Source organism: Anopheles aquasalis, chromosome 3, assembly GCF_943734665.1.
Source record: "Anopheles aquasalis chromosome 3, idAnoAquaMG_Q_19, whole genome shotgun sequence".
Classification (NCBI taxonomy): domain Eukaryota; kingdom Metazoa; phylum Arthropoda; class Insecta; order Diptera; family Culicidae; genus Anopheles; species Anopheles aquasalis.
In genome coordinates, this window is record NC_064878.1 from 27,026,596 (window position 1) to 27,079,095 (window position 52,500).

Below are 52,500 nucleotides of genomic sequence, written 5' to 3' on the forward strand. Positions count from 1 at the left end.
GTGACAACAGCGCAGATATTAGCGCCCCCACATCCCTGCTTGCGCGATCTCCTCGCAGTTTCAACAACCAACTGTATTGCATCTACTGTGGACTTCCCCCTCCTGAAGCCGAACTGCCTGTCGCACAGGCCATGCGGTCCCTCCGTGAACGGGATCAGCCTGTTCAGGATCAAGCGCTCCAAGAGTTTCCCCATGGAGTCAAGCAGACAGATCGGTCTAAAGGATGAAGCGTCCTTTGGGTTTTTACCAGGTTTTGGCAGCAGCAGAAGTTTCTGCCGTTTCCACCGGTCTGGGAAAACGCAATCGTCTAAGCACTTTTGGAGTGCTTTCCGGAACATTCCAGGATTGGATTGCAGGGCGGCCCTCAACGCGACGTTCGGGATGCCGTCTGGCCCCGGAGCTTTATTCCGAGACAGACGCTGTGCTGCGAGCTGCAGCTCCTCATCCGTTACCGTCTCAACCACCTCGCCCTCGAGCGCACCGTATGGTGTTGCTGGCCACTTAGAGTGTTCGTGAGACGGAAACAGTTCGGACACGATCGACTGCATTCGATACGGGCACGTTTCGTGTGGTGTGTTCCCTCTAAGCCCCCCCATTGCTAGCCTGTACGCACCGCCCCAGGGGTTCGATTCCGCATCCCTGACAAGCTGGTGGAAGTATTCCTTCTGGCTGGCGGTGATTTGGCTCGCTAGTAATGTTTTAGCCTTTTTATATTCCGCCTCCTTTATCTTTCTTGCTTCTCCCCTACTACGCGCGAATCGTCGCCGCCTCTGGCGGCAAGTCCATTTAAGCGCGTCCAACTGTGGAGACCACCAGGGTTCCTGTCGCCTACCTGTCGACTCACCTTTGCGCCTTGGCATGGTTGCGTCGCACGCTTTGATCATGGCGGTCGTCAGCCCATCCACGCTGAGGCACTCTCCATTGTCTTCTCTGCGCAGGGCATCCTCGAACAGGTCCTTGCTAAACCAATCGGGTTTCCACCCCGCCGGCTGCGTTTTGTTGGAGGCTGGAGCTCTTTGGGGCCCTGTTTTCTGCATCCTGTAAGTAAGCGCAAAATGGTCGCTGAAGGTGAATTCATCACTTACCTCCCAGTTCATAGCACTGGCCAGGTCCGAGCTACTGAAGGTGACGTCGATGATGGATTCCCTGCCGTTTTTGCTGAAGGTTCTGGTTTTGCCATTGTTGACTACCACCAGATTTAGCCTCGCGACGGATTCCAACAACGATTGCCCCCGTTTGTTGGTGCTCTTGCTGCCCCATGCAGTAGACCAGGCGTTAAAGTCCCCGGCAATAACCAGTGGACGTTTGGAGCCGACCACTTCCTCCATCTGGTCGAGCATGGTGTCGAACCGGCCTTTGTCCCACCGTGGAGGCGCATAGCAGGAACACACAAACACTCCACCAATTTTGGCTACGACAAACCCCTCATGCTCAGTGTCCGTCACCTCCTGGATGGGGTACTTCCCTCTCACTAGGATCGCAGACAGGTTTCCTGCGTCCCTGATCCAGCACGAGTCGTTCTCCGGAACGCGATGTGGCTCCGACAGTATGGCTACATCATACGGCGATTGTAGCATTGACTGCTGAAGCAAATCCTGCGCCGCTTTGCAGTGATTTAGGTTCAGCTGAATCACTTTCGGGCCATCCTTCTCGCGATACACCGAGAATTTCCGGTAGCATGTCCGTCCTTCCCTGTTGGGCACAGTAAGCAGTGCGGCTGGTTCGTGCACTCCTGCACTCTGTGCCCTTCCTCCCCGCATCTCCTGCAGTTTTTTGAGCGGTCCACTCCTCCGCACCGACTGGAGACATGCCCAAATCCCCAGCAGCGGTAGCACTGGGTTATATTGTCTCGGACTCTCACTGGACAAGTGCTCCAGCCAACACGGATCGATCCCGCCTCCATGATCTTAGCTGCGTCGGTCTCTGCCAGCTGGATCTCCGCCATCACAGACCGGAAGAACCGACGAATCGTAATCGCCGGTTTCTCCGACAGCTGGAAATGTGCACTTGATGCCTCATGTATATCCTCCTCATTGGTTGAGTCGATCAGCCCTCTGCACTCCAGAGTGCAGCGCTGCGTCAGAGCTCTCACTTTGGCACTAGATTGTAGTACCTCTTCTACCGCTTCCTGGAACGAGGAACTCTTGCTCCCTTCCTTGAGCCGGAGAATCATTGCTCCGTTGCTGGTTCGTCCTACGCTCTCTACCTCAGAATCTCAGAATACTAGACTCCACATTCGGGAGCATTTTTTATGACAAAGAAATCTGTCTTCTTTTAGGTTAAAGTCGATCCTTGCCATGCCAATTGATGGAGTACAATCAAAACAAAACAAATGGCTGCTCCTAGTCCTTCCAACGCGGCCACCACTGTACCTCCGGTGTCCTGGACCGCTCGACGCCGTTTCTGATGCTCATAAAAGGGGCGGAAAAACAACGATTTTGGCCACCAGGGGAAAAACATACACAACTCTGCCCCATCCGGGCAGGCGGCAGTCCTTCTTATCGGCACCAGTGCAGCCGGACGGCGGAAATGGCATGCCGATTCCCGTGCCCCTTACCACGGCAAAATGGTAAATCTGTTTTCCACCCTTCACGTTGTACGGTGACCAACCCTCTGGGTGGACCGCTTCCAGACGCATAATGTTGGGCGAAGGGTGACACAGTTTATGGTTCGGATCGCCTTTGGTGCGGAAACGCTTCATCTTTATTCCCCCTGTTTTCTGGATGCTGCCCGTTGCCTGCACGCCACACAGCAGGGGTTGCTCGGAACGCAGGGGATGCAACAGGAACCGTGGTCCTGTTGGTGAGCATTAGGCCGGGGCACAAGTGTCCCGGCAGGCCCTCTTCCTGATTCGATTATTCTACCAGAAATTGCGGAAAAATTAGCGGCTGATTTAGTTTTAGTTTGGTGTTTTCCCCCGCGCCCTTGCGACCCTTGACGGTGACACCCCCCCCCCCCCCCCCCGTACAAAAATGTTCCCCGTTGGTGCAATGAGTTTCCAATTTTTATTATTAACATTATTAACTTATTGTCCACATCCCTCTGCTTCTTCTTCTTCTTCTTCGGCACCTTTTCATCTTTGCTGCGCTGACCGGTCGGTGGTCCCTTCGCTTTGATGTGAGCGAAACCAAGCTTGTCGCGTCGATGCTCGTCAAAACTGTGAAAACATCTCATAATTGATAATTTCGATGGTCAGTGGGTAGTCGCACGCACTCGGCTCACGCCAATTCGTGAGGGAGGGGGGGGGGTCTAATTTGAATAAATAACCCAACTATATCACTCTCGCTTTCTCACTCGCACCACGACCACGAAAGAGGATAAACGGCGAAAAAGTGGAGGACAAAAAAAAAAGGGGCGACAGAACAGGACAAGCTAATTATCGTTTGACATGCAAAAGGGATTTTTTTTGGATGCATTGGTGTACCGGCTGGTGGGTAACTATGAAGACATAACATATCATCACATTCCGGACCCTTTCCCTGCAATGGCGCCCCCAGGGAGGGCATAACTTCACGCTCGTCCCTTTCCCTTGTTCACAGGTAATTCCAGGTGCGTGCGTGATCGTGTGTGTCGTGGCGCCTGGACATCCTCAAACACTGTGCCAATCGTTTCCGCCATTCACCGGCACGCTTACATGTGTTTTTCGTGGTTTTTGATGGTGTCCGGAGAGCCTTTTTCGGAGGTAGAGTGGTGGTATCAACCGCGCTAATGGATGTCATCAAATGTTACATTAGCGAGAGCGAAGGAGAGTGAAGAGAGAGAGAGTGAACGAAGGACGAATTCAGATCAACATCCAAAAACCGATACTAATTGATGCTAAGGGCGGGAGTCATGCTAACATTATGCTCCCTTCTTGGGTTATTTGTGAACATTTCGCCAACTCCTATTCGAAGCTCTCAATGCCCCCGAGATAAATGTCCCGGATCCAAGACGCTTATGAACTCCATTTGCGCGCGATTTACTACGAACTTAGCAAAACAATTAACTGACCCGATCCCAGAATGGTCAGAATTCAAAAGTAGGAAAACAACAGGGAATTTAAAAAAATGGAAACAAAGAAAGAAAGCGGGATCATTTGCGCAACAGAAACCGGAACTTTTGCGGAGAGCAATGAAAAGTAAACATCGCCACCGAACGGGGCGAACATGGCCTCCTCTTTGGCGCCATCGTTCCTTACCTTCCTTTACCAACTTTCGGATTTCCCATTTTCCCACCCATTTTCACCCGCGCAACAACCAATTAAACATATTGTTTTGTTTTTTTTTTATAATCGTTTTCCTCATTTTCTTTATTATCTTCCACCCTCGGCCCCACGTTCTTAATTGTGTACAGTTGTGTTGGGTCTCTGTTTCTGTGTAGCTGTGTGGGTTCTTTCCTATTTTTCTTTATCCTCTCCAGCCATTCCACCGCTCCTCACTTGCTTGCATGAACCCCGCGTGTGTTTTGCCTCCTTTTTCACTTTCACACCATTTTGCATCGCTTTGTTGTTTGATTTCTTCCTAACATTACGATATCCTTTAACAAATAATAACACAATCGAGTTCGCCGTTTGCCCCAACTTTATGTTTTCCTGTCCTGCTCCTTGGTTTGCCCCACTGCACGCCGTTTCCTCACACTCCTTCCGTTGTGCGCTATTGTTTTGTTTTCCTGGAGATATCATCCGCTTGATAGCTGCTCCGCTTCACCAGAGCGGTCCAGGGCGGACTTTTGCTTTAGTTTGTGATTTTCTTTGTTCCATTTCCTTGGATTAATAGCCAGGTGGCGTGGCGAGTTTTTCACCCAGGTCTTTTATTTTTTTCACTTCAATGTTTCATGTTTTCGAAATCTGATCCCCTCAAACCTTCCTCGCCGCACCACCGTGGCACGGCCTCGGCTTCACTAAAATCGTTAATTTTACAACTGGCTAAGCACAAACTGGCTGGCCGGCGAACGGCGGCTGAGGGTGGTCTTCACTGCTTCGCTCTCTTTGCGGAACTCTTTCGCTCTTGTTTTGTTTTCTGATTAAGCGTCCATTGATGGAGTTGGGCTGGGACCAACTGCTCTGTTCACCTTCTTCTGCGATCCCGGGGGCTTCAAACACGCTAATCTGGATTATATTTACAAGCGCACGGCAGCGCCGACTCCATGGGGATCCATCTTCCTATTTACTATTTACACTCATTCATACTACTTGCAATGCACAGTGCATGTACTTCTCTTTGTTTTTACTAAATCAGAACGAAGATATGAAAATCTTCCACCATTCTCGAGCTACGAATGGAAGCTACGAACATGATAGGTGTTGGTTGCTGCGTGAAATATACCTTTTTTGGTGGGTTTTTTGTTGCGTTTCCACGCGCAAGAAAAAAAAAACTTAAAAAAAGCTTAAAACGAAACTTAAAGCCAACTCGAGACTCGAGTCGAGTAGCAACCGCTCCACCACAATCCACCTGGATCATCATGTTAAAACATATACGCCGCCTGCTATTGCGCCCGCAGGGGTCCTCTGACATTGATTTCAGTTTGCTTAAGGATCCACCAAACTCATGTTACTCTCTCCTTTACATGTTTTTTTTCTGCCAATTGTTACACGCGAGCGTGTACGGTGTGTGGCCGCAAAACACAAAAGCAAGCATCGCGCAATACATATATTACTCCCCAGTACAGTACAAGGTTTACTAACAGTCGCTCGGCGGTGTTTTGGGGCAGGCGCTACTACCGCTACCACTACTGCCACTACTTTACCCAACAGCAGCTCTCTCTCTCTCTCTCGCACACACATACTGCGAACAATAATTTATCGACCTACACAAACACACCTTCGGATGCACCTTTAACTCGCCGAATCGCAGTCGAAAACGGTGGCAACACAGAAGGGGGGCAAGTGAGGTGTAAACCCTAACCTATAAATAAGTACACAAGAAAAGAAAAGAAAAACGGCGAAAACTAAACAACAATTTCCATCGCGTCGTCCGTCGCGTCGCGCCAGCACATCAAAAAACTGCAGCATTAACAAGCCTTCTTAGTTAGGCGAATTAGTCCCTACGCGTGGTCACTTAAAATAAATTATCTCCATCGACGACTTACATCTTAACTTTCCGTCGGTGATTGGTGACTGATGCCCATCTCGGGGGTCGGTGCATCTGCTCTGCTGTGTGTATTAGTGGATGTACCTGCAGTGTACGAGGACAGCATCCCCGACGAACGAGGGATGTGTTTGATTGCCGCACGTTAATACTGATAAGTTAGTCTTAGTTCCTGTGTCGGTTTGTTTGTTTTGTTGGTTCGCTTGAAAGGATCACGGAGATTAACGTAAAAAAAAAACTGTCGAATCCCACATTCTCGGTCGACTGGCCTACTCTTTACTGTGTTCGCGGCACACTACGATGATTCAAGTGGTTTTTTAGTATAGGGTGTGCCTGCCCTGTGCGACAGAAGTGATCTCATTTCACTCTCGCCCCGCAAGCAGCACACTCGATCGTTCAACGTTCTACTCAGCTGACGTCATCGGGCTTGCTCTTCACTCGCACCCGATCGCAGAATGATCGCATTCCTGTGCGTGTCGATTCACGGAAAGGGGTGGACGAAATGTCACCCAACCATACGGAAAGGGAGCGGTTTTTTGGCGCCACCAAACACATTTAAAACACAAGCCAACCATAAACACACAGCAGTTCTGTTCTTAATGTGCGTACCATGGTGGATGGCGCCAGGCTCGGTCGTTTTTTGGTGGCCAAGCTAATGTGCTTCGTTTTCCGTGGACGCGACCCTGTCATGGCGGCCGTATGCGTACGTGCCTTTTCCGGAGTAAACAGAAGCGAGCGAGCGAACGAACGAACGAGCGATCGAGGTTTCGAACAAAATCGTGCGAGTGCGTGACAATTTCGATGATCTTCTGTGTATGGTTTTTTTGTGTTTAGTTGTGTTTTTGTGTGTGAAAATAGTATTTACGCGTCCCCGGAATAACTTAATGCAACTCGCTCTCCTCTACAGTAGCAACAGCATCACGATATTACCACACCAGACCCTCGTTCTGCATGTTTTGCGATTCGGCAAAGTTGCCGGACGACAGGAACTCGACGGGACTGCCACTGCCGGTACCAGGCCCTCCACCACCGCCACCGCCGCCGGGTCGATTCACTCCCGACCCTAGCATACCACCGTCCACGGGGCCACCATGTGGTCCCTGGGGTCCCTGTTGCTGCTGCTGTTGTTGTTGCTGCTGTTGCTGGCTACCGGGGCCGCCAGGGCCACTGCCTGGGCCCGGTGGTCCATTCGGTTGGCCCACCATAAATCCGGGTGGGCCACCACCGGGACCCATCATACCGCCCGGGCCACCGTCCGGTCCGCCCATACCGCCGCCTACGAAGTCGCCTACCATTGGGATCGGTCCCGGGTGGTCCATGGGTCCTCCTGCATCGGTGAAAAGCCTGACATTAACACCGCACTGTTAAATTGGCAAATGGAAAGGGGGGGGGGGGCGGGGGGGAGTGGGGGTTCTGATGGAGGAAACGAGGCTCGCGGTTACTTACCGGGTCCACCGAATGGCATCGGACCTCCGCCCGGGTGCCCCCCGAAGAATGGTGCATCGTGCGGATGGAACGGTGGTCCACCGTAGCCAAAGTCGAACTTGCCGTCGGTCGCAAAGTACGGGAAACCGGGCTCATCGAGACCGCCGGGCGATAGGTTCATGGGGAAGCCGCGCATCTTCCGGGCACCGCCGAAGAACGGTCCCCGGCCCATGCTCGTCAGCTGCTTCAGCCGTCGCTCCTTCGAGCGTTTGTTCTGAAACCAGACCTGGGAGAGGAGAAAATAGGGACTCATTAGTATAAAATATCGAGCAGGAGATTCAAGGCTGGATGGAATTGAATTTCATGTACATTTCGTGAATAACAGTTAGATCCTCGGTATGCGATAAAAATACTTTTCAACCTCAAATAAACTTGTAGAATAACGAAACCTGAACTCTTTTTTTTTTCAGCCACTGGACTGAATTCTCTTGCAAATTTGTAAGCAAAGTACCTTGATAACGGTAGGATTTCTTTTTATGGATACGTCAAAAATATCTACAACATCATCCTTCTTTAGCTCATATCCAAAACTATTATCCGGTCTTTTATCTTTAAAGATTGAGGGCATCTCCTTTTCCTAAGCAAAGGCTTTAGGGTCATCAACTAAATGCATACAATCTTCCAAGATGTATGAGATAATCCGGGAACAGCCAGCGCAAAAAGTATACCCAGAAGAATGTTGCTCAAAATAAGGCACTGCTCGTTCCATCCATCTAATGGATATCCGCTGGATATTAATCATTAGACTATTAAACATGATGTGCCTGATCATCAGATTAGCGACAATAAATAAGGGATAGCAAATAAATCGATCATGTCCTACAACGTTAAGGATTTCACACATTTCCACAGGCAGTCACTGCTGGCTGCTGCTGTATTTGATGAATAAGGTCATAACTCCGCAATACCTCCCGATTACATTTGTCTATTTAAAGATCTCAGTCATTTACAGCATCATTCCGTAACAGAAGCAGCTAGATTTTTATTAGCCGCCACCCTTTTTTGGCAAGTTCAAAAGTGACAAACCTACAATCAACACAATCGTCACAAGCACAACAAACCTTTCACCATTTGCCCTCAACCTGATGATCCAGGAAAGGCCCTTCATTACCCACAGACGATTTTGTGCTGTTAAAATTGAACAAAACCTCCCGAAAAGGAATTAGAAAGCAAAAACCTGCGCCCCCTTTCACTTCAAAAGCACCACCGGTGCATCTTCCCGCCGCATAAACTCAAACATCACTTCACATGACACTTTCTCCCCGGGACTTGCACACAATTGCACTGTCCGCGCCCGTCCACCTTGTGCGAAATGCACTTCGCACATTTCCATCGCCATTTCGGACACCCGGCCCCGGCCGCCAACGTGATTCAACCCCGAAACCGTGGGTCCCCCGAAACACCGCACAAACGGAAACGTTAGCACAACGTTAGCGTCGCCGATAATCCACCGTATAACAGTCGAACGAGGAACCGCGCGGACCGCCAGGATTAGCGACCGATGGTGAGCGCTCCGTTTGTGCCGCTGTGGCCGCTGTCAAGCAGAGAATAAAATTTACATAACAACACTGTAACGACAGAGCACACCGCGGGACAACACATCTTCTCCCCAATGCCATCGCTTCCTTTGGTCTCCGAATTCAGTTCCAGCTCCAGCGAGTGGAACTAATTTTTTACGATCACCGCACCGGGGGTGACATAAACATTCTTGGCGGCGGCGGCAGCAGCAGCATCGGGGGCCACTTTGTACCGTGACCGGGCTCGCGCGCTACACAACACAACGGAACCACAGAGAGAGAGAGAGAGAGAGCGAAGAGAGAGAGAGCGAAGAGAACGAGTACTAAATGTCCATAACTGACCGATCAATAAAAATCTTCAAAGAGTCAATAAAAATATGGAAAATGTTTCGCGGCCGCGATCGACCGGCGATCAACCGACGGTCAGGTGGAACCGGCCGGCCTTTCCGCTCGATATGGACCGGTGTTAAGAAGATGCCGCCCGCAGACGAACAGACGAACGAACGGACATCCGAAACGAAATCGGTCGTCGTCGCCACTGTCACCGCCTTCCTCCCTAACGATCATCATCATCATCATCATCATCTTCTACCGCGTGTCATAATGAGCCGCCGCAGCATCTCTCTCTCTCGCTGACTCTCTCTTCCTCTGCTTGCGTGAATAAAATCAATGAAATGATGAAGGAATCGAAGAGTTCTGTCGATGGAGCGCGGTCTTTTAACGACAGATTTTTATGTCGCGCGGCCAAGAACCGACCGAGGGCGGCATTTGAAGCAGAACCGCACAGTTCCCAGACCCCAGTTGGTGGTGCTGCTGCTGCCGTGGAGTTGGCGCGCGCGCGCTCGCGCTCGCGATTGTCGGCGGCCAAACGAACCACCCGGGGTGAAATTGAACATTCTAGCGCTCCGTCGGTGGTGGCTGCTCCTGCTGCTGCTGCTGCTGCTGCTGCTGGGCTCAACCGCAACCGTCTAGGCGCTTCTCGTCTCATCACCTCCGGTTGTGGATGATCGCGCCATCGTCCTCGTCGTCGTCATCGTCGTTCGCCGAAGAACTTGCTTGATGAGCGTGTTTGCGGCGTGCAAAAGCATCCCGGTTCCCTCCCGGTTTCTTATTATTTACGATCGTTCGACCTCGAACAGCGAGAGAGAGAGAGAGAGGCCTCTACAGTGGTGCAACCGCTTTTTTATTTTCTTTTTATTTTTTGAGAGAAAAGTCTTTCGCCAAAAAACAAGGTATTCGCTCGTTTCGAGTGGCTCCTCTGGATGAATAAAACATATTGATCATCAACAAACCCCCGGCTCAGCAGCGTCCCAGCTAGAGCGGCGCCCCAAAACCGGTGAACCGGAATTCCCGAATCCCTCCCGAACGACAAATTATGACTAATTGGCAAGCTAACCCGAGGAGGGAACAGCGTATGGCTCAGCGTATGGATTTATGGATTTATGGCCCAACATCACCGAAGACGACGCCAGTTTCGTCGATCGTTTAGCAAAATTCTCGTCTCAAAATGCAGTCTGTACAAACACACTGAAACGGAGCACTAGGAGGCACCCGTAAGGCAGGCCCATCCGTTTTGCGCGCGCGTCAGCTCACCAGAAGCCCCCGGCCACGAAACAGACGTTGTAGATGTCGATCGCGATCGTTGATCGTCGCCGTGCGCCCTTGATGGCCGATCGGCGGCAAGAGGTTCCCCGTTCCCGAGGTGCGAAACAACCGCAGGGAGCATCCGTAACACACAACTGGTGGCCAAAACATGGTACATGCTGCGCATGACTACCCTCTGACACCACTGGCCACCAAGCGATCCGATCGTTCCGATCGTAAAGAAAAGAAACAATTCATCCCGCGGGATGCGAGCCACGGACGGGCGAGTTCGTGGTCGTGGAACAGTCGAGAATCCAGCCCGTCATCATGTTGTCTAGTGGAGCGGTTTTTATAGTCCGTCACCGTTCACCTCGGGCGGCCAGCCAGCCAGCCAGCCGGTGAGCCAGCCGGTGAGCCAGCATCGCATTGCATCGCGCATCCTCCAGAGCCGTCGCACCGGAGGTGGTCCGTCCGGTGATGGTCGTCGTCGCCGTCCTCTTGTCCGTGAATGGAAAAAGGGGCCATTTGGTTCCGCCGCTCGCGCATGCTGGCTGGCGAGCTGGCTTTCAATGGTTTTTTCGAGGCGTTGCGAGGCCCGCGTAACCTCCGGGCCAAAGGTTGAGCAATGATGCTGTGGAGCCCCCCCGCGCGCACGCGGCAGAGACGGTCTGTCCGTGTTTTCGGCGTCCGCCGGCCACCGTTTGAGGAGGGAAGCGAGCGTGAGTTTGCGAAAAGCCCAACTCAACCGACCGGGCTCCGACCGAGAATCCGTTCCGCACTGCGGAGATCGATGTGTTCGATCGTTCCGTTCCGTTCCGCCAGCCGACCGACCGACCTCACGTTGGACTGTTGGCCTTCAGCGCCCGCCTGACACACACATACACGCCGGACAGCGCTCTCCAGCGATCTGTTTGGTGACCGACATCGAAGAAGGAGCAAGAGAACTCCTGCTGGGCACACTGGAGTCGAAGTTGCGGACCCGGGACCCAAAGTTCCCAGCGAGTTCTGGGGTGCGATGCGAATGATAAGATCGTCGTGGGAGCGTCGTCATCGTCACAATGCCTTCACAGTCACAACAAAAACACACCTTTTTCTTGGAGGGAGTGGTTTTTTTTTTTTTGAGGAAGGAAGTGAGGTACGAGGCAATACTTCCCCCCTTTTAATGCTCAATTAGTCTGCCATTTCCGTGCGGTGCAGTCTCCGGTGCAGCCTAATTACTGCGCGTGGCACTAGCTAGCTGGCAAGCGAGTGTTTTATGATCGAGCACCGGCACCGGTTTCGTATGGTAATGCGTAGCGATATTATCCCCCCCCCCAATTGGCTTGGGCGTTAGTGCGCCGGTTTACGATTTGCCTTTAACTTTTTACAATCCTCGACACCGGGTGCTGGGCTGGTTTGATTAGGGGTATTAATGGCGCTTATTGCCACCATCAGCATGCGTTGAGATACACCTTTTGCCTAGCAGCGGCAGTGATGATGATTGCGGTTAATTTCGATCGTTCGAATTGATTTGTTTGAGCAAAACGTTTGCGCATCACTTTGCGGGCTAATTGGTGGCACGGCAGCCATGGTTTGCAATTTTGATTTAGGTGAAGACGATGATTTACACTCGTCCGAATGTATGCATTATCATTAGTGATGAATAATTTGTTTATTTTTCTCAACGGAATTACAATCACGCAATGCGACTTCCAAGATTAAATGCTGGAAGAATACAAAACATCCAGGACGAACAGACTGACACGAAATTAATCCAAAAACAAACAGTTCTTTGTCGAATTTCTGTCAAGACGATTGCGAAGCACTAACTAAAGCACAGTAAACCGCAATTAGCAGTCCGTTTAGGTCTGCAATTTAAAAAATATGTAAGGGTTTAGTGTCGATCTTTTTCAATTTGCTTTTTCAATGCAACTAACGCTAGAAGTGGTCTTGAAGTCAAAAACCTAAAACCGATTGAAGTTCGATCGTTAACTGTAGTAGCACAAAATACATCTCCAAATGCTAATACATTGGAAACTCTTGCACAACGAATTCCAAAGCGCAAACGGGGAATCAGTTACGTGCCCATTTCCACAAACTCTCCAACGCTTCTTCACTTTCCTTCCAAAGCAGATCGATTCGATTCAATCGTCAAGCTTCGCTACAGCAGCACCAGCTCCGTTCGACTCCATCCCTTTGACCTCTTCCAGGTCAGAGCATGGCTAGGGTCTTGCAAAACCCTAGATCGTTCACCTTACCAACCCCTATCGCAACAGTTCGTAACGCCTGCTGTCTTAAACGGTCCAATGCGCGCCCTCATTAGTCGAGGGAGCTTTTAACGAGACCAAAATGAGCAAACCAAAGAGGTTTCACTAGTGAAACCAAGCTCGTGGGCCTGCAAATCTCAGCCCCGGGCATCCCTTAGGTCCTTAGGCGGTTAAGAGTTGCTGCAGAAAAACCTTGACATATTTTTTATACAGCACTCCCGACCTCCCGAAGAGGTCCCAACCTTCATCACCGTCATTGATTGAGAAGGATTGAGCGCTAGGACGCTAGGCGATGGCTTTTTGCATGTCTAATGATGATTTAAAGCCCTTTCCCCACCCTTCGCGTATCCCTGAACTCGCTCTCGCCCATGCTGCTGCTCTTCCTGGAAGAGCTGCAGCAGCAGCACTGGGAACATGGACCGAATGGCGTTCGCAAAACTCCGGCACCGACCTCCTGCTTTCGGTCAATTTCTGGATGCAGCATCGCCTCTCGTATCGTTCCGTTGGATGCAAGCGAATGAAAGGGTGCACGAGAGAGCGCGAGAGAAGGGGACAAGTGTAAAACTCACATTATTTTGACAGCCTATAATAACGATCAATAAATTATGAGTCGCTCCCTCGTCGACTTCCTCGTTCGCCGTCTCCCGGAGTCGCGGTAGCCGCTGGTCACCACCACCCCACCGACTCCATCTCCAGCAGTCCATCAGCACGGCACGGGCGATGCCGTTGGCGATTTTCGATCCCTGAAGCCCCCGGGCACTGTCACTGGCCACACCACGGGACATCACGAGATGTGCGGAGCGGAGAATGGAAAGCAAGTACACTCTGTGTGTGCATGCATCCTCTCTCTCTCCCCCCCTCAATTCCTACTTTCAATTTCACAGTTCACTTCCTTCCCCACAAACGCTACTAAGGCCCTCAGTCTCTGGCCTGTTCGCGGTCAACAAAAAAAAAGTCACTTGTAGAGAGAAAGATAGAGAGCAAAAGAGAGCGTGAGGCGTGAAGATGAAACCGTGACATGTGCACGTCGGGCACGCCTAACAGCCGCTACATAACTCGCTATCACTGCTGTCGAAAGGGAATGTCCATTTCCCCGAGCGTCCTCGTGTGGTCTCTGGGACCTGGAAAGTCATGTAAGGGGTGCGAGCACTAGCCGGTCATCTATCAGCCGGACAAACCACCATCTCCCCGTTCCTGGCTAGCGAACGCACACCTGTCAGCCATGTTAACTATGAACCGCGGCGACCGCGACCGAGGTCGACGGTAAGGCCCCTCTATCCGCGCAGCATCATAGATCGACGATGTGCTGGGCCGAACCACGAGAGGGCTGTGCACGAGTTTCGTTTCGAGTTTGGCGTTTAATCTTTTTTGTTCCATCTCTCCAGTCAGCCACCCAGCGACCATCAGGATACAGAATTCAACCGTATCAGCGCCCGCGGGGTCAAACCCGGGGATCGGACTGCGCCTGCTGCTGCTGCTGGACGGTTTGGGATGTCAAAATTTATGACAACAAATCTTGCCACGAAACAAGCCGCCGTCACCGCCCGGTGGTGCGGCGATGGACCGTGCGGGTCGGTGCGGAACTTTATGGGGATTTCCTCCAGGGTTTTTTTTTCTGTTTGCGGGCATGTGTTGGTCAGTTGGGCGGGATTGATGTTGATGGTGGAATGCTGGTGGCCGGTTGCTAAATAGTTACAAACTGGCCAAATGATACATTGTGCTGGGTGAATGTTTAACGTGCGAAAGGTACCTCGCCGGGGCCGGTGACTAACAAGGTTGGGCATGAGGCCATAACACACGCCATAGATAACGCACTGGCGCAGTAATGGAATGGAAATGGAGGAGCGAATCGCGTCATACGTTATTTAGAAATAATTGAATTCAATGGTGGATAAGGGATTAAACATTCCGTTAGCCAGTGTCCATTTCAGCCATCATTCACATCGCGATTCCAATCCTGAATTGCTGGTCTAGGAGCATTAATTTAGAAACTATTTGTATTGGATTGTTTCCGTACCTGGTTTATTTATTGCATTATTCAGTATATGGCATTTTGGCGAGGTCTAGACGGAAACATTTGCCCTTCAATAGAAAATGTGGAATTTATTACAAGATAATGTTTACTTTCAGAGAGCTATTCGTCTTTACTCAACAAAATAGAGCTAGGAAAGTATTTCCATAGTTTATAATATTTTGCCAAAGCGCAAGGAATACACAAATCATACAAACACTATAGCAGTTGAAATATTCATGCACTTAAAGGCGGACTAAGGGTAATTGAAGCAAAAAACAGGCAAATTTTTGACGATTTTTTGTGAAGAAACCGTACAATTTAATCTTTTCAAGTGGATGTTATATTAAACTACACCTTTTCAATAATATATGGTTCTATTTTGAGGAAGATTTGTTTAAAACTTCAAGCATGGCACAATATTTAGGATGGCGTGTCCTCGGAAAAGAAGATGATGACGGATCACAGATCAAACCGGGTTCGTCGCTTTAAAAGGGCAAGTCTTTTGATTCGTAACAGAAACAGCTCATTTCTACGACTCATAGCTGCGTGATGGGTGATCAGAAAAATACAAATCAATATTCTTTTTAAAGATTATAAGTTTATCCAGGTAGCTCCGTGGAGTTTCTGTTGAATTTCTAATTTTCCGATTTTCGGCAGATTTTTAAAGTTGAAAAAGTGAAGGTTTTGAACTTTGAAAACATTGCTTTCGGGAAACGCGCTTCAAAGTAGCGAGATGCCCATCCATCTAATGCATCCGAAATTTTAACATAATATTCCTAAAAGCATCAGCATTCATTGAAAAAAGTAAAAAATAAATAAGATTGTAAAAAATAAAAATAAAATTAGAAAATGTTTTTCAGCAAATCCTCACGAAGCAAAAAGCTGCTCAATAAATCCAACCGTACACATTCTGTGCCATTAGCTATTCCATTCCTAATCGAACCCACGACCTGATGACACGCTCTCGAGGTTAACTTCCACTAAATTCGACTTCTATTTCGTTGAACGAATCGATACTATCGGCCGGATCGAACATCAGAGCTACCTGGCGAATGAAAACAACAGCAGCACCACCACCAGCACCATCTAGCCCACGTTTCGCCATTCGCATCACATCAGCATCAACAACCTCAACATCAGGTTCAGCCTGACTCGATCGAAGCGCTGGATGACGCTGAATGAAAAATGGCTCTTCGTCTTCGTCTTCCAATTCGCCATTGCGGGCCAGCATCGCGATTATGATGTAAACACAGACCACATCCCACGAGCTGCTGGCTAGCGTGCTGGCACAGCAGATGACCCCACACCACACCACCTGAGGGGCCACCGCAGCGGGGATCTGTGCGATCCGATTGCGAAAAACAGGGCCACACGGCCAGGTCGCCATTGCGCTGCCGTCGCGCTGGTGACTGCCGGTACCAACTGCAACTTCTATATAATTATATCCTTCCGTGCAAATCCTGTCCGCCGGCCAACTGCTGCCTGCTTGCCAGCGTCTGTAAGAAGAAGCAGCAGCAGCAGCAGCAGCAGCAATCTGCATGAAAGAAGATAGAAAGACGAAATGGAGGGCGTGTGCTTCGTTGCTGACGATACCCGGGGCCCCCTTTCTTTTGGGCTTGGTTGGCTGTAATCGATCCAAGAAGTACCGAGGGACCTCTTCTTGGTTCGCTTCTGGTCCGTTTTGTCTTTTCATGTTCCCCTTGCACGGCACGGCATGGCGCATGCTGTGCTGTAGTTGCCACGGCACCTCTTAAGGCACTTCAATCCTCAAGTGCGCTTGGGTTGGTCTTCCTCCTCACGACCAAGCGCCAATCGCAAACCCTTTTCTGGTGTCGTCGCGCCACAGGCAGAGAGAAGTGTCTGTATGGGTGAATGCTGGTCCAAAAAGGGGAAGGTAGATAGAACCCCGGGAGTTTGGTCACAACCACAGGGTAAACGCAATGCGATAGATGTGCATTCAAGCGTGAAATTATACGATAAAACCCCCAGATCCGGAAACCCCGGTGGCCGGGAGTCCGAAAACTGGCCTCTCCGACCGACAGCTAATCGCGAACGAACGATCTTCAAAGGGCAAAGTGACAGAACAGACCTCGAACGGAATTGAACAGATAAAGAGAGAGAGAGAGCGCGCGCGAGTGATGGTTGAATGGCCATCATCATCAAACGAGGAAGCTTCTTAGCATTGTAGATTGTCTTAGCATTCAAACAAAGAATGGCAATTTGCTGCCGTTTAGCCCTTCTTCGCACAAAATGGAGTCGAAGACAGCTGGGAGCATCGGAAAGGATGAGGCCAACCAACAAGCGATAGAAGTCGCACAATTCGTCCACAACATGAGCTGCTGCTGGTCAGAGACAATGGAACCGAACCTAGACCACAAAACGGTTGTGGATCATAAATTACCAATTACAAAACAGATGTAAGCCCAAACGCCCCGGGGAACAAGTGTTCTGCTCTGGGCAGTCAACCCTCCCTCCACTCCCTTGTCGGCTACCAATCTGTCGTGACATCTGTCACCGGGACGAGCGAGTATCGCCGCTAAAAAGGAATCCGCGACCGCTACCGGGGGGGGGGGGGGGGGGGGGGGGGGGGGTTCGGTGCGTGTCGCGGAAGAATTTCGGGAATTTCACGGCACTTCAAACGAACAATCGGAAGCGCAGAAGCGAGAGAAGGAAAACGAGAACCCAAAAACCAAACACGGCGAAGGGGAGGTGTAAATGACACTCGAAATATGATGACGAGCAGGACCGATGTCGCACCTTCTGGTGACTGGTGTGACTTCGGTCCCATCGTGGACGACGAGGATACCGTTCCCTGTCCGCTTTCGGGCCGGTCGGTGTATCGGCATCCCACGGAACCCAAGAAACCGGGAGCCGCTCGAGGATCGTATTTCAATGCGGTGCCCGGTCGTGTGTCACAGGCCGGGTACCGCGCGCGAGATCACTTCACACCCACTACCACACGGGACGCGTGATCAAGTGATTTGTCATCTTCCGAGTGCCTTTTTCGGGCACCCTTTTTCCCAAATGTGTCATCCCAGCTTCCCTCTGCGTGGTATTCGGGCGCATTATAAAGCCATTAGACTTGTTGGCTTTTTGGCGGAGGCGACCGAACGAACGCACGGATAGGGTCCAAAACGTGGACCTCGATAACTGGGCAACCGGCAACAAGGATAGGATCGGTTTCGGAATGTCGGAACGGGAGCATTGTTTTGATTTCGGGAATTCATGTTCGGATCACGATCAACAAGTTGATCTGTTGGGATGGGAATGGGATGCAGGGAATTATTCGAATTGTTGTCCCAGTTTGTGGCCCCGAATTCGCGATGAAAGCTCGGGTAAAGACATCACAATGAAGTTGACAAACGACTTTAGAACATTTATACTGGCCTGATATCTGTCAAACAACGTGTAGGAATTAATTGTTCTAACGTGCAAATGGTTTGAAGTTGAAGTTGATAAACGGGTTCTACTACATCTTGACACCGGTGACTTCAAGCCTGTAACTGCCTGGTACAAGAACATTCAGACATTATTAACTGCCGCACGATATGCAATCCAATTGATAATGGCAGCAGCAGTGGAGCGACACAAATCAAGATCATTGTGCCAGACTGCTGCACTCTAGCGAAACCGGGGCCACGGCATTCTGCGGAGACACACCCCAGATCGCTGACAGCCGATAATGGTGCCGAAGGTTAGCCACTACTGCACGAAAGCCCCATTGTGCCCTGTGCGAGCACCAAACCCTAAAAACCACTACCGACTGGTGCTACCGTTGAGCGTGGCCCAGTTCCATGCCCGATTCCGTCTCCAATCCGACCACAGACAGACATTCGTCACGGAGCCCGGAGATCCGAGAGTTTCCGAGACGGCGGAGGTGATCGCTACTACTTATGGTGCACATAGAGCCCCGGCATTGTGACGTCCTGGCGTTTGGTGCGCGCCCAGTCACCCGAAACAACAAGCGGGTAACAAGAAAAACAACAACGGAAACGGAGACATTCGGTTCTCCAGGGAAGCACCACGAGATAATCGACCACGTGATGGACGATTTATTCTTAAACCCCCCCCCCCCCCCCCTGTCCCAGCTCTCGTCAGACACCCTGTCCCAGCTCTCGTCAGAGATCGAGAAGGAGAATTCCCATAAAACTCGCGCGTTGGCGTCGGCAGAAGGCACCGCGCGGACGGACGGATGGACGGACTCATGAATGAGTTTTTCGTCAAATTCGTCGAAGGCGCGCGCGCGCGCTCGCGTCAGCGTTTGGATGCAATTTATCAAATAAATGATGATGAAAGAAGCATCCACCACGGAGTCGGAGAAGAGAGGTCAGGCCAGGCCAGTCTGGTCTCGGGGACTGGGCCGAGCTGACTGTAGTTGAAGCCTCTCGACAAATGAACCATACAAACTCTCTCTCTCTGTTTCTCTGGTGGACTTTTCTACCAATGTGTATGATGATGATGATGATGATGATGCTGGGGCATAGTACTACTTCTACTACTGCTGCTGCCAACGAGAAATCAGGCGCTCCATTCGTATTTTGCCCAGCGTCACCACACACAACACCGCGAGTAATAATGGGGGTTCCTCTCTGTTTCGGTTCGTTATGAGTTATGATTTGCCAGCCGGCCAAGGCGCTCTGGTACGTGGTACACCATTAGTGTTTTGGAGAAGTAATATGATGAAGGGGGCATCCAGGGCGCGGGACGCAACGGAGGACATCCCGATGATGAGGTTTTGCGCTGTGTGGTTTTCCAAACACACCAAAACCAAGGGTGGTGCTGCTGCTGCTACGCATTTTTTTGGTTTTGCTCGTTTCCTTTTCTCTGGTCAGTTTGTGAGACAGCAGCAGCAGCAGCAGCAGCAACGGTGGCCCTCTTTTTCATCCCTCCTCCTGCGCTCTTCTGTTGTCTTGGGTGGCGTCGTCGTCATTTCACCGCGCTTGTTTTGTGGTTTTCAGTACTTGAAATTAGTTTTCCTTCTGCCTCTCTCCGTTCTCGGTGTGTCATTTGCTGTGGCGTCCCCATCGTAACCACCCCAAAAACCCTTTTTTCTGTCTTTCGCTGTCAGTATTTGGAGTTTGTACCGTGTGTGCACGATCGATTGGTCTCTCTACATCCCTCCACTCAATGATCTCGCACGATTGAGGCTAACAATAAACAGTTGCTAACACATTTGTAGCTAGAGAAAGCAGGCATTGGCTGCAATGTTTATACCTCGCGCGAATGACATCGATTTGACTATTTGCAAGAAAAACAAAGGCTTATTTTATGAAATCTCTTTCCACAACACAAATAAACTCTTCTGACAAGTGAAGGATCCTTGGCCTCCTTTGCACCAAATCTCAAGGTAACCAAATGTTCTATCAAACGATACTCAATGCAAGGAGAATACTGTAGACTGTACTCTTACCAACTTACTTTACTTTCATCTCGACATGTTTGCCAAGCTATCTGCTATCATTGTGTGATTGTGAATAACGTCACAAACTGAGCACTACCATCGAATGAATATCACCAGGAGATCACCCTTTAAAAAGGATTTGCCATGCGTTGTTGCTCATAACAAAGCAATTCCAAGGAACGGCAGACAATTGCCGAAACAAGCTGCCTGCCGATGACAATTGGCCAGTGCATTGTTTCGCTCATTTCTCAAGATCACTTTCTGTTGGTCACTGTAGGTCAGCATGAGCTCGGCCAAGAAATGAAAGGAAAAAAACAACATCAGAAAACCCGTCCCAAAACGCCCGTACCAACTCCGGTAATCCACTGCGTCATCTTCATCATAATTATCATTATTCAAAGACCGGACCGGAGGTCGCGCACCCAGAAAGGGGAAAGGGGGAGAGAGGGGGGGGTTCCGAAGACATCGATGTGGTTTGATGGGTTTCGAAAGCAAAACCACGCCAAACGCCACGACCGCGATGATTTATTGCTATTTTTCCCCGCACACTTGCTCTTTCGCTCTCTCTCTCTCTCTCTCTCTCTCTCTCTCTCTCTACCTGGCCTGGTCACTGCCACATTGCGTCCGTGCGTATCTGTGTTTTTAAGGGGAGCGAGGAGTCTGTTTGACCGGGTCCTGCTCTAGGACCGGACCGGAGCGCCGCTTCGACAGCCGCTGATCGTTAGAATCTGGATCGAGATCTGATTTCCAGTCCGGCGGCTGTCCACGAAACCCCGGGTAGGACCGGGCACGTCGTCGACGCGATCCAATGATAAATAGACACCTCATCATCCTGGTGCGTTTGTGGTTCAGAGAGAGAGAGAGAGACGTCGAGGTCGAGGGTGATGAAAGGCAAACACACAGAGGGATCCATAAAAAGGATTCTGGAAGGAAGGTATAGGTCAATCCGGTGCTTACCTGTATCACCCGCATCGGCAGGCCCGTCTCCTTGGCCAGCTGTTCTCTTATGTGTCTAGTGGGTTTTGGTGTTTGACTAAATGCGTTCTTCAGCACCTCGAGCTGCTTGGCCTTGATCGTCGTCCGGGGGCCCCTCCGCTTCGAACCGGCCCCATCGTCCGGGCTTTTGTTCTCCGCCTGCGAATCACCCCGGCAGTCCGGATCACCGTCGAGCGAACCCTGATCCGAGTCGTCGTGCCCCGTCTTGCTGTCCGTGCTCATGCTCTGCACCGACAGGTCCGAGGCACCGAGTGGTCCATCGCCGTGGTGTAGCATACCGGCACCACCACCGGCCCCCACCAGCCCGGCCAGCACGCCCGGCCTCATCTGGTCCTCCTCGTCTTCGTCCTCCGAAGCCGAACCCATCAGGGAATCTGTAAAAAGAGACAGAGCGAGAGAGAGAGAGAAAGAGAAAAAGATGTGAGAATGAAAAGCGGAATGTTACTTCAATCTTCAATCTGCCTCCCCCGGATGTCCTCGTACATGCGTACGTAGCGCCACTTGCAGTACTCGAGCCGGTATCGGTCTAGGGAACAAGTGTATTGCCGAACCATCGTCGTCCCCGGGGGCCATCCCGCAGCCCCTCCAGCCGTACGCAACTCATATCAAACAGAGTAAACAACCCCCCGGGCACCAGTGCCAGACTGGCAGGTCTGCCATTGTCAGCGATATCCTTGTACACTGTGTGCAATTTCGTATTTATTTGTGTGCTCGCTCTCCTTCCCTCGCACAAACCATCCCTCTCGAGAAGTCGTCGACCAGAGACGAGTGTTTGTTCTACCCCCCCGCCCCACCCCACCCCTTGTGGAACTACATTTTGATCGATCAACCGCCCCGGTCTACCCTCTCAATCGAAGGGTGCAGCATGCAGAAAAACGGTGGAAAGAATACGGACCAGAGGTTGAGGGACGGAATCCGTTTAAAATCTCTTTATCAACAGCGTCGGTACACCAACGAGTAGCGCATGTACTTGATCTGCGCTGCGAGTACGATAACAACACAACAACAACAACAACAACAGCACCACTACAGGACTACAGCACCCTTCGCGCGAGGCGGTGTTTGGAGGTTTTCCTTTTGCATAGCGGCAATGGCAGGGTGGAAAACGGAAATCCCACGTAGGCGAAAAAGTGTATTGTTACAATAAATTGAGTGGCGTTTGCTAAAGAACCCTCTTAAAGGGCCCGGACGGACGGACGAACGAACGAACGAACGAACGAACGGTATTCCCGTTCGTCGGTTTGCTGCTGTTCGGTCCTAGATGTTGTTTTGTTGATTTTAGGTTTTGTTTTGTTCTTGTTCCAACACCCGCCCCGGGGGGGAGCACGGGCAAAAACTGAACGGAACGTCGCCATACGGCACGCCTGAACACCTCTGGGGCGTTCGCTCTTCAGCCGAAAGTGAGTTTAGGGAAACAGCGGTTTTAAAATTGCCAACGATGTAAAAGACCGGGCCCTGGTGGTGTGTCTCTAGGTCCTGGAGTAACCTGCCACCGTCGGTTTTGAAGAAGCAAAAAGGGAGTCCAGCCAGTCAGCGCTTCGACATCAAACTCAGGCTGGCTGGCAGACAGGTAGTGGGGATTGACAATTTGCGCCCGAGCGACCTCCGAGGGGCACAGCGTGCATGCGCTGCGTGAGACCGCTGGCCCGTAGTCATTGGCATTGCGTGCGGCCCTTGCTGAGGTACCGCTACTGTCATCCGTATCAGAATTCACGCGCGCGCGCGCTCGCTCGCTCGCTCGCTCGCTCGCTGATGAGGAGGAAGGGAGTAGAAAAGGGAGATCAGAGTTGGCGTGTTGTTGTTCTGAAATTGACAGCCACCGCGTCGCGTCGACGGGCTGGAGGGACTGGTGGGAGGATCAGAGTCGGCTGCGAACGGAGCCCGCGCTTGACAGCTGCCAGACTGTCTCGCATCCTAGACCGACCGACCGACCGACCGAGAGCGTGCCGACCCAAGGGGCCCCCATATCAAAGCCCATTCGTCCTGCTCAGTGTGCTGTGTCTCCCACAGTTCGCATCCCAGTTCCCAGCAGCTCGTCCACCTTAACTGACAGCTCTTTCGGGGCTCGTGGCCCCTCTAGCGCTGGGGTGCGCTCTCTGACAGCAGCACCGCGTGCGAGCGAGGAAGACCAGGGGGGGCAGGGTATTTCCTGTTTCTGCGATCCGCTCCACCGCCGGGGGCCTGCACGTGAGTGGCAAGGTGAGGGTATCATGGTGGCCTCGGTACCGCCTGACGGACGACTTCACGTTCATGCGTTGGACATAGAGTAGGGTTAGAGGACTAGAGGACTAGAGGAACTAGAGGAGACGGAAAGGGACAAGGACTCGTTGTACTTGTACTGTTGCGTGACCTTGCCAAAGGATCCAGAGCTGCAGCAAAACTTGTCAAAAGCGGACGAAAGGATAAAAAACTGATTGTCAAACTAGATCCTGGACAGTGATTCTTCCTCAAAAACTGTCGGGTGCTTCGGATTCGATCGGAATAGCTGCTTGAATCGACATCTTGCTTCTTGTGCTACTGATAAAGTTGTTGTTGTTGTGCTATCAATAGCTGCTCGGTTTGCCGTGCAGACCTTAAACAAACTGGAGGAAATCATTCGCCATTAATTAGTCCTTCGTTCCACAATCCAACAACCGTAACACAAAACATTCACGCACAGGCTGACCAAGGTCAACAGGTATGGCCGCGAGCTCATCCTCGGCCACTACCGCGCCCCACCAGTCGCCGGGAATGCTGCGGACGTTCGGTGATGATTGATGATGGCGAGAAGAGTGCGCCTGTGGTGGCCAGTGGCGATCGTTGAAATCTTCATTCCAACCGCCACCCCTCGCCGAGACGATCGATCGTGGCCACGGATGAAATTTGAGTTTAGGGCCACAGTTCGAGCAACACTCTCTCTCTCTCTCTCTCTCTCTCTCTCTGGGGGTCCTCACTCCTTACGCTTTGGTCGATCGAATCGATTGCCAGTGTTGTGCTGCAGCATATGCTGCATTGTGATCGTGGTTTGTGTCTGTTGATGATGATGATGATCGTGATGCGATCTGGCAATGCTGCTGGTGTTGCTGTTCGAGGTGAAATCGAGATGCTGCCAACAACAGGTGGCGAAAGGCGAAGACAAGTCGAAGATTGATTGCGCTTGGTTCATCTTCACCGCGCGTGACTCCATCACATCCAAACGCAAACCCAGGATGCGATCGCAGACACCGAGAGAGAGAGAGAGCACATCCAAAGTAGCGGCGCTGCGAGTGAATTAGTTGATTGTTTTGTGCGGACTGTCACTTGGGTCAGCAGTCAACAATTCTCAGTATGCTGTTTACTATTTTTTCTGCAAAATATTTTCTCCTGGATAATCTTAACAGCATCTCCTGACATCGTCGCAAACGGGGGTCGCAAAACCATCGATTGCCACCGTCGATATCTTTGACCTTTTCTCCTGACCCAGTGCAGACCAACTGCAAAATCCATCGTGTCACCAACGTCGAGGGCAAATCCCGTTGTCAATCAAAAACCCATATAATCCCAACATTCCATGCCTGACCGAGCACCGACACCGACAGTTGCACCAAACCATGAAATGACGTTCGGCCGTAATGCGCTTACGAGTGTGCACGGGGAAGGCGACAAATGGAGAAACCATTCCCGCCGGTCGTTGGCCATCCACCACCAGTCGACTTCAAGCGAACGAGCGCGCGCGCGTAAAGTCATAAACAGCGATGCCAGCGAGCGATGAGGAGACGATCGGTACGTGCGCTGCCGGGTGCTAAAATAGAATAGATCCGATTGATGCACCCTCGCACCCTCGTTCTGCATGGTGAAACCGCAGCGAGGCCGCAGACCGTGGCGTAGCGATAAGCGCATAAGCGTCCCTAGGATTTGCGCAACCATCCCCATCTCCTAGTGGTGCGATTGCTTATCTCGCGTACCGGGCCCTGGTGATGCCACCACGAGTGCCCGAACAAGAAGCTCACTTTAAGGCAGAATATCTTGGAACAACCTTCATCAACCCAGACCTGGAGACAAACGTGTACGGTGGCGGTGTAGAGTGACGAGAACTGCCTCGACTTGCTGGCCATGCAGCCGGAGCCCTTCTGGGTGGTCCTTTTTCATCTTTCCGACCACACTTTTTGTGCGAAAATGCGAACTTCATCCGGTAGAGCGCGTGAAGGAGCATCTCTTCTCGAGTTAGGACATTTGGAAGAGGCAGTGTTGCAGTGAGCGTAGAGGTGAGGTGAGGTCGTTCCCCCATTGGAGGTCATGGCTCCCGAATTTACAGGTTTGCTTCCGTGTTAAGCTGAGGCAGGAGAAGACGCCAAACTTCAAACAGTTTCCTGTTGCCACCGAGTGTTTTTTCTACATCCAACGAGTCCTGTCATGTGGTTTGTGCTTTTTTTTGTCGATAACCCTTGCTAGCTGCTAATCTGAGGCGACTGCTACTAACAGTAAACATCATTATGAACAAAACTATAACATGCAAACAATTGCGGCGACATTTGTTTTACTTCGTCCGTTAATGGCTTTTTGATAAGACCGTCAACCCGGGTCTCGAACAGGTTAATCAAAGTGCAGGTGCCAGCCACGGTGCACTGGCCGCACGTTAAACACTAATTGCAAACAAGGTTTATGCTTTGCTTTTGCTCGATTAAACCCGGCTCATTGGCCCGTTAATCACACGCTTTTAATTAGCCAAAATGGCAAAATTGTTCCATCAACACCGAATTCAATTAACTGCAAACGACACAATCAACCAAGCAACAACCGCAACAACCACACCAACCATAACTAATGCCACAGAATGAAAGTCCATGGGCCACAAGGAACATAAGATCCCATACATTTCGTGGCGGCGCAGCGCCTCCCAGCGTCCAGGGAGGTCACAAATTTATGCTAAATGCTCGGCTTAAAATTTCACGCCAATCAACCGGCCCCTCGGTAACCAGCAGCAGCAGGTGATCAAGCGGCAGCCTGCTTCCTTCGGAGCATTTTCATTGACTTAAACTGAACTGGACGGGACGGTACGGGACGGGACGGGACGGAACGGAACGGGACGGAAGAGTTGACAATAAAGCCAGCGAGGATCACCACAAATGAAGCCCCGGTTCGACTTTCGGCTTATCGACTTTTCGGCGAATCGTCGTGGAAGCTGGATGTGTGCCAAGTGAGTTGGTGGCGTGCGTATTGTGACGCAGTACCTGTGCCGCGGGGACAGTGGCCATCGGCCGGTTGGCGTGTGACCGCTGTGAAACCGAAACCAACATGTCGGCATCTACACCGAGGTAACACGGGGCGAAATGAGATCAGCAAGGGATGATCCTTTCAAGGCGGGTAAAGCAAATCGTCCCAAAAAGAGAGAGAGAGAGAGAAGAAGAGAGAGAAAGAGAGTGCGATCCTGTGTGGTCACTGGATGAATGAAGCCGGCCAGCCAGCCAGCCAGCCAGCCAGCCAGCCAGGCGACACCGATCGCTGGGTAGACGGAAAGCGGAATACTAATGCTGTTAAGGATACCTTGAGTCGATCAATAGGAATATAGGGTATAGGATCTGCAAAGGTAGACCTCGCTAGGAGCTAGGTAAACCAAGATCATTCGCGCTAAACAAACGAACCAACCAGCCATGAAGAAGCCGAGAGTGAAAGAAGGAAAAGAGCAGCAACGGCCGCAGCAGCGGCAACAGATCGCATTACCGGAAAAGGAAAGGCAAAGAGCGAAGGAACGGCCTAAGGCCTCTAAGGACCTAAACGGATCAAGGCACGCACACACCGGCACAGCTAGCGGAGGATCAGTGAACCTGTGCCTCGAGGATTAAAGACAGAACATGAAGATCATGTGCGAAGCGTGTGAAGAAGGTCCCGAGCAGCAGCAGCAGCACCATTCGGTTGTCACCTACGCACCTCCCATGGGTATCCCGTGTTTCGAGGTCCCTTTTTTTGCGGTGTGCGCTCAGCATTAGCGCGCTATGTAAAGCTGGTTACAGTCACAAACCTCGGGTACCTCGGCACAGTAAATGGCGAAATGTGATTAGCTGATTGAAAGGCCGTCGCTCGCTTGACCGCTTCATGGTGGACGGAGGCGGAGGCGCAAAGGTCTCCGTATGTTTGCTTTTCATTTGCAGGTCACAAAAGAGCGTCCCGGACCCGTCGTGGTCCTCTTCATTTGCGTGAAAGACCGCCGGAGTAAAACTAAAATCCAACAACTGCCGAAAGCGCATTAAAAGTGCAGTGAAGCGAAAACGCGATGTTCTTGCCGATGTTCTCTCTCGCCTTTTGCCGCAGTGAGAAATGGGATTTGAGCGAAATTCCATTTTTGGCACTGAATCGCGTCGGACACCAAAAGCGTCCCATTCCTAAAACAACAGAGCGGGCCCGTTTAAACCGAGGAACGGAAGTCGACAAAGGGACGGTACGGACGGATGATCGCATTCCGCAAAACCCCTGTCCGGACCGATTAGCCCGGTCTTATCCAATATGCAAATTGGTCGCCTTGTCCTAAGCTAATAAATCCGATGGATACGCGATTCTTTACCGTCGGTAACCGGGTGCGCCCGAGAGTTGGCCGGACGTGAAAGGTGGAGAAGATGCGCGGAGTATTGTCGTACACCTGGTCTTGGTGTAGAGTATTGGATTTGATTGACAAGCAGTTGGATAATTACATGGCCAGACCGGTTGTGGTTTTGAAGGCCAAGAGATGTGTTTGATCGATATTCAAACAATTGAGACGTTTGATTAAATAAACCAAGAACAACATAAAGAAAAGCAGATCAAACGGCAAAATAAAATTAATAGAAAAAACTGTTAAAATTCAACTAGTGTCTCTCAGCCAATGTGCAAACTTACAGCCAGAAACCAAACGATTAAAAAGATAAAGTAAGCACAAGAACACTATTCGAACAATAAATTAGAAGTAGTTCTGTTTAAAAACATCACAACCTAACAAAAAACGAAATCAATACACGGTAAAGCTAAACGAAAGGCTTCGAAATCGTAAACATAAAAGAAGAAATCTGAAAGCATAACCATAAAATAAGCAACATCAAACGAGCAGACACTAGGATAAAACACTGAAAACAATGATTTTTCCTTGTCCGCTTTAATGACCCCTAGACCGTAACCGTAAATGGCAATTTATAATGCCGACAGCGCCCAAAAATTATTGCAAAAAACAAAACACCCAGAAAAAGGTGTTCCCGAGGCCAGGCTCGTGGTACTGTGAAACCGCGTTTATGTTGGCATATATTTTTTTTTTGTTTATGCTACCCAAAGGCATTCATCATTGCCCATCCGTACGCCACCACCTAATGATCGCTCATAATCACGACGCAAAGCATATGCATAAACGTCACGCTCAGGGGTTTAGGGTTTTCTTCGGTTCATTTTCTTTTTCTTTCGGCCATTTAATTGCCAGTAAAGTTCGCCCTAACGCCCCGATATTCCAATGTATCGATCTTGCGCTCGCTCGCTCGCTCGTACGTTGGATTCCATTTTGTCTGCCAATCCTTTCGAGGCCAAAAATATCGCAAAAATTCCTCGAACACACTTTGGCTCGGCTTGAGACGAGGTGCACATTCCACGCTCGGTCTGACCGCAACATAACGAGCTTTTGAGTATCCCCGGCATCCATTTTCGATGCTTTTTGGCACTTCACTGGTGCGCCACCAGGCCGCCGACGGCACGGTACAGCCCTTCAATCTGTAGAACCTTCAGCATGATGCTGCAGCAGTTACAACCATTAACAATGTATAAACAAAACTAATCACCAATCAGCAGGGCTCGAACCGGAGTCCGATGTGCACCCCCGCTGGGAGCACCAGAGGGATCTCCCTTTGCTCTTTCGGAGGGATCCCTCGAACCAGCTCCACCTTCAACCGACCAACCTCTCGAATGAGCGACAGCAGGGAATGGCGCGAAATGTGCCGCAAAAAAAAAAGAAGGCTCCTTTCCTTCGGCCAATAAAATCGGCCATCCCCTGTCATCCTGTTTGGCCCGTTTCTGGACCAAACCATTACTGTAGCCCAAGCATCTTCCCAGAACACACAAAATATGAATACCGACACACAAATACACACACCGATCGATCGATGTCGAGCCGCGGAGGATGTAAAAGTTGTGCAAAAATCCATAAAAAACAACAGGCATCAGCACGCAGCCGAACCAAAACTGCATCGGACGATGAGGCGTTGAGGCTGGAACAGCTTGAGTCTCGCACTTTATAAAAAAAAATACCGCTGAAAGACGCCAGGAACACGCCCAAGGCCACGAGCGAGTCACAACGAGAGCAAGGCCTTCTCTCAAGGAGGAGGAAGATGGAAGGAACGCAGTTCCATAAACTTCAGGAGCCTCATAACAACAGCATCATAAAAGCATAATCCGGTGGCCCCCAAAATACTTGGGATTTTACGATCCCCCCGACCACGGCCGATGAGTTTGCGATCAAACGGACTCGTCGCCATCATCATCATCATCATCCTGGCATCATGCTCCGTAGCGAGCTATCGATGCACCAGCCCCCAAAGTAAGAAGGCCGCTGCCGACGCCGCCGCCCCATTAACTCATTTGTCGCAGCACTAAATGGCCGAGAATTGAAAAGCGTTACCGAGTGGAATGACACCCGGAACACAATGTGGTGGTGGTGGTGGGTCCGACCGAACCGGACCGGAACGTCCTCGATCCTCGGTGTCACACACTGGACAAGCGCGACAACAAAGCACCCCTCTCTCTCTCTTCCTGTGCTCTCTTGGCCCTCAGCCCCTGGTCGATGGTCAACCGACGAGTTGCTGACACACCGACACGCACACGGACACAGCACACCCTCTTTGGCTTGCGCGTTGAAATCGAAGCATAAATTATGCTTTAAATATGCTAATCCCCCTCCTCGTGTGGCAGTGTCATCGCACGGGTTTGACTGGGTGCGGGGGGGGGGGGGGGATTTTATGCTCTCTGTTCGATGTTTTCACACATTCGCCCCCTGGCAGCAGCGGCGGATCTTGGCCGTTACTACACTCCACGGCACTCCACCAACTGAGGTTGCAAAACCGAGGGAGTGAACAAGCGAAAATGGCGTACATACGCCACCAGCAACAGGACCAAAATGTGAAAACCAAAAAAAAAAGTTCATCCTCACTCCCAGTATACGACTGATGCTCTGGCATTATGCTGGTCAGCATAAAAAAGCGGTGACCGGTGTTTCGGTGGTGGGCAAAGAATTATGGCGGCTGCTGTCTGCCGCCTCAGCTCAGAAGGCACACTGCAGCACTAAAGGTGTTGGTGGAAATGCAATAAAAAGGCAGCTCAAGAGAGACAGAGAGAAAAAAAAGAGAGATAGAAAAGCGCTTGGCAAGCAAAACAAGGAATCCCCCAAGGGGGGACCCTCGCGCGCCTGGACATAAAACCTTGCAGTTGAAATATGACCAATTGCATGAGCATAACCGCGTCCCCTGGTTGGCCACGTCGCTCTGTGTCTCTGTGTGTCTGCTCCAGGCCAGAACAGACCAGAACCAACCAACCAGCACAGACTCCAGGCACCAGAGCCAGAGCATTGCCAGAGCATAGCGGTCTCCCAAAAGGGGCGTCCGGTTGGTAGCGCCAAACGTGTTTTTTTTTATGCTCGACCGGCCCCCACCGGGGCCCAATGATGTTGTACTTCGATCGATTTATGGCAAACGAATGAAGGAAGGAAACGAGGGGGGTGGAGGGAGCGCGATTTGCGTACCGGAGCGTCGTGGATATTGGACCGTCCATAGCGCATGAGCGCATTTCATAATTTATCGCACCGTTTCGGCCGCGGTCCCGGGGTCCCGGGGTCCCGGGGTCCGGTCTTCGCATCAGGCACCGTACCGGCTTTTGGTTTTATGCTGCTGCTGCTGCTGCTGCCGCTGCTCCAAGGATACGCTGGGTATGCTGGACAGTTGTGGTTATCGTGGGGCCTAGGGTAGTACTTGGGACCGGGTCTGGTCCCTGCTGTTGTTACCAGCAAACCAGAGGCCGCGTTCTCCCGCGGTAACGATGCGCGAACCGTTGTTTATTGGTTGAATTTCCATTATGGCAACCCGTTGGGATTGCTGCTAGCAACATTAAAACCCATCACCACCCCCCAGCAGCAGCACTGGTCAACCCCTGGCAGCTCTACCATCGGTTGTAAAGTGGTTCTCGGTCTCATCACCAGCCAGTACGGCGTGTAGGATGCTGCTGGAGGTTCAACGGAGTTTTTGCAGCAACACAAGCACAAAATAACTCAACCAATTCGATGGCCGGCGTGATCGCGAGTGTAATAATATTGCGAATTTAAGGAACTTGTGGACTTATGGAACTACGGCGCTTCTCACGCTATCGTTTCGAAGGTCGAAGTGTGTAATGAGATGGATTCAACCAAGACTGTTAATTATTCGCCATCTACGCCTCATTTGGAGCTTTAATCAATGCGCGTTTACACCTACAGCCGAGTTCAAAGAGACCGCATATGATAATTGTAGGTAAGGATACAAGTACGCATTGGTGGTGATGGTTGAGTGACACCGTAATTGGAAAAAAAACTCTTGTACTACACCAAGAATACGGTCAGAATGTATCAGAATACCTATAACTATAAACAAAAATTTTCTACAGTTGTAGGTCTATTCGAATTGGAGTATTCTTGATCTTACTAAGTTTAACTTGCTTGAACTTGAACTAAGTGCAATATTTCCTTTACCTCAAATTGAAGCACATAGGCCTACGAACATCCCAGTAACACTCACTAAAAGAGCCCATCGACATCTTATAGTAAGCATTAAAGAGCAAAACGTGTATTAACCAGAACTACCCACCATAAACCCGCAGCTTCCCCCAACAGGTACTACTGCCATGGTTTTTTGTGACTTTCAAAAATCGATCCTATCAATTCTGAAACAGTCAGTTCCTGACGCACCCACACCCACACACAAACATCGGCTAATAGTCTATCGGAATGCTCGAGTTGGGTTGCAGAAGAAAATGGAATTCCGCATTCCATTAAAGCTACCCTTGGCGTACCAACGCCACCACCAACCACAGTCTCCGTGAATTCCGCGCAACTTCAAACGGGGGGAACCCGGTGGCAACCACACATCAAACGGGAACCATGGCTCCCCGGGAACGATTACCGTGACGCGAACGCGCTAAACACGGACGCCCGTACGGTGCCAGCAGTGCCGGAAAATGGCTTTCGATGGTTCATCATTTTTCTTCCGTCAAAGTTTGCAGTCCTCCGCCCTGCTAGTACACCATTCCGTCTCAGCCTCAAGGCGAACCACGGAAAAGTAAAATGTCCCCAAAGTTCACACATACACACCAACACGAGTCTGTGTATGTGTCGGAAAAACATGACGGTCCTTTCCTGCGACCGTAAGCCCTCCCTTTCCGAGTCGGATATAGATTTTCCGGGGAAACTCCGTCGGTGGAGACGGCTACGTGGAAAAGCAAATGGAAAACTTCACTCACACGACCACCCGTGCTCACGATTATGCGCTCGCGAGGAGAGAGAGAGACCACAGGCTACTACTAGCACGGCCTCTGTTGTAGGAACGAGGAAATGAGATGCACCCGACCAGTGACGGTATTCTGCGCATGTGTTCTGAGGGCCACAGAGTGTGCGAAAGAGAAAGAAGGCGAGGGAGCGAGCGAGCGAGCGACTGTGTCCCCACCGTACTCAGGACCAGGTGCTTCAAGTGGGAAAATCGAAAACATCGCCAACATCGCAAGATGGAGTCGCCGATGCCAATGGAGTCCATGCGCTGTGTTCTCTGTTCGTTTGCCCGCTTTCCCGGCGGAGTTTGTGATTTTCCAGGGGAAGGCCGTGGATGAAAAATCGATCGATTTTCCCTGCTTCGCTTGGTAGGGCTTGGTGCTAGCGTGCGGCTAGTGGCGCTTACCTGTCATCGGGTGGGAGCCCTTGCCGAGGATGTAGTCGTCCTTGCAGATGAACTTATTGTCGTCCAGCACGTACAGCTGCTCCCCGGTGCTGATCTGCTTCCGGCAGATGCAGCACGTGAAGCAGTTCAGGTGGAACACCTTGTCGCGCGGTTTCCGCACCAGATCCGACGGCGCAATGCCCTGCCCGCAGCCGCTGCACTTGGTACCGTAGCGCCTGTCGAGGGTGAAAAGAAAAGGGTAACGAAAAGGATTTTAGTATTAAGTAACTCCAAATAGTACCAATGGCAGCAGTTCACTTGTAGTTCGGGGACAAAATTCAGAAGATGTTGAACATTTTCCACACTGAATGACGGATGTAAGCTCAAAGTACAAGTTGTTCGATTCAGTATTAGCCTTTACATCATGTTATAATCGTATACCATAAAACATAATCGGTAATGCTCTTGTAGCAATATAGATTAGAAAAGCAGAATCTTTGGACATCGTAAACTGTCCAATAAAGTATGAATCCTTATTTTTTCAAATCCAGAATAAACAATCGAATCACGAATCCGTTTGGCAAACATTTGTTCTCTACTTTGCATTATCATTCAGCAGAAGGAACACTATTAAGCGGTTAATGCAGAATAGAAATGAGAGGTCTATATTGTACAAAAGGTCCTTCTCATCTTTCAAAAGAAAGTTTTTCCACTAGTACATTTTTAAACCGCGATAATAAATCTAAAAAAGCTTGTGCTTGCAGCTCAAATACACTCTGAAAGTACTAAGTTACACGAACATCAATTTAACATTGAAATAAGAATCAATAATTCATGATTTTCATTATTTTTAATGTTTCATTCTTGTTCTTTGTTCAATTAGGGCTACGATAGCCTAAAACCTTTCGCTGAAATAATCTACACAATAAAACAACATAGAAAACATTCCTAGCACGAAATAAAATAAGGTAATCCTTTGTTTCAGAATCAGATGACTTAGATAATTAGTTATGACACAAATGAATTTCCAAATTCATTTGAGCGGTGTAGAGAAATTAAAAGAGTTAAAATGCAGCATTATGAATGAGAACATGCATTAAAAAATCATATAAATTTAAATTCACATACGTTAATCGTATTTGTCTCGTCGCTTAATCTTTAATTAAATACTACTAGCCACTAGAACCACCACACTCCAACGTGTCCATAAAATAATCAGAACCGTTGAATTTAATCTACCAAACTTAAATCGCGTTGCATCACATCCGCACTAACAAATGCAATCCATTCGCAGCTTTAATATCCTTTAAACATACTCTCGCACCATCGTTTTTTGGCTCGATTATTAGAATCCACCACCCATCTCCCTCATTGTACAAGCATTGTTTCGCATCAGAACGCATTATGCTGCTGCCCTAATTGCTTTAACCTTCGTGAACCATCCAGTCCACATTTCGCCAACATTAAAGCGTGCTCCAATTAACCATTAAATCGAGCGCACACACGTGGTACAGGTACAGACAGAGCAATCACGACGAGAACGAGCCCCCGGGGCCGTTAACAGAGGGGGGATAAAAATCGCGAAACAAACAGCTCCAAGCGATCGAACCACACCTTCAGCATCGGGATCGTGTATCCGTTTTTTGGGGGGGGGCCAGAGTTTCTTGCCCAAGGCGCAGAAACAATCGATCGCTAATCGGTGTAGACACGGCTGCCTACTCACCGACATGCACCCCCGGAAGGAAAGGAATGAAACGAGAATGAACGGCATCATCCCATAAGACACCGCTCGGTGATGTCGATGTCTGCGCAGGATCTAGGTCGCGTCTGGCTGGCTGGCTGACTGGCAGGCAACAGAGGCCCCCAATACCTTCCGGTTCCAAACGACAGCCACCACCGACCGGAGATCCATCACCAGGCGCAAAGGCACAACGCAGAGATGCGATCGGGCGGCCGTATCGCGATCGATCAACGCCGTTTTCGGATCCAAAACGGTCTCTGCTCCGATGATTGAATGTGACCTCCGGGGGCTCATACGATGAGCAGAATGTTGTAATGTTGCTGCTGCCGTCGAGTAGCGAGATCGTAATGATCGCTCGCAGCAACATGATGGAGCTCCCGGATCCCGGATCGTCTCGGGCTTCGAGCTGTTGCTCCGGTGAAGCTCCACGTTTGTTGCGGAAGAAGAAAAATGATTCCCAATGAATCTTCGCCGCTGCGTCTTGGCCGCCAGGAAGGACACACCCCGGAAAAGAAGGGGGGTTTGCCGAACGAAGACGAGCTTCCAGAAAACAATCAGGTCTTGGGTTTGGCCCACAAGCAGCAGCAACAACGTCTGAACATCAGCCAGTCGGCCGATCAATCTCGTCTCCCGCGAGCAGCGATGCCGATCAATTCGAAGACAATTCAACGGGAGGCAGGGGGCCGTGCTGTGGTGGTTCAGACGTGGAGGAGACACCCCGAAAACTTACGCATCTTCTCCTTCTGGTGGCCACCAAAATAAAGGCAGCTCACGAGTCATCGCCATCGTCGTCGTGCAGACCGAATTGAGGCGTTACCACTGGTGCACTTTCGTGGTTTTGGGGCATTTCTTGGCGCTCTGCTCCTTGAGGTCGATGTTGTTGTTGTTGTTGTTGTTGTTGTTGTTGATGCTGTTTTTTTCCTTCTCCTTCTCTCTTTGCTCGTTCTCGTTCTTCACCTCCTTCACAGCGAGACCAACGCCCAAAACGCCCAAGATAAATGGTGAAGATCGCAGCGCAAAACGCTGATAATTATAATTTTCGTAGCGTAGCCCCCAAAGACCGCAGGGACCAATTTAGTGGGGGGGGGGACCTCAGCAGAAGCACCACCTCCCGTCCTCGCCGAAACTGGCTGGAAATGCCTCCGGTGGTTTCACGGTTAGCTCCTACCGTTTAAATGGCGGTTATTGTATGTAAATCATAGTCTTCTGGGGCTGGCCTCATTCGTCTGCCGGGCAACTACTGGCTACCATTCTATCATTCCTCTTCACAAACACAGAAAGAGAAGCAGAGAGGACGCACCCGCCACCGGCTTCCGGTTTTAGCTGCCCCGATGCCCTGCGGCTACTACGATCGCGACTCACGACTAACAACCATTACTACGGGGAAAGGAGGCCTTAGGATAGGTTTTTTTTTCCTTCCCCGTACTGCTTACCTGAAGAAATCGTTCCGACAGTAGAGCTTCGACTCGCGGCTAAAGCACTTGTCCGCCAGCGGCTGGTGGCACTCGCAGCACCGTACGCACGACGCATGCCAGCCCCGCTCGAGCACGTTCAGCAGAAACTTGTCGAGGATCGGTTTGTTGCAGCCCGCACACGGATCACCCAAACCGGACGGTGGTTCACCGCGACCTGGATGGAGGAGGAGACGAAGAAACAGAGGAAAACAGATTGGCGATTAGTGGCGGTGGCACTTGCTTTCGGTCACAATCAATTCTTATCAATTCGCTTTCGGGGCCAATGAATCAACGGTAACTGCGGGGATTAGGGTCGTAATGCGGTGGATGTGATGAGTTGTTTCTTGCGTTGTTTTCGATTATCCGGCACACGTTTTCCGGTTTCTTATGACAGTTTTAATGAGCTTCTTTTCGGGTGCTTTGCGTGCTAATTTGTAGCTTGCCTGCCTACCGGCTTATTTTGTGGCAAAGGACACTGCGATGGTTTCACAAAATATTAGTTGCATAGGTTGTTTCGATGCAATGAGCTATTTGGTTTCATTTCTCTGGTTTCCACAGCTTACCTGAGATGAAAAAGGGTTACAAGAGATTCGTTTCTGTGCCGTGACCGATCAGTGATGCAGAACATTTTGTCCCAAACGATGATTTGTATGTACAAAATCAAGAAAAGTATCTGGCACAGAGGATAAGTTATTTATCGTGCCTGCCCAACGAGAATCTGAGCCGAAGCTCTGAATATTTGGTCTGAATAATGATGTCGGCCAAATGAGCTGATGAAAAACAAGTGATTATTAAATCAGTGGGTTATTGTATACGTGTAGACGCGCATGTTTACATGCTTTCACTTCGTTGATAAACTAGTGGTTTCGTGGGCGCATCTTGCGCAGTATTACACGCAGCGCCTTATGGGCATCGCTGCATCTCATCCCCTTATTGGAGCCGGGGCGCAGGGTTTGCAGATTCCGAGGTCCAGAGTGATACTTTGTTTTATGTCCCAACGGGGACTATACGCACTTTATTCTAATGAAATGCACATAATCACGACAATCAAATAACACGTTAAAACCACTGCGGAGCCGGACGTTTGTGATTCCGCCGGTAGCCGGGAGGCGAGAGAGCGATCGAGCGTCGCCGCTCGTCGTGGTACCGGTGGTCCCCCTTGATGTACTGTGGATCATAGCCGAACTCGTCTTTTGAGGTGTCTTACTGAAGCGACGGTCCCTTTTCTCTTGCTTCCTGGTGATCCAAGAGGTTCACCACCGCCCCGTTGTCTAGAAGGAAGCGCGTTGAATGCGCTGGATTGGTGACGAAATAGAGCGAAACGTGATCCAGGAGGAACACTTACAACGTGCATCCCCACGTTGACAATACAATGCAACCGACGCGATCGGTCAATTGATTGATCGATCGATCGCTACTACCGGTCGGCGCCGCTACCCCGTACCACCGAGAGTGGGCGCATCCGCAACAGGCTAGCTGTTTCGTATTTAATCTGCTTCTGAGACCGTGAAAGTGTGTAGTGCGTGCGAATTGTATATTTGTATAGTGTTGCGGCGACATGCGATACATAAAGTATTCGCGAATAGAAAAGTGCATACAAAAAAACATTGCTAGGAAAAAACCAGTTGTGTTCCTAGCTACTAGCCTAGCCTAGCCTAACTTTATGTATCGTCAGTCTTCAGTTCTTCTGAATCTTCAGAGATTCAGTCTCAGCTAAATTGAGCAAATTCTTGAGCCTGAGAATCGTTTCACCGTCTAGAGGCGCTGTTGGATGCTACTGTTGAACTCACTAACTTCTCGTTTTTTCTCTCCAAGAAATTTCGAAACACGTCGGGAAAAAACATTTTCTTCGAAGGGACGTACGCTGGCTCAAATGATAGTTCTCCTGCGTACACCACGGCTAGCTACTGATCGAAATCGTTTGAATTGCGGCTCCCTTGTGGCCACCGCCATGATCCTGCCGATTCGAACTACTACCCCATTTTCGTCTTGATATGTTTTGACAAATCGCAGACCACAGATCCGCTTCCTAGCCTCTTCCTGCCATCCAACTTGGCAGCCCTCTTCCTAGCGCCATTTTCCCATAGCGGCGGCAGGAACGGAAGACCGCAAGCTGCCTACCGCCGATCAATTCGGGATCATGTTTCGCCCATCTGTGCGGCCTTAATCCGCGCGCCGTCGCGACCGCCACCGCCGGAACATGCCATTTTCACACATGGACCCCTTGCGTCACGGATTTGCGCACGACCGAACGGTGGGTTCCGTTGGTTTCTGGTGCCCTCCATCGGTGTCCGTGCTTTCCCTCGGACTGGTGTCAGTTACACTGAACAAACAGCGCCCATTGTGGTGTGCCTTGGTGCCCTGGTGTTGTTGTTTGTGTTGTTGTTTTTACAGCCACTCCAGTCACAATCACTCTCTCGCATATTCATGCTATCTGAGGTCGTCGCCGTGACGTGACGGTTACGGATACGGTTCCGAGATGTGTTTGGGAAACTGGCTGGTATGTTTTTTACCTTCTTCTTCTCCTACTTCATCTGCTTTTTCATTCGCTCCTATTTCTCTATCCTCCAGGATCAAGGAACAATGTCGCTGCTGGTATGGTGTGTTGATAGGTTTTCGGTGGTTTGTTTTGCCAAACACCTTTACCGGAGCGTCCCGGTGGAATATCCGGTGACGATATTCGCATCCGATACGCCATAGAGGGCTAGCAATCTGAAGTTGCCCGAAGATCATTTGGCGCGAACTTTTAATCGACTTTAGTGTGGAGAGTACATCGATAAGTTCAACTACTTGGTCCAGATAAACGCTCCCAGATATTTGGAAGGTATTCCACAGCTACGTGATACCTTGGGCCATGGACAACTCCCAATCTCACAAGCAAAACAAATGGCAAACCCTCCTGCTCCACAGAAATCGGATCTATCCTCCAGTTCCAGCATAGAAGACGATGCACATGGCATCCATTGCTGACTATGCAAATAGCCTTCTTGCCCCATTGCTACGCTTCATTAGTGTTCGTTTACTTAGGACGTCGGAAGTCTGCGTCCACGCTATCGGACATTCCGGCACACTGTGGCCTCCTCATGACGACTGGTGACCATCCCATTCCCCCCACATCTCTGGACGATTAAAACTAAACACCCAACGGGCGACGGCCCAAATCGAGCGTTCCCAATGCCGGCGCCCAATGCTGTTTGTTGTTCTCCATCTCCAAGGAAGCGAGTTCCTGGAGAATTCCTTGAGCTGGTATTAAGTTCCGTGTTTTGATTGAACTCCCACCGGGGATTCACGGGGCACTAATTAGTGAGCTACGCACCGATATTGTGCTGGTTGTGCTGCAGTACCGAGCCGAACGCCATCAGATCCTTCGCCGGTGGTGCGCGGGCACCGATCGCTGCGAAACTGTCGCCGAGAAAGGACGCCAGCGCGACTGCCCGGGGGGGCGTTTTGGTGGTTTCCGTTAAAATTTTGAAATCCGTTTCGTGATCCAACCGACGGCAACGAACCGGCCCGGCCCTGGCCTCGCTCCAACCTTCCACCGCCGCCGCCGCAACTCTGCCGAACTGCTCTGCCACCAAACCTTCCAGAGCTTCCTTACTCCAGCAAACGCCACGTATCCTTGTGTGCGTATTTCTACGTGTGCAGTTGTGTGTCACGAAGGATCACTGGCGATCACCACTAGTAGATATCTTATCACTCACTTATCACCACCACCCACTTGCACGTGTATGTGTATGTATTGACCTATCCGGAGGTCCTTGGAACTGACTGAATGGAGGCGCACACTCCACGCACTTCACGGTATCCTTGTTGGCAAAATGCTGCTGTGGCCTCTCTATCTCTCTTCCTCGAAGGACTTGCTTGGCTTGATTTTTGGTTGGTTTTCGGATGCACTCCGCCGTAGCCTACTAGCCGTCGGCTACTAACAACTCCCGTTCTCCTCCTCTCCTGGAATTCACGGAAATTTTCCACGCTTTTACACTTTCATGACCTCCTTTACATCTCGCGCATGTTACACCGATTATTTGCAGGAGCAAGGAATGCCTTCACACGGTGACAAGCACGCACAAACCACTCACGCACTCCATCGGTACGAATCGCCACTGAAAAAAAACCGCAACGCTCACGAATGCACGCACGCACGCACGAAGCTGAGGGAAAAAAGGATGCTTCTGGTTGGAAATTCTCCGCCACCAAAATTTTGGGAATTTATCGCGCGAACCAACAAACGGAGATCCCGGGACCACGAACCACGCACCACGAGACCGTTCCAGCGAATGTTGCTCTCGGAAAAGTTAGTGGTGTGTCAAAATAACGCTATTTGCGGCCGCCAGGGGGCGCCACAAACATCGTGCAGCCAATCACATCGCAGTTGGCTGGCAGCAATGGCTGGACGCTGATTGGTCAACACGTCACCCCCAACCACACTAACACGTGATTTTGTGTTGCTTCACGCACACAGCCACAGAATTTGGTCGCAATATTATTGAATATATATTCGGTACAATATTATTGATCAATATTCTAGGTTACTGTAGGTTACTTAAATAAATCCGAGTGACCGAGAATATTGATCAATAATACTACGCGTTTCCCGGAGGAAAACTCGCCTTTTGGGTGGTGAAAATGTTGGTGCAAAAAACATCCTTTCGTTGGAGTAGCGAGCTTGCAGCTGAAAAGGACCCGACAAGGGCAGGGGCAGCATGTCTGGGCTCCAGTCCTTGCTCGAGTATTGTCTCGACCCGTTCCTGGTGGAGAAAAAGACGAACCCCGCTCTTTCCCGGGCTAATAACCTAATGACCTCGAATAGGAGTTTTCTTTCTTTTTTTTTTGGGTTGCATTGCGCAAACAACAAGAAGGTTACGGCGTGATTTATTGTCCAAGAGGATCTTACGCATGCGAGGCTGGCGCAGGGAATGGAATGGCTGGAATGATGATGTCCGAGGTTTGCATGGCAAATTGTCATCCAGCCAAGAATTGTCAAAAAAGAGGTAGAACGAAAGTTGCCACCGTGGATGAATACGAGCTAATAACACTCAAAACGAGTCATTGCAGTTGCAGTAATGCAATAATAAAAATTATTTAATTTTTTCCATATGTTTCTGACAATTGCAAAGGAATGTTACATCTATATACAATATGCAAAAAAAAGTTTATCCACCCCTTGCAAACAATTTACACTTTGATTCATTTTTCGTGAAAACCCCCAGCCTAAAATTGTGTATCACATATCAATAGTTTTATTTTTTATTCTTCTTTACTATGCTTTTTACATTTTAGAAAAATACCTCCTAGAAAGAAAGATATTACAAAAACAGTGGAGCAAGGTACGAAAAGCACGCAAAAAAAGTTTATCCACTCTCATGTATTTTATTGTATGGTGTTATACAGTTTTTACTCCAAAATAATCAAACAACCATTTTTCCTCTCAAGATTAATTTTAGTTCTTTAGTTCCAAAAATAACTTTTGAGGCCCATTGGATGGTTTTATCACCACAAATTATGGAGTTATGGGCCTAAGTTACGGAAGAAATTTTGTGTATGTTCTGTCCTTTAATGGCAAATTGGAACTCAATTTTGCACCGGATTTCCACTTCACAGTCTACTTGATTCGATATTATTTCAAAACATTGGATTTGGATAGTGGATTGGAACAAACATTGGAGCACCTTTCAGCTAGAATGCTCACTGCGTTGCATTCGATATTCTTGCTCCAATTTGATCACCTTTGCCTACTGTGGTAATTTCTACAGTGGTCACCAAATTCGTTTTTAAATTTTTGCTTCCATCAGACCAAAGAGCGAGGGGTTTGAGCAAACCAACGATGATTCGTCGAGTGAATTAAGTTTGGTAATTATTTTGGTTTGAATAAAAACTACGGCGAGTACATCAAGAACTAATTGTGGTAAAAAGAAAATTATCTGATTTTAGTTGAGCCATTTCATAGTCAGAAAAAATGCCTTCAATCAGATGATCGAGTAAAGGAGTGCTCAGTCGAAATTCAAAAAGACTGACACTAATCCGTAGAAACCAGACCGCTGAACAACGGGCTCAAGCATGTTTTCAGCTTCAATTGTGTATGTCTGAAAATCAAAATCAAGATCGCAAGAACAACGAGAAAGGATTAATGATAGCGAAAGACGAAGGCAACAACGCAATCGAGATCAGGATCGTAGATGGACAAAAAGCGAACCCTCCCGTTGTTCAATTACTTCGTGTCGCATGCCTATAATGTGTTGTTATAGGGAAGATGGATAGTAGTAGTAGAATTCGTTGCGCATCTTCCGGATTGTGTTGCGTAAGTGGACAAATCAAACTACCAACGTTAATCCACCCACTGGAATTATTGTATTCGTTACATTACGGCAACTCTCCCGGGTCTAATAATTTTCTAAAACACATCCAAAACTACAAAAACTGATACACTTATGCACCAGACAAATAACAAAAATATAGAGTACCAAAAAGCTTCCGAATTTAAAAAAATACATTAAAATCCCGTTTCCGTTTTTATGTTGCAATTAAAATTATACATTCAACATCTTAAATATACTCGACTCTCCGAGTGGCAGAACGAAGTTTGCCGGGAACGACTAGTTCATTTATAAGCACACGGTTGAAATAAATGATGCTGTTGCAAACGTTTCGGTAGCAACGATGTCTTTATTCGAGTCTTCAAGGTAGTTCGAATCTTTCAAGTTCTATCCACACATTCCACCAAGTTCCCTAAACGACTCACCAAGTTCTATTACGTCTCACCAAATCTATTACACGTTTCTCCAAGTTCTATTACGTCTCACCAAGTCGATTTCACGTTTCTCCAAGACGGTTAGCCAATAAACAATCAATATCACAACTTCTCTTAACACCTTGTAGTCGTTATATCAGTATTTCAAGTCCTATTGTTGAAATCATTGAAAATAATCGTAAACTGGGCCACAGGATGTCAATACCTGAGGTCTGATTGCTATCTTTCCGATTGATATTCCTCCTACACAAATTAAAGTGCAACAAAAATTACTGCGAAACACTATAAACCAGCCTTTCTTGGCGTTCACCTGTCGAGCAAACCTAAACAATGCTTACCACGAGCGAACAAGCACAACGAACTACAGAACATGTCTGCCAGCTGAGCTTTAAGTCAGCTTCACAACCACGCAGAGAGTGCTAATTTTGTTTTGGGCAACCATTTAATGGCTACCACGCTACCCCTCATTAAAGCTGCTCGCGAAATCTACGAGACATCCCTTTAACCATCCCTCTACTTGGCTCACGGACCGCACAGACTGAGTTTTTCGCTACGGAGGTACCAGGGAGGGAGGGGGAAGGGAATCGTCGTTAGAAGAAGGTCCTGTTCACATGCCCCAACATCGCCCTGGGTGCGTCGAAATCGTCGTGCCGTTTAAAACCCAATTAATACACGCTAATGTGTGTACGTGCTTCGGCGGTTTCGCGACTTACGAGAGGCAGAGAGGGTCTATTTGCATAATTCTCATTTTTCGGGGAAAGAGAGAGAGAGAGGAACCGGAAAAGCGAAAAATGTAATTCCGTTGCATGGGGTCGCTGGGCTGGGGTCTGTTTGTTTCGTTTTGTGGAAGCCGCTACGCATAATCATTTGTACAACCTACAATTATTGACATTAAGATACATTTTATGTCGCTCAAAAACTGTGGCCCCTAAAGTGGCGACATCCTTTCTTTGCAGGGCACCACATTGACCCTTTACGCCTTAATGATGGAAAGCAGTTATGCGTGTCTGTGCTTCGTGGCGTTCTTGCGTTCTTCAATTGTTTTAAGCGTCGTCATTTTGGAGGATTCCGTCGGATGCTTTAATGTCGGATGCGTGGCCATTTTCGAATGCATCTAATGACGCAAAAGCGTATCCACGTTCAAAAGAGATGAATGAACGTGTAAACGGTTTCACACCCTTGTTTTCCAAGGGATACACTAATATTGCATTTTAGCAGGACACTTTAAGGATCAATCAACGGGAAACCCTAAATGGGAGTGCAATGGTGCATTGCTTAATGTTCTTCCTGCCCGTGTAGATGCCATTAAAGGGGAAACGTACACAGGTATGAGTGCGTGTCGAATCAATTTCCATCGCTACTCCTTGCGGCCACAGAGACCGGGTAATCGTTATCGTTTGGTATGGAATTGTATGAGCCAATTGAACCCAGCTAATTCAGGATAGCAATCAATTGTTGATTAAATCCTTCTAATGTGGCTAATCCTTCTAAGGTAGTACAATAATTCTTTGAATACGTAAAGCTACCAATCTTGTAACAAAACGTTCAGAATTGTTAATACATTATTGACCGTCATGCAAAGTGAATGATTTATTTTTTACAAATTTTTATCCTCCTGTTGCATTTCAGTATAGATACACGAATACATAAGCACAGAAGCACTAGTATGTTTTTGAAAACAGTGTCTATGAATCGTAAAATGACCATTTACAGAATTTTTGGAAATCATTGTGAAATTATTTACTAACTATTTTACGCCAACTGCGATAAATTGAAGCAGCGAAAGCTTTTTAGATTGAAACTAGTCGTTCCCGGTAAACTTCGTTCTGCTACTCGGAGAGGCGAGTATATTTAAGATGTTGAATGTATAATTTTAAATGCAACATAAAAACGGAAACGGGATTTTAATGTATTTTTTTAAATTCGGAAGCTTTTTGGTACTCTATATTTTTGTTATTTGTCTGGTGCATAAGTGTATCAGTTTTTGTAGTTTTGGATGTGCTTTAGAAAATTATTAGACCCGGGAGAGTTGCCGTAATGTAACGAATACAATAATTCCAGTGGGTGGATTAACGTTGGTAGTTTGATTTGTCCACTTACGCAACACAATCCGGAAGATGCGCATCGAATTTTTGGTGCATTGTTATGTTAACACACCTTATCCATCTTCCCTATTACAACACACGATATTTCATGGTGGGGGATTGTAGAACCATATAGGAATGCGGCACGAAGTAATTGAACAACGGGAAGGATTCGCTTTTTGTCCATCTACGATCCTGATCTCGATTGCGTTGTTGCCTTCGTCTTTCGCTATCATTAATCCTTTCTCGTTGTTCTTGCGATCTTCATTTTGATTTTCATACATACGCAATTGAAGCTGAAAACATGCTTGAGCCCGTTGCTCAGCGGTCTGGTTTCTACAGATTAGTGCCAGTCTTTTTGAATTTCGATGGAGCACTCCTTTACTCGATCATCTGATTGAAGGCATTTTTTCTGACTGAATGGCTCAACTAAAATCAGATAATTTTCTTTTTACCACAATTAGTTCTTGATGTACTCGCCGTAGTTTTTATTCAAACCAAAATAATTACCAAACTTAATTCACTCGACGAATCATCGTTGGTTTGCTCAAACCCATCGCTCTTTGGTTTGATGGAAGCAAAAATTTAAAAACGAATTTGGTGACCACTGTCGAAAGTACCACAGTAGACGACGATGATCAATTTAGAGCAGCAATGTCGAATTCAACGGAGTGAGTAATGGAGCTGGTTGCCATCCAATGTTTTGAAATAATATCGAATCAAGTAGACTGTGAAGTGGAAATCCGGTGCAAAATTGAGTTCCGATTTGCCGTAAAAGGACAGAACTTACACAAAATTTTCTTCCGTATAAACCTTCCGCAGAGCAAGACGAATTCATTGGGCCAAGAATGAGTGAAATCGGCCCATACGTTCTCAAGTGATGTGCGTTCGAAAGTACGAGTTTGATTTTTATATATATGGATTATTCAAACGTATCCAGAAAAAAAACTCTCTGACCATAACACAATAATCCCGTTTACACCATGTGTTTTGAAGAATTAGAGAATTATGCAACAGTATCGAACATCAATGGCTACACGCCTCCTATAATGCTGTAAGCTGTAATAAAGTTCGTACTAGAGTCCGTTACTTTTTCCTCTCTTTTTCCTATCATGAAGGAATTCCTTCAATGTGCTACTACCACAGTTTTCCTTCACGGTTCACGGTGGACACGTGATAGTCTCACCGAAAGATGGTGTGTAAGTGTCGAACAACTAGAACAAACATCTGTTACCATAGACACGAAATATCTTCCGAGTTCATCGCTTCCGGGAAAGCTCAAACATCAAAGGAAAGCAACCGAATGGTGGTTTGCCAGCGTAAATCATCTGCAGTAGCGCGCTACCGAACACTCACCGTTCCTCGCTGCCAAGCAAATCAATTCGGGAACATTTGTCATTCCCTCGAGAACGCTGCGAGTGATCCATTTACCAACGAAGGTCCTTACCTTACACTTGAGTTTGTTGGTTTCGTTGACAGCTTAATCAGGCGCACTGTCGCAAGAAGCACACAGATGAGAATACGCTACTCCGCTAACCCCTGGTCTACCGTCTTCGGAAGAAAGAAAGTGTTTCTTTTTTACTTTCTTTTCGAGATTTGACAGCTCACTCACTGTTAATTACCGTGCGTGCCTGCGTGCCAAGCGCGACAGGATAGCAATCGGTAATAATGTGGCATCCTTCCCGATCTTCCCCAGAAACGCGATCACGATCTGAGGTGCACATGTGCGTAAAATTAGGTTTCAACCACGATGGCCGCGATCGCGTGCTCGGGAGCATCATGCCCCCAACATGATGAGCGGTAATCGAAACAAGGGACGCAACATAAAATTAAATAAAAACCAACGTGGCACGAAAACAACACCAGATCAAGGGTGGGATCGCGTTGGAGTACGATCACGGGAGTGGCGCAGCAGTGCAAGTTCATTCATATTTCTGGTCTCCGGAAGACGCTGGCCCGGGGCAGAACGGAACACCATGGTAACGAATCGGAACGGTTTGACAAGGACGCGTGTGTGACAAGGGGTGTCGGAAACGGTACGCGTAGAGAAATGCAGAGAAACTGAAGAAACGAAGAAAAGCTACGGCTGATAATTGTGCTCGATTAATCAAACGATCACAACCATGAAATTATTACTAAACAGACATCACAGGACCTGGGAAGAAGGCAACTGACAAAGAAATAAACAGGTATAGGATAGGACAAAAGCAGAGACAATTGAGAGAAGAAACAGGGATTAAGACACCGCCACTTTTTGGGGGCTCGCACATCCTACGCCTTGTGATAGCTTGACGGTGCTTTTCCATATGGTGCACACCGGCGAAAGCCACTGATGAAGTTTTTATTAAATCTTCCAGGAAATAAGACCAAATATTCCTCAAAAGTTGTAGTTTCATTTAGGTAAAAAAATTATTTGTTTCTCCACAAGAAATCTTCAAAACTGAACCATTTTTTTAGAATTTAAAACACTAGCTGATAACCGGTCAAGCATTCTCATTATAACAGCATAATCAGGGTGTTTCATTTGGTTGCAATTCTACGCCTGCACCGAATGGGAAACCCCCCAATCGTACACGTAAACTCTCGAACTGATAACGACGTACTCTACATGATGGGGTCCCCATCTTCCGACAGTTCTGTTCAGATCATCGGTGGTAACGGACGTGAAAATCGTGGTACTAAGATGAGGTGGTTGCTAATTCGAAAGCAACATTTGTTCGCGGTGCTGATGCTCATAACGATGAGCCAGGCGTGAGTCAAGTCCAGCTTGTTCTTCCTCAGCAGTGAATTACGAGTCCCAATGGCTATTTTCTTGCAGTGTACTCATTGTTGGACCCCGCTCGCTTCGTGCCAATCGAGAATACACGGTCGGGATAAGTAACTTTTTTGGAAACAGTAACAAGGTCAACCTTCTTCTGCGCTTGGAAGGCCGCGACGAGAATGGCCAAACTTTGCTTAGTCTCACTAAACCGACAGATGTGCGAATAAATACCAACAAAATCGTAAGCTTCAAGGTAAGGGAAAAGTGGAACTAGGTGGCATCTTCTTGGTTATTCAACATCCATTTTCCGTTCGTTTTGTGTTCCGTTCCGTTGCAGATTCCCCCAATCTTATCTCCTGCCACCTTTAAACTCACTGCAGAAGGGGCGGCGGGATTCATGTTTAATCAAGAAGTTGAGCTGGAGTACAAAACCAAATTCAGTGCCGGCAAGCCCGTATTCAGACCGGGAGATAACGTTCAGTTCCGTGTAATAGTGCTGGATCCTGATCTGAGACCACCTTCAGACATAAGAACGAAACGGTGACCGTATAAGATTCGGCCGGTAACATCATTCGCAAATGGTCGGATGCGCAACTGAATCACGGAGTGTTGGATGCCGAAATGGATATTGCTCCGTCCCCATCCCTTGGAACGTACATTATCGAAGCTAGAGCAAACGATGAACTTTTGGTGTCGAAAACGTTCGAGGTGAAGGAGTACCTGCTGTCAACGTTCGAAGTCGATATCTATCCATCAACAGTACCACTCGAAGAGCACCAGGCACTTGATCTCACGGTAGTGGCCAGTTACTATGTTGGCAAGCCGGTTGTTGGCACGCTGAACTATAGCAATATTGAAGTTAAACAGGATATGAAATTCACCATCGCTTGCTCCGATCGTATGCCTTTCTTTGTGTACTACGTTGTCTCTAAAGGAAATATTGTGGAATCCGGTGCCCTCCGGCCTGGCAAGCTGGCTAGATATATGCTGCAACTGAAGGCGACGGAGAAGATGGCTCCCAGATCGAAATTAGTCGTTGCAACTGCAATCAATAACGTCGTTGTGTTCGACTATGTAGACCTCCAGTTTCACGAATTTCAGAACAAAGTAAATTGAGATCGTTGGTTCAAACTGACATACCTAGACTAAGCTATTATCTGCTTCTCCCTTGCTGCAGATTGATATGAATCTCGATGAACCAGAAATAAGACCGGGAGGACAGATAGCTTTAAACATAAGTGGCATCGCCAAATCGTACGTTGCGTCGTACGACGAGAGTTTACACCAACATGGCAAACAGCATGGCATCATTCGCGAAGATATTTGGAAGCTATTTGATGATTTTCACGCCTCACCACAAAACTACACAGACCAGATTCATGTAAGTGTTCAACAAGTTAGCTAATAGTACGTAATAATTAATTTGTATTCTTACCCATTTCAGAGCATGGGTCTATTCGCTCGCTCGCTAGACGAAGTGACAATAGATAAAGGCAAGTAAACACGAACCTGTGCTTCTGATTTTTGTTCTTATGAGTGGAATTCTTATCCATCATACAGCCAATGACAAGTCTGCACGTATTGGAGGAGCTGGTAGAGCGACTGGAGGTCGAAGTGCAATTGATCTGGTGCAGAAATTAGTACAATACAGAACCGACGCTTCCCACGACAGGCCACTTCATAGAGTTACAACAAGCACCTGACACAATAACTTCCTGGTACTTGATTGGATTCTCCATTGATCCAGTGCATGGATTTGGTATCATCGGGAAACCCATTCGCTACACCACCGTGCAGCGTTTCTACATCGTCGACAACCTACCGTACTCTATCAAGTGCGATGAAGCGGTTCTACTGCAGTTCACTCTGTTCAATGTCCTTGGATCTGACTACATTGCAGATGTGACGATGATCAACGCTAACGATGAAGTCGAATTCGTCGGTCAACCGGCAAATGATAGGCATGCTCTACTTAAACTCGACCGCTAAGTGTTACCCATTTTTGTTCATAAAATGAATATTGAAATTTAAAATTTCAGCTCAAAACCACACAAAATCGGTTTCCGTTCCACCGAACGTAGGTACTCCTGTTTCATTCCTTGTCAAGGCAAAAAAACTGGGCGACATGACGGTTCGTCTGAAGGCGTCGATCGTCGAGTACAGATAGCGAAAGTGGAATCAAAATACTTCTCTCACAATATTCGCAAGAATGAAGCGATTGAAATTGATTTGAAAATTGGTCAGCAACCCGATGCAAAGTCGGTGAAGATCGACTTTTCCCTCATCCGTAAGTGCGGTTAGCTGAGGATGTATGTTACTCATGATCTCGTAATCTAATGCTCCGGCTTACTTTCAACACTTTCAGCTGACGTTATAACGAACGTGGTGTATAACTTCGGAAACATCGTCACTTACCCTACCGGTTGTGGAGAACAAACCATGGTCAAATTCATACCGAACATTGTGGCACTGGACTACATGCACGCGATTAAGTCGACCGAGTACTTGCTAATGGAACGGGCTAAAAAACATCTGCTTGTTGGCTACCAGAGCCAGTTAAAATATCGCCAATCGGATGGTTCATTCAGTTTCTGGAGCTATAAGGGAAGCAACGGAAACGTGTTTTTAACAGCATTTGTTGGCAAATCGTTAAAAGTTGCAGCAAAGTACATCTATGGGGAACCGAGTCAGATCTGGAAAGGATATCGCTGGTTGGCATCGAAGCAGCAATCAGATGGTCGGTTTTACGAAGACGGATCGTCTTCGTACAGCATCGTGCAGGCTAATCACCGACGAGGCATAGCTCTGACAGCATACGTAATGACCGCCTTTCTGGAGGACTCTAGCGTGGCAGCCAGCTATCCAACCGTAGTCTCGCGAGGTATCAACTACATTGCTGGAAACTTAAACTCGATATACGCATTTGCGGCAGCTTCATTCCGCAACAATCGAATCAGCGCTCCAACATGGCGTTGGTAGAGATGAACCTACCGAGTGGCTATGTGACAGAGGCCAGCTCTATTGTTGCTGAAACATCAATCAACCCGATAAGAGTAAGTGTACACATACTGGTGGTCTGTGGTACATCAAATTGAAAAAACATCCTTTGTTTCGTAGAAAATTGAGATCCTGTATGGAGCATCGAAAGCTGCGCTTTACTACGATAACATGGGCTCCGAGAACAATTGCTTCGTGATCGTAGCAACCAGACGCTTCAAGGTGGCGTTCAAGAGACCGGCCTACGTTAAAGTGTACGATTACTATCAACCGGGTAAGTAGCAAACTCATTAGCCTAACGGTCATTCAACCCGTTCTAACCCGTTCCTCTTCTATCCTCAGAGATCAACGCAGTCCGTGTGTACGAGGTAGAGAAACAAGGGATTTGCGACGTGTGTGAAGCAGCAGAATGTCCTCCGTCTTGTAAACACAGCTGGCCAAGACATGGCAAGAATTTCGGCATCGAGTAGCATCTACTCCAGAAGGGGGAGAGGACGGTGGATTCTTCTGACTAAATTGTAACGTTTCTCCTTTTTATTCCATAATACATAATATCCGCATAAACATCGCGCGTGTTCGAGTGTGTTACTGTGTCCGGGAAGTGTTTCATCGTGTTTGGATACGTCTAGTGTTCCTGGTGTGTTCCTTGTGGGTTTATATGTATGTGTATGTGGCTGTGAATTGTAGGGGTGTAAGTGATCTTTTGAATTTCGCCCATTTACTTCGCGGTCCTTTCGCACGATTCGCAACCACCGGGCGACCCCCGGGGTTGTAATAAAGAGATAAGGTATAATTATTGCTAAACGATCCCGATCGTAAGGGAAGGCGAGTTGAGCGTGTTCCCCTCTTCGTCAGACTCATCTGTCTCGCCGAGTATCGCCCCATCTTCACGCGCCTTTCTTCAAACCACGTGCTCCGTGCGCCAAATCCGGGACCAATCAACTCATCCTAATCGTCCACCCACGGTCAGCGGTACCTTCTCACATTCCGTTGCGCTTGTACTGCCTTTGCCATTCCGTTTATCATTACAATATTCCGTGTTTTGTTTGGTTTCTGTTTGTTTGTTCTTTTGTTTACTTTGTTTAGACTTTGGAAAAAATCCACTTTCATTCACCTCCCAAACCTTGCGCTTCTTCGCCCAGGTTTACACTCCGTTCCGTGTCTTACAAATATATGATGATTTGTATATATGCTTTTTTTTTGTTGTATGCATTTATGTATGTATTACGCGCCATTGTTTGCTGAACATCCTCGGTTCTGAGGGGGTTTGCTTTTATTCTTGGTTGTATTACGTCCATGCAGGCCGATGATGCTGCTTCGCTCGCTCTTCTATTTGTAACCTGATTTTTTTTGTCTTGTTTGCTAAAGCTGATGATGCTGCAATGCGCTTGCGCTTCTATCTAATTCCTTGTCACGTGTGTCCGTGTGTGCGGGCGTTCTGGAAACACCGTAGCGGTTTTACTTTGTTACATTTCTATCATTACCATTTCAATCCGATTATCTAACAATATCATTGTGTTGCATTTAGTTTAGAGTTTTAGCTTTTGCGCCC

At 48.7% G+C, this 52,500-nt stretch overlaps 1 protein-coding gene and 1 pseudogene across 1 annotated transcript; one reads left to right on the forward strand and one right to left on the reverse strand.

The window, feature by feature from the left end:
• Nucleotides 1-4,353: 4,353 nt before the first annotated feature.
• On the reverse strand, nucleotides 4,354-40,615 carry LOC126575189 (LIM/homeobox protein Lhx1). The gene is made up of 6 exons (XM_050235757.1): nucleotides 39,675-40,615; nucleotides 36,338-36,533; nucleotides 33,185-33,399; nucleotides 21,270-21,682; nucleotides 7,512-7,776; nucleotides 4,354-7,392 (listed from the first exon to the last, which is right to left on the reverse strand). The coding sequence occupies exons 1-6, from the start codon at nucleotides 39,715-39,717 to the stop codon at nucleotides 6,992-6,994; spliced, it is 1,533 nt and encodes a 510-aa protein (XP_050091714.1). The 5' UTR covers nucleotides 39,718-40,615; the 3' UTR covers nucleotides 4,354-6,991.
• A 7,230-nt stretch (nucleotides 40,616-47,845) lies between these two features.
• Nucleotides 47,846-51,418, forward strand: LOC126574598 (CD109 antigen-like; annotated as a pseudogene).
• Nucleotides 51,419-52,500: the final 1,082 nt, after the last annotated feature.

Coding starts and splice junctions, on each gene's coding strand:
- LOC126575189 (XM_050235757.1), bottom strand. CDS start 39,717: ATGGCGTTCGGCTCGGTACTGCAGCACAACCAGCACAATATCG. Junction 33,400..36,337: donor TGTCGGAACGATTTCTTCAG/GTAAGCAGTACG, acceptor CACCCTCGACAG/GCGCTACGGTACCAAGTGCA. Junction 7,393..7,511: donor GATGCCATTCGGTGGACCCG/GTAAGTAACCGC, acceptor TCACCGATGCAG/GAGGACCCATGGACCACCCG.